Source organism: Gallinula chloropus, assembly GCF_964237585.1.
Source record: "Gallinula chloropus genome assembly, chromosome: 4".
Taxonomy (NCBI): Eukaryota; Metazoa; Chordata; class Aves; order Gruiformes; family Rallidae; genus Gallinula; species Gallinula chloropus.
In genome coordinates, this window is record NC_140088.1 from 36,323,770 (window position 1) to 36,395,858 (window position 72,089).

The 72,089-nt window shown below is 48.3% G+C and overlaps 1 protein-coding gene across 1 annotated transcript; it reads right to left on the reverse strand.

The window, feature by feature from the left end:
* Positions 1-5,779: 5,779 nt before the first annotated feature.
* Positions 5,780-32,813, reverse strand: PRDM11 (PR/SET domain 11; the record flags this gene model as incomplete). Its single annotated transcript, XM_084263112.1, has 7 exons — positions 5,780-7,944; positions 8,796-9,446; positions 12,485-12,672; positions 28,443-28,510; positions 30,864-31,126; positions 32,040-32,143; positions 32,698-32,813. The coding sequence occupies 7 exons, from the start codon at positions 32,811-32,813 to the stop codon at positions 5,780-5,782; spliced, it is 3,555 nt and encodes a 1,184-aa protein (XP_084119238.1).
* Between the last annotated feature and the right edge of the window lie 39,276 nt (positions 32,814-72,089).

The following is a 72,089-nucleotide window of genomic DNA, read 5'->3' on the forward strand; positions in this document are numbered from 1 at the left end:
CCTGAGCGAGTGCCCACCAGCACAAGGTCTCCCTCGCAGCGTGCCGGTGACTGCCGAGGAAGGCCGGGCAGAACAGCAGAAAGCCATCTTTTCATGGCACCAATACCCACAGTTGCCAACTGCATCCGTGCAGAGACAGAAAAGTGCATTATGAGAGTGGGATATGCATCTGTCCAAGTGTGAACACACAGGACCTCAGCCAGAGGTTTACTTGGGAGAAGACAAGGACACTCGAGCGTTTTCCCCCACCAAGACATTTCCCTATGACACCAAACCGTATTTAGCACTCGGTTAACATGCCAGCAAGGAAACCCCTTGCCCTAACCACAGCAAAGCCTCTCTCCGTAGAGTGCTTATACAAGTAAATGTAGGCCTCAGTGTATGGCTAAAACTATCCCAAAGTCCATAGTCTTCAGTGTTACATGCCTTGTGCCAGAACACAGGGCCAGCCTTACACAAGGGTGGTTGAATCTATCTCTATATTATATCTTTATATCTATTGAAAACATAGAAATATATAAATATATAGGATTTTATTTATAGATATATAAGCATGTGAATTTAATCTTTTGTACTGTGTGTAAATGTACTGGGATGTGCGTATATACAATATATAGACCATATGCATATGTACTGTATACATACACTAGCTTACATGCACACACATCATACGTGTCTCCAAGGGAGACAGGAATTGCATAGGCATTACTGCATTGAATACAATGGCTGGGGGAGCAACGTACCATTTCTCTGCTTTTAAGACCTCTTTCGACAGGGCTGAGAGGGGAATCTGCAAAAGCACAGGCCGCTGCCGTGTATTTGCAAGCCGGCTGTCTACGTTGTCTTACCCACTTCTCAAACAAACAGCAATCCTCATGAGATAAGAAAGAAAGACCCTGTGGGCCACCTGGTTGAGTTTGTGCTGTGAGAAAGAGATGGACCGAGCCTGAATCACATCTGAGGAGTCATATCAGCAAAAGCGTGACCAGCACGGGGGACATTACCGCAGTCAGCTCGAGACTCAAGGTGGACAACACACTGGGACCCTGCCTACCGTGTCCCCTCGCAAGCCCCCCATGGTTCCCATGTGCTTTTGCTGGTATGGGAAGAGCTTTGGTCTCTTGTGAGGATTATCCCTGCTGAGTTTGGTCTTGCGGCCGGAGGGCCCAGACCCCTGCGGCCACTGGCAAGCCCTGCAGAAGGACACATATGCATGTGCTTCTTGGATTTCTGCTTCACAGCAGGGTAAAAGAGGCAAGGAGCCTGAGCAAAAAGTGGGGAGGGGAAATCGGCAACAAAAGACCCACAGGCTAGAAATGCAAACCCAAGGGTCCGGAGAACTGTGTATTACTGACAGCCAGATGTCATAGCTAAGACGTGAGGGGGAGGAGAGAATCAACAGCTCGTCTGAGAAAAACTAAACTCCTCTCTCTTCACAGCCAAAGCAGTTCAAAATGCTGTGAGCAACACATTCAAAACCACCTCCTTTCACTTGCACAGCGCAGCAGGAAAGACATTGATTAAACCTGACGCATGGCGATCTCCAAGCCAAGGAAGCGTCCCCCTGTGTTACGCCAAGCCCTCCCCGTGCCTGCTGAGCCCCGTCCATGCCTTCCTCTGTCCACCCCCTGGCCACACTGCTTTCAGACTGGGCCTCAGGGCTTGTGAACATGGCACAGGAACACACCTGCTGCCCGAAAAGGCTTGGCAGGCACTGGGAACCCAGGGGCGCTTTGCATTGCTATTCCTCCCTCCTCCCTATCTTGCTCATGCCAGCAGTCACGTTTCCATCCACAGACTATCCATGGGAGTAACAGCTACAGATCTGAGATAGGCAGGTAAACCTAGAGGGAAAACTTGCAAAGCACCCGCGCTTGTCTAGGACAAAGGCCGGGTTTATTCTGATGTGGGGGCGATGGGAAATTGTCTGCGTCAGGGGAGCTGGGGGCCGGGCCGGGCCGGCTGCTCCAAGTGCTGGTTTCCCCCCCATCACCAATACAAGGGGTCTCTCACCTTTCCTATCACCAGTATCCGCAACATCCCTCATCAGGTAATTATGCTTCCTACCGGCACGGCTCACAGGTGCACGCAAAGTTATCTGCAGAAGAAACAAGAACTTTCCCTTTGCCAGTTGACAGCCCAGAAAGAAAAAACCCCACTTGCTGCACATTTCTCTCTGCCATTAGGAGTAAGAGCAGCCAGTGAAAAGTGTCACTGATGAAGGCGGGATTTGCAAACAAACCAAAGGAGAGGAGTGAAAAATGAGAGGAATAATTACTGAACAGGCCTCTGGCAGCCCTTACCTCAAGGCACCATTTTCTCCCCAGTGGCAAAAGTGAAGAGGCTCAGAGCAGAGCTGTAAACAGGCCTCCGAGGCTGCTCAGCGCAAGCCCGGGGGGAGCACTCCCATCTGCAAAGGTGTCTGGAGACTGTCCCAAGTATCCCTTCCCTCCATATGTGCCAGGCACTTTGATGGGCCTCTGTGACAGAGTCTCATGTTGAGGAGCTTCCACCGCTGCAAACAGAATGGTGGGTGATTTCCCTCCCCGCCCCACCAAGGAGCTATGAAGCTGAACAAAGGAAGAGAAAATGAGAGGAAAGGAGGGAAACTGTCTTTACAGCCTGTCTGACAGCCACCACAGTTTGCATTGGGTATCTTCGATACTTTTGCTTCTGTGGCCACCTTCACGCTGGACTAGAAAGCCTCCCCCACCAGCCCATTCCCCTTCCATGCGTTCATTCATTTCTTGTCTCCAACTACTACATTCACCTTGCCCATCTCCAGGCCAGAGACAAATAGAGCAGCAATTCTTATATCTTTTTTTATCTACTTTTTTTTGTTTTTCTTTTTACATCTTCTCAAATTTTCACTAAGGGAGCCTTCCACCTCCCTGGCAAGGAAGCAGCTCTGAGAGCTCTGTGGCAGCACCCCAATTGGAGCCGACTGGCCAGGCCTGGAGGGCTTCAAGCACCCAAGAGATCCCTATTTTATAGTCAGGCAAACAACCCCCAAATCTGCACAGCTGGCGGAGGGCTTCCAGTTCAACTTATACTCCTCTAGACCCAACGGGTCAGTTCGATCACATAATTTATCTGGAGAGACAGGAAAAATATGCAAAGAATGCCATTCTTCTGCTTGCTAGGTGTTGCATATCGATACCCCTGCGCTACGACAGCACGATGGCCCGACCTAGCTCGAGACATTTGCATGAGAACTGCAGAGAAAAGTGCCTGGTGCCTGCCTTCCAGCTGCTGGTTCTGCAGCAGGAGGGTGGCCCTGGCACAGGTGTCTCCTCCCACCTAAGCCAGCCTGAAAGCTGCACACACCATCTGAGGTAAGGCAGAGGGGGCAAAGAGTAAGTGCTACGGAGGGTATGCTGCCTGCCCAGCCCTCGCTGCTACGTTCACGGGGTCTGCTCTACTCCACTCGGACCTTCTGCCCGAAGAGCCCCATTTTACAGCAAAGGGGGTAGAGTCAGGACACAAGGACTGGCCACCGCTAGTGCTTCGCACAGGTTCAGCCCCTCCTCAGTCCCACAGGGACAGAGGGGAAACACTCCCGATACTCTGACCAACACTGGTCTGGCTGTTCCCAGGGCATCTGAAGGCCAAGCCAGTACGTTGCGCCCACAGGGACAGAGGGGAAACACTCCCGATACTCTGACCAACACTGGTCTGGCTGTTCCCAGGGCATCTGAAGGCCAAGCCAGTACGTTGCGCCTTGGCTGCATGCCTCTGCCCAGTGCTGGCTGCGTAGCTCTGCTGAAGGCAAAGGGGTTAGTGGGAGGTGAGTGAGACCTAGGTAGAAGTGCGTGTTTTCCCGGGGAAGACAGTGCGTGAACCCTGGCAGTGAAAGTGACTCCAAGAGAGATCGGTTCCAAACATGCTACATCTCCATTGAAAACAAACAAAAAAGTTTAAAAAATAAAATAATATAATATAATATATATATTTATATAAATGAAAAGCTATCAACTAGCAGCAACGGTTCTAGAGATATCTTAGCACCAAGACCAAGGGCAGGGGTATAACAGGAGAAAGGAAAGGTTCAGTGTTGCTGATACCACCATCATGTTTCAAAACAACACAGCTTGGCACAAAGCTCGTCCCTCTAGGAAATGAGAACATGTTGTCTCAGATACCTTCTGGTCAACAGATTCTCACTCCCTCGATGGTCTGGTCAGGTTGGTGCTGTCCATGCCACATCAGCGGGACAAGGCACTAGCATCTATGGAGTTTTTGCACCTTTTTTCTTTGTGATTTTTTTTTCTTTGCTGTTTTGGTGTTTTTAATGTTTTTTTTTCCTTTTTCTTTTTTCTTTTTTTTTTTTTTTTTTGCTTTTCTAACCTGAAGTGATATAGTGTGAATGCCTGGAGTTCATTCACTTTAAAGAATAAAACAAAGAGGAACCCCAAGCCCACAGAACAATCTTTGTGATGGAAGGTGCAAGTCCCCCATTCACATTTCAGGTGGACTCTGCATCCCTTCAAGAAAGGAAGAAATATGTTGCAGGAAGAAGCAGAGCATTCCTTCTTCCTGCTGTCATCAGTCTGCTGTGCTGTGGAACATGTTACCTTGGTCACAAGAGAATACATGAACCTTTGTAGGACATCATCACATGAATATAATCCAAGATAATCTTGCATTGATAGCTCCTGCCACCAAACTGCAGCAGGTTTTTCTTTCAGTCATTCCAAACAAAACAGAACAAAACAAAAAACCCCACAACAATCTAGGATTATAAAGACATAGTATAAATAATGTAAATTAGAATATAATTTTTAAGCCTTTGAATCTCCACCCAGAGATGGCTCTTGACTCATTGGCTGTCTAGCTTCCACAGCAGCCCTGGTTTTGAATGAATAGTTGTATATATATATATTTTTATCTCCTACAATATAAAAATATAAATGCAAAAATTTCCCCCGCCTTCTCTATTTTGCTATTTAATAGTCTGCACATGATCTCATGTCATAATATACGTATGATAGACTGGTACTACGGTTACCATAAAAGGAGCTGAAAGCCAAGTGTTACTCTACAGCCCAAAAGTAGGGAGATCTGAGAAAGGGACATCACAGTTTAGTGGAGAGATTTGTTTCTAACTCAGAATTAAAACCCCAAAATCACGTCCCCAGCCTTTCCCTCCTGCCCGTAATCACTGTGAGTGAAGGGAGGTCCCACTCAAGCAGAGAGAACCGGGTGGAGAGCTGGGGGGGTCGACATAAACGCACGGGATGCTCTGTCAGAAATCAGAAATCTGACGGTTGTCAACAGAAGGCTCAAATGGCTCAATAACTGGACTGAACAACGGAAAGAGAGGCAGAGATTAAAACTGAGGGGGGAAAACCACAAATGACCAACCCCAAAACAGAACAACACAAAAGAAATCCAACCCAACGAATCGACAACACACATACGAAGGAAACCGCCGGGAGGATGAGGTTGACAAAGACCCGTCGTCTAGCTTATAGATCCTTAGGTTTGAACATGTAGAGTATGGCCCCAGCACATGCTTCTAAAGAATGAAATGTTGCCACCTACACTGCAGCTGCCATGGTTGGAGACACCAGTAAATGTCTGAACATTGTCTCAAATCTTTAAAATTCTGCTTAGCTTCTATCAGACGCACATCGTCTTAACTTTTAAATTTTCAGTGTGGGTTTTTCCTTAATATATATAATATATATATATTTTTATATAATATATCAAAGTTTTAGAGTATAGATTTAAAAAAAAAAAAATTATTCAACAGCTTTCTGATCTGAGGCATTCCTTCCTAAATATCAGGGTAAAACTCAGAGCCATGGTCCATGCTCTGCAACATCGGCTTCTGATCAAGAGACGACATCCTGCTCAGCATTTCGGCTGACAGCGCGTAACTATTTCCCGACTTCTCCTCGAACCAGCTATCTAGCGCCCTTTTGCAATCGAAGTTGGCAATGGGCGGCCCGTTAACGGCAATCGTCAAAAGATCACTGAGCTGCTCCAGCGTGAGCCGAGAGCGGTTGTTTTTGCGCACTCTCTGCAGGGCGGTGCGCCCCTTCTCACAGCAGGCCGATGAGGTGGGAAGGACTTTGAGGATCTGAACTATTTTATTTAGGAGGGGGAATCTCTGTTTGTATTTACAGATGTGACTGAGCAAGTCTTTAAAACCATTTTTGGTATAATAATCCACCTTGAGTTCGCGCCACTCCATGAGCAGACTCCCTCGGGTGTCCATCCCCTCTCTGCAAACCTCTCTGGAAAATGATGGGACCGTCTCCAGGTGTTCAAATATTTGTACCATATCTTCCTTCCCATAGCTCATGAGCTCATCAGTACTTCTGGGCCAAGCTGCAAGGTCAAATACCTGACACGCCTTCACAAATGTCCGGCTACGGGAATCAAACCTTTGGGCTAGGATCACCTGGGTCTTCTGGCAGATCTTTTCTCTGATCGACTGGAATTTGGCTTCAGCCACCCGTAGGTTTTTCACAGCAATACCATTAAAGCTTTCACGGAAGTTTTCCTCGAATTCCTGCAAGTACTCCCCTGGCGAGTCTGCCAGTCGGCTGATCTCCTGGATGGCCTCCTCTATTTTATCATCCACCTGTGACACAAGAAGGTACTCCCCTTGGAAGACGTAGGCAAGGCGTGAAAGTACAGCAATCACATCCAGCAGGAAGTAGATGAGTTTAATCGACTGGTAGTCCATCAGGAATTGCAGAAGAGCCAAAGCAATCGCAGAAGCATCCGCCCTTTGGGTCTGGCCACTTACATCTTTGAGATGAGCCACAACCTCAAGGTAATCCTTGATTAGAGCATTGAGCACATTCTGCTCCCCAATGATCCACTTCACTGCTCGAATGTCCCCCAAGAATTCGGTCTCCTCACACAGGGTGGCAGCAGTGACTCTCAACTCACACATGAGTCGGGGAGAGTAACGATAGAAACTGAGCAGTTGCTTCAAATTGTTTTCTAGCTCCTCCAGGCACGGGAGTTCTTTCCCGCTGATTGCATCCAAAATTTCCAGATGAGGCCTGTGCACCATAAAGGGCAGGCAGAGTAGCCAGGGCAAGGTCTTTCTGATTGTCATGAACAAGTTGGCTCTCAGGCTGGCAGTAATGTTAGCACCATCAACTCCCAAGCCAATAGTTGGCTTCTCATCCTGCAGCCGTATTCCCAGGCTGGAAAAAGCCCTGTCTAGTGCTTGGAGGTAACTGTCTGTTGTGGAAAAGCCCAGCTCCTGAAGAGACAGGAATTCGGTTGCCGGAGGCCCATCGCTGCTTGTGTACTGCACATAAACTGCAACCGTGTCTGCGAGTAAGTCGTCACTCTGCCCGTCCAGAATGATGCTGAGGAAAGGAGACTGTCGGATGCGTTCAACCAGGTCCTCTCGAAGAGCCCGGGCGATATGGTGGATTAAGATTTGGCAGTCTCCCTCATTCATGTATTGATCCACCACCTTAAGTTCACACTTTCTCAGTAGTTCTGCTAGAGGCCGAAAGTCATAGTAGGGCCTGCCCTCCAAGGCCAAGTGATAGGCTGTGTTGAAGAGCAGGGTCATATTTCGGCACATCTCTTCCGTCTTCTCTGGGTGCATCCTGAGCTTGTAAAGCTGCAGGCACTTCTTGTGGAGGTTGCTCTGGCTGTGGAGCTTTATTGTGTGTATCTTGAACTGCTTTGAGCCAATGATGAAGGCCGAAGTCCGAGAGGATTGCACTGTGTACTGCCTACAGACGTGGCACCACATTTCATTCAAGGTCGGGGAGTACCGCAGAAACCAAAACTTTTTAAGCCACTCTTGCTTGAACCGTCGTATCCTCCGGCCCGTCGCTGAAGACATCTTAGAAGGCTCGTCTGTAGCAGCAATCATATCATTTGAAACAGATTCATCAGCAGAATCCACTTCTTGGTCATCATCCTCCATGATGGTGGGAACAGAGATGATGCTTTCTGAAGCTGTAAGAAAAAAAAGAAAAAAGAGAAAAAAGGAAAAAAATAAGGTATTTACAAAGTTGCTAAGCTAGAGAAGCATCCTACTGGTGACAGTACAGCATTGCCTGACAAGCTGGCCACAACCGGCTCTCTCCTGCCCACAAAGACCTATGGGTAGAATTTGAATCATCGCTTTGAAGGGAAAATAAATCAATGTTTCTGCATATAAACTTTGTTTCCAACATGCCACAATGGACAGCAAGAAATGACACTACAGCCTGGCCACTTGCACAATACATGGTGCGACTGAAACATTCCTTTGGTGAAGGCTCCTGGCTGCTGCTTGAAAGCAAGTTCCTGGAGGAAATGAAACATATCTTCAGCAAGGGACATATGGTTGTGTTAAGGCAGTGGAGGAAACAGACAGGGCTTTCCAAAAAGGGACACAGTGGGACATGGTTTCATACACAAAGAGCGCGCATTCCAGTGTTACCACAGAGCCATTCGGACTTTCTCAGTAGCGTGTGAGGCACTGCGGAGGGGTTTCCGCTGCAAGAGAATGCATCAAAAATACAGCAAACAAACTGTCTGCAATGGAATGTCTCTTTTATTGGCAGTGCATTATCAATTACAATGGCAACAAATAGAGCAAGTTGTCATACAGAGTCTTTCCCAGACAGTGTCTTCCACTGTGCCCACAGCTGTGTCAGCTCCTGGCCCACCCAGTCACAAAACCTGACAACGAACCTTCCACAGAACCACGTGTTCACCTGAATACTCAGAGCAAAATGCTTTAGGTGGGTAGAGAGCACACAGGAATCTCACTACTCTCCTTAGGCAGGGTTTGGAGAATGCTGTTACTTGGCAAAGCTTACCTGTGGGGTCTGAGAACTCTTGAAGCTCAGGTACCTGGGGCGGTAGCACGGGTGGCTCAGGTAACTTCCCAGATCGCAGCATGTCTAACTCGGCCTGCAGCTCCCGGATCTTCTTCTTCAGCCGGATGCAGTTGGGGCAGAACGAGGTGGTGGGGATTTCATGGGAGTTGCCTTGTGCAGAGGCCAGCGACAGCTCGGTCGGACTGTCTGCTTTGAGTGACAGAGGCTCTTCTTCCTCATCTTCAAGGATGCCCACCTCTTTGGCTGAGCTGAAAGAGGAACCATGGGGGACCTTCCATTCCCCCTCGCTCTGGTTTCTGACGAGGTTCAGGGAGCCATGCTGCATGGCACTGCCACACCTCTCAAAGATGTCTTCAGCCTGGTATCTGGATGCTTTTCTGATGGAAAGCTGTTTACCCGTTGCTAACTGATTCTCGTCAAATTTGGCGGACTCCAAGGAAGCTTCCAGGACATCTTTGAAGATGAGGTCAATCTTTTTTTTCTTTGTTTGGGGATGGGATTCCCCCTCATCACAGCTGCGTTTGTAGGGGCTCTTCCCTTGCTTTAAGGTGGTGAGCTGGAGTGACCCCCTCGAGTCCTCCTGATTTTCCACGTTCTTCTCTGACTTTTCCTTCTGCAACTTTCCATCCCCTGGAAAGGAAAACGAGGGGTGGGGATTATCACCAGGAACCGAGCAACATCCCTCAATCTAAAACTCAAATAAACAAAAAAGAACAAAAAGGCAGGCTGTATCCCTGCAGGTCTGCACATGGCGTTACAAACCAGGGAACTGACAAACTCAGCGGAAACCGAGGCCCGCAAGAGGAGGAGCCCTGCTAATGGGCTCATCTGCCAAAACAGAGACAGTCCTGGGTAGCCACAGCGGAGTAGGACCCACACGCTTTAAAGAGAAAAGAAACTACAGCTTGTTTAACCTAAAGGTAGAACCAACCTGTGCTAGAAGGAGACTACAAGGTGAATGACTGAATTGTGGTGGAACCTAACGCTCAGAGCTCAAGCGCCATTTCGGGCTGGCTGGAAGACCTGTGCCTATTTTGACTTGGTAAAAGGTATCAAGTACAGCAGTGCAGCATGAGAGTCAGACCGTTTCATGACAACCCCAGTGTCTGTGCACGTGGCACAGTATTTGCAAACCCCTTCACTCCTGTTCAGTTTGGAGGCTGCTCCAGAAACGCAAAGGTAAAGGCGTAAAAATAACTCGCGCTCTTAAACCCCAAGGTACCCATTGTCAACTGAGCTACAATGGGTGAGTGCCCTCCAAGGATGGAACATCTTAGCTTTTCCCTGTGGAGTCTAGAGGGTGGCCATTCAGTGGTTTACAAAAAAGAAAATAATAAAATCAACCTCATACAAATTATTATATTGCTTAAAATAAAGGGAATAGCCAGATTTCCTTACCTGGAAATTCAAAAGACGATAGGTTTGGCTCAATTTCCATCATTCTTCTATCTTGTAAATAACTTCAAGCATTGATGGCTTCCCAAACAAGACGCTGCTTTATGCTGATTTTTGGTTTTGTTTGCTTTTAAAGTGTATTCATGCTTTCATAAGAGTTACGGAGCAAAAGCTACCATTCCCTCTCTAAGGAGAGCAATGCTAAGAATGCAGAAAAGATTTGAGACTCGAAACAGTTAGAGTAAGGCACCGTGAAAAGGGCTGGCCTGAATGGCAGGGATTCTGCACTGGGTTTGGGTGCTGGCTGGCAAACCCAGCCACATCTTCAGTGAATCCGTAACAACAGATCTCATTTTCCGCACACTGATGAGGAATGTCTATGGCAGAGCTTTGAGTCTCTGCCCTAGCATTTACCCTGTTACAGATTATAGCAACTACTGGCCGAGGTAGGGGTTTAGCAAACGCATTTGTCTTCTTTCTCAGTGACTTTTTTTCCCCCAACCAACCAAGTGGTTCAGCCTTATGGAAAAGCTAGAGATAGCTAGACGATCCCTTGGATCATTGGTCTCAACTCCACTGATGAGGCGGGTCAGAAGCTACCGACAGAAACAACCCCCAGGAACCATGTTATTTTTCTGCGAGTTAATAAGGCGTGCCACTTCACTCCACCGGCTGTCTGCAGGGGATTTGAAATCTCTTCAATAGAAAGTGACTCAACAGGTTTTGGTGCTGCTCCCTGACTGCGTCCCAGTGCCCTCCCAGCTGAGGCTGTGCTGTCTCTTGCAGTGGCCCAAGTGCACTTCTTTGCACAGGCAGGCTAAGCCCAGCACGCTGCACAGTAAGTTCACCAAGACGTAAGGGGGTTTCTAGGGTGGTGTCCGCAGCCATGTGGGTTTCTACCTGAGCGTGAGTTAGGCTACGGCAGGTCCTGAGAAGCCCAGAGGCAGATCTTCACCGCACTCATAGCATGGAGCAAGATGTGAGTTACCATTTCAGCTCCCACAAGCCACGTCAAACCATGATTAAAAGGCATGTCTGTGTGGTAGGGCCGTCACTCGTGGCCTTGGTGCCCCTCCAAGGGCATGGTCTTTCTCTTGCCATACTTTCAGAAAGTACTAAGCCATCTGCTCACCTGACGTGTGTGGGGTGCAGCGAAATCACTGCAGCCTGTACCAAATGACTCAGTGATCATCATTAACATAGAAAAGCACATTCATACCAATGTTAATTCTGAAGTGGGAATTGCCCGAGTACAGCCAGTAAGATGCAACACTGCAAGTGCATAGTAACTCCAAGGTGACAGAGGATAACCAGCTTTTTCAGGACATCTCGTCCACTCCATGATTAGAGAGGAGACACCTTTTACCAAGTCAAGGCAGCAACAGCAGCTGTGTAATAATATACATGGGAATCTTAATTAGGAAGTTAGATTTAGCAATGCTGCCCCTCTGAAGCCCTGCCATTCTGTGGCTAGGCCTGGAAAGAAATGCCATTAATTAACTTCAGGTCTCAGCACTGTATAAATGAACAGATGCATTAAGGAGTTTCACCCTCCTCTAAAGCTTCCTATAGTGCTTACATTGCATTGACCTAAGGGACTGCTGGGTTTGTTCCAGCACAGCTATTCTTAAGATAAGATAACAATTTTTGTCCAGGGAAGAATCAGTTTGACAAGTAAAAAGCCTCCTGTACGTTGTACATGCACTCTAAGGTTGTGAGACTAAGGAGTCTCTAGCTGATGTCGCGCTGATCCCAAATTATCTTTCTGAAGAAAGAGGAGATAAATTAAGCGAGGAAAACGGACATACAAACACACCAAGGAAATCTGTCTTTCATATGCACTCAAAACCAGACAGTGCTCCCTCAAACCAGCTGCTCTGCTCGCAGGAGCCAGAGAAAGCAGCAGGTTCAGAAGGGGAAAATAATGCCTGTCTATGGGACCACCAGCTTTGCAATCTTCAGGCCAGGAAGTCTTGTGACAGAGGAGCTCTGTGATCCCAGGGCTTTGCAGCACAAACATGACATGACACACGGCACGACATGACACAGCACAAATCTTTCTTTCGTGATCTCTGTAGCAGCGGTTACATTATTCTTCCTGCACACCCATCCATCCAGGCCATGCAGAGCTCTCATGCAGAGGTGCTCTGCTTCTAGAAGCGCAGCTCTGCTCACACAGCCTGCGCATCACCTTCCTCACCCACCGCACTCGGTCCAACAAGGGGAGCAGCCCAAGGGGATGGGGGCAGAGAGCGGAAAGGGAAGGGACTCACCACTTGTGAGATTTCTGTTGATGGTCTCCTGGGACATACTGTGCAACCGCTTCATGTAATCCTCGCTGTACCAGACCCTCAGCTTCTCCCCAGGGTGGATGTCACGGCAGGCACGGAAGTAAATCCTCTCGCTGTGCTGAAAGGCCATCAGGTTCTGCTCCCTCTCCTCCCGGGAGATGATCACATACCTGAGGGTGAGGTGACAAGGCAGGCATGAAGCACAAACTTCGCTCCTGTGCCCCCCTCCCATGTTGTGCCAGGATGACAACCACAATGAAGTCAGAATGACCTTCAGAGAGAGCCATCAACACAGCCAGACTGGAAAGCATGGAATTTTAAGTAATGGTGTGCAAACTGCCAGAGATACAGGACAACAAGCATGGACACCCAGGAAAGACCAAGCCAGTGGGTCCATTTCTGTTGGGGAAGGGATGGCAACAATGTAGATCCAATCTGAAGAAGTATCTCTGCCAGTAATGGTGATACAGACTCTCATGTGTATATATTTCTTTGCCTAGCAATGGAAACAAGGAACTTCTGCATGCCCCACCATCAGTGCACATCCCAGGACTACCTCCTGTGTTCTCAAGAGCATCTGGAATATGGCAGGGGCCTTCTGCCTGTCTCTTACCCAAACCCACCATCTTCCTTTTTAGCAGAAATCCAATTTCCTTCTCTCCTCTTGGGCAAGCAGAATTGAGATACTCGAGGCAGGAACAGGGACACCTAATGTACATATGGGTATTACCTGGTTGTCCAAAAGGAAACCAAGGACCTGCAAGTAGTGGAAGGATGTTCAGTGGGGTGTGACATAACAATGCAAGCAGCTTTGCAAGTCTCAGGAAATGCCAGTACCACATCGTGGGGATCTCCCAGCAATGCTGGCAGAAAGATCACTTTCTGGGCATGGGGTTTGTTTTCCTGATTTAAACCAGCTAAATTTCAGCTCAACATAAATGTATTAATTCGCACTCCAAACAAACAGTCCTCTGTGCAACTTGGTAAGGCAGAGATCTAAATCTAGGATCATATTTGCTCTTACATTCCCTGTGTTATTGCTAGAGGTCACAGAAAAAGCTTGGTAAAACTGGTTCCAGGTGCCACCAACATGAGCTCATAACATCCACCCAGGACCAGAAGGAGGCCCTGTTATGGTATGTACAGACTCAAGAGAAGATCTGAACAGTTCGCAGCTAAAAGTCTTTTCTTCTCTTAAATGGTTTCCCTTGGCTATTCAGCACTCCCTGCCACAGTAACACTAACGAAGGCAAGCGGCGCATGACTCCTACGACATCTGCTACCAGTCCTTGCCCAAATGTTCCCTTAGAGCTCACAGGTATTTCTCTGGCTTAAGACAGCCATCATTTTTTCCTTCACCACTCTCCCCTTCTCCAGCTGCCTGCACACACAGAGAGAGACACAACCCCACCTGCATGTGATCCAACACACAAAGGTCATAAACTTGGTGAGACTTCCCACAAAACACAGAAAACAAGCCTGTGGTGTCTCAGACTGCCTGAGGCTCCAGCAGTTCTGGTTTTAATGTTAAGCAACTGTGCATGTGCCGGCAACCTGCTGTATTTTTCCTAATGTGTGCTACCCAGGATGCTCCGCAATCTCCAGCAATTATTAAAACAGCAGGTTCTGGCACTGCCAAGACCAGCCCAACACTGGCTTTTGTTAACCCTTAATTTTACTTTTGATGGCAAAACAAAGGAACTTTTGAACCACTAGTTTGTGTACTTGAGAAGGAACGGAGGCCTGGAGCAAGGCGGTGGGAAGGAGTTCTGGCAATGGAGCACAGTGAGCACTGGCAGGCTGTCATGTCTAGGTGTTAGTGACTCAGCCAGCCACAAGATACACAACCCTTGAGATAAAGCAATGTGCTGTTGTCAGTCTGATGCCATGCAGTACAGGATATCCTAGCTGCTCTTCCCACTCCAAGCAAAACGCCAGGATGCTGCCTAGTACAGCCCCCATGGCTGCTCCGCATCCCATCGCCCAAACACCATGGAACAATGACGAGATCAGGCTGCCCCAGCAAAGGAGCCCAATTAACTGCAGAGATTTATCACCCCCATGGCACTCGCATCCCCACAGCCAGTGGCACTGAGGAATTCACGGGGCAGCAGAAGGACATCCCAGTACGTTCCCAGCAGGCTGCATTTGACAGATTTAGAAAATTCTCTACCACACAGCTCTGTGTGGGGAAAGCCTGGGTAACTGTTCCCACCGGGGCTCACTTTTCTTATGAAGTAGTTTATTAAGCATGAGCATGCTTTTGCTGTTTGCTCTCCTCCTGCCCATAAACCCCTCCAAGTTTCTGCCCGAGAGTGTCCTTCAGCTCTGTTGCCCAGAGCTGTCCCAGCACAGTGGGGAATTGGAAAGAGAGGGCAGGCAGTAGGGTGCTGCATCCCTGCACTGCCTGGCCACCCGCTCCCAAGCAGTGTCTTGCAGCAACCAATTCACCAGGAGGTATTAGGAAAGCTCTTGACAGTTGTGGAGTAATCCAGTCACTGACACGTTCCTTCACAGCTGCTGGTAGGAAATGCCTGGTTTATGCTCTGCAAGGAAGCTTTACCTCTGTAGTACTTCCCTGAGGAAACACACGCGGGGATGGGATCATCCACAAAAATGAACCACTCCCAAACCAGAGCTGCCCAGTCCCAGCTCCAGTGAAAGCGACCCCAGGGGCACAAATGTCACAGGTTAGGAAGGACCACAGAAAACCCTAATTCCACCTGTTGCTCAAAGACAGCCCTTGCTACTGCACACCACGGGTTAGAGGCAGGTGATTTCCTGAGGGCAGAGGAAGTCACTCCACAAAACCAGCAGCCTGCCTGGGAAGGTGGGGGCACAAGCTGCCTGTTAAGGAAAGGAGACGTGGTGCAGGTCTGCCTTCAGTGACCTATCTACCTTCCCCAGGCTGAAGGGCTCATGTCCCGAGCAACCCTTCCTGTGAAGGCTGGAACACAGCCAGTCCCACTGACAATGCCAAACACTCAAGCTGAGCTGAAGCAAGGCTACCCCAGTTTAGATGCTCAGGACAGGCCGACACAAGCACTGTGCAGACATGGGCATGGCCCCCCCTTTGCACAGAGGGTTTCCCAAGGGACCGTGACCCCACAGGAAGAGCAGGGTTGGGACTGCCATCGAGGCAGAGCCAGCCACCCAGAGCTGCTCCTGATCCTGCAGACAGGCATTCCCACCAGCTGCAAATAGGTTGTTTCATGTCCTGGGGTGAACCAGGCTCAAGAACACGGCAGACTTTGCCCAGGCTACTCAGAGGACCGGCCTCTGCACCTATGGAGACCATTTATGACCCATCTGCAGCTATTGGAACTTGGATCAACCCCATGGCTGCCGGAGACACAGCTTCTTGCTTCACAGGGGCTCCTTTCTAGCCTTTCTAGCCAGCAGCAAAAAAAAATCCTTGTCTCCCATTTTCCTAAGCTACAGCTCACTCAGGTGATCCAAATTGCCAGGTTTTGGGATGGCCCAGTGAGCACGTCCAGAAAAATGTCAAGGTGTTTTTTGGCTGCTGGGACCATTCCTTCCCAGGAGGGGGACAGAGCTACCAGGGGAGACAACGAGGAAGAAGGAAAGCCCTGCAGCTGGAGGGAGGCTCAGGCTTCTGCCTCCCCCACTCTGGATTTGCCCCATGCCTACTCCCTGTCCCCTACACTGCTCACCCTCTGGCGGGGCCCAGGGGTGCTCTGACAAGGCCCTGCTAGGGCAGAAAGCTGCAGGGAAAAGGCCACTGACCTTTCCCAAATCAAGCACAGGTGCAGAGCCAGGGCAGGACATCCCACGCAAGCGAGCTGCAACCACCCCAGGCAGAGACTCCATGAGGTGCCGTGCCTGCAAACCCTGCCACGGCCCTCCAACACCGAGTGCCCCTCCCAGGAGACCCAGCACCCATCCTCAGCTTGTTACCAGTTCAGCCAAACATTATACGAGAGAAACAAAAGACTCAAGAGCAGCTGTGTTAAAAGTGTTATATATTTATTGCATTCTTAACAAAAATATTTTTAAAGGGAGAAATTATTTGCAGCATGTACAAGACATGGACATACTGGGGTTGAGCACAGCAGTTTGCTTTCACATGAGTAACTTACTTCAACAGCCAGTTAATATGATGGGTGCAGGAGGAAGTATCCTTTGTGTGCCAGTACAGAAAAGCCACTCCACCGCAGCGTCTACACAGGGCAGGAGATAGATCCCCAGATCTGGGCCAATCTGTAACAGTCCACAGAGGAAACTGGGGGAGACATCAGGCAGTTTATAGTACAAGGTCCTTTCTCCTGAGCAAAGCCCAACCTTTGGGGGTTTGCATTGAAGGCTGCGCATCCTGTGCCAGGAAAATGGGGTTCTTTCTCTGAATACACCTGTGTGGGCAAACTGATGGCAGCGACGATGCCGACTCCCTTCAGTGCCCAGCACCTGCAGGAGTCTCCTCCTCTGCAGACCTGAAGGTTCCTGGAAGGGCCCCCTCAGACAACACCAGAGGAGCTAATCCTATCAGTATATCCATGGGACAACATCAGCAGGGACCAAATATTATAAAAATATAAAAACCTCCTTCTAATATATAGCAGCAGCACTGTATTGACTCAAAAAAGCCTTTAAAACATATCACCATTTTTTCAGTTCTCTGTGATTCATAAATTAGATCTCATAGAACTCTTCTATGAGATTTCCCAGTCTTCCCTTCAACTGAAGAGAGACTGTGACTTTTGCAGAATACAAATGTTTCAACAGAAGTAAAACAACATTCTCAGAGGAAGGTGAGTGAGTACGGCCCTGGTCTGGCACTACAAGGAGCACCTTGTGCATGAAACCAGTATGGGTCATTCCTCGGGCATTTTTTTTCTCCTTGCCAGACCTCAACTTCCTCAAGCAAGGGCCTTTTAATCACACCACTAAAAATAAATTACTTGAATTAGAATTATAGAACAATTAAAAAGAAAAAAAGGAAAAGCATGTCAGGAATGCCCAACACAGCAGACATACAGTGAGCTTTCCAGAAGAGAAACCAGCGCACTACACTTTCAAAGGACAGGTCAGACAGATTAAGGAAGATCCTTCAAGATCACGCAAACCAAGCCATCCTTCTGCTACCCTGTGCTGCCTGTGTTCAGCTCCCACTGAAGTTTACCTAAGTTTTTGGCTAAGTCCGTAGACATGGCATGACAACAGGCATTCATATTAACTTGATTAGTTTCCTGCAGCCCAACTCCACGTACAATAAGACAGCCCAGAGAGCAGTGGTGTGCTATCTGTGCGTGGCAACACCTCAGCCCTTTTCCCTGCTGCAGCATGACATGATAATGGTCCAGGTTTTTCCAGAGATGGGGGCAGCACACTAGGTGCAGATGTGTAAATCAAGCAGAAGACAGACGTAAAAAAGCTGCCACACATATGTTATCAGCACATGAGGTGACATTATTAAAGCCTAGGTTCAGAATCGGGGTTGTACATGGACACCTCATGCAGCACCAAAGCAATTCCAACGTCGTGACACAGTTTTCTTGTGCCCCCTCGGGGAAAGCAAGCAGTACAAAACCAGTGTGTCTAGGATTTTAGCCTCTGTAGCTTTGAATTTAGATTGTAAACTCTTCATAGGAGATACACAGTACAGATCCCATACTAAATAACACTAAGTGCAAAGTAACTGTACTGAAATGGACAGAATTACAGGGATACAAAACCAAACTGCTCCCGAGGTCAGAAGCAGGCCCTACATCTTCCCTTGTTTCTGTGCAGACTCTCACGTTCTGAAGAGGGTGAGGCTGTTCAAAACCGAAGATTACTACATGCAAGAAAACAATGGGATACATTTAAATGTTGCTGCATTTTGAAATCATCATATTCTAGCTGCGATTGTGAAGGGTAAGTAGGGGGCTCAGTCTGGAGCAGACAAAGATTAAACTCTTTTGATATAAGTGCATGTGGTACTGCAGGATTCAGGCACGTGCCACAGCAGCCTAGACCTACCCTCCTGTCTCCAGCATCGTGCCTTCTCCCCTTCCCTGCACAAGCTCTGCATTTACACCTATCTCCACAAACTTGTGCATAAGTCACAGTAAGCCCTGGGTTGCCCGTTATTGCTGGGCGCAAGACAGAAGTAATGAGCACTAGGAGTCTTTAGAGCTGTAAGAATACATCTCTGAGCAGTGCATATATATACTAATTGGCAGGAAGGTGACAGGAAGGCAATCAGAGGGTAAATTTGTGGGTTAATTGCAGAGGGAGCTGTGCAGTACAACGTCTCAGTAAATAAGTTTCACAGGCACAAGAAGAGATCAAGACAATGATTCCTATTGCATCTCTCAGCGTATAGAACGTGCAAAGCACAGGGAAGCCAGTGGAAACTCCTAACCTCTAAGAACAGGAAGATGTCCTACAGCCCAAGCTCTGTAAGATTTACTATTTCTCTTTGTCATTGCAGAGGACCAGCCCTACTATTCAACTGCCATAATTCATACTGCTCTGCTAGCTAGCAGGGGGAAGGAAAGGTTGGGGTGGCTGTTGGCCTTCCCCACAGAGTACTGATACACATAGAGAGGCCAAGTGGGCATGCAGCAGCTCAGGAAGGAGCACCCTTCTTTACTTTCTATGAAGCAGACTAAAAATGGTGCTTTCTTTTTCGTGACCTGGTAGTCCGAGCAGGAGGAGTCTGTTTTGGGGGGTTTTGGTTAGACTCTGCACTGGGCTTGGGGGGCTGTTTTGAGCAAGCAGCTGGCAGAATAGACCCCTGCATGACACTAGGATCCTCTACTCTATGGAAAGCCCGGACCCCATCACGGATTTCTGACAGGGCCTGGCACATCTGGCCAACCTGGCTGGTGAGGTCAGTCATCCTCTGACTGATGACATGCATGCTGCCTGCCATGTCTCTGTGAATAGCCACCAGCTCCTGGCAGAACTGCCTGAACAGATCTGTTTGCTGCATGTGGGAATGGAGAAGCTGGCGATCGAAGCTGGAGAGGGGCGGGCTTCTTGTGCGGGGGTGCGGGGGTCTGCAGGACGAGGTGGTGTGCGGGGCTGGACGGTGCAGTTCCTGCCTTTGGCTGGTAGCTTCCGAGTGCTCTGATGAGGAAGAGCTATGGAGGAAGGAGGGCCTGGAAAGATGATTGATTCCTGTACCAGCCCTCTGCAGCGATGAGAAACGGTGTTCCTGAGAAGTGCCTGGCATCTCTTCATCTTCATCAGCTTAAACAGAAGAGGAAGTATGAATTATTAATGTGAAATCCCTCACAACTCTGAATTCTGTTTCATGGTATCTCAAAGCACACAGAAAACGGGTTTTCCCCTCCCCCAGTCTGCCAGTTGAGACAAGCCTGTAACATTAGCTTCTGCGTGACAAGCTTAGCCATAACAGGCCTGAATAGCAGGTGAACCCATCAACTGAGGAGGAATCCAAACTGCCATTATATCCTAGATGCAACATTGTTCGTTACTAGAAGATAAATCCATTTTAAAAAGGAGCAATGACTCCCCTCCCCCAAAACCATAACTAGCTGGAGCACTCCAACATTTTGGAGGGACAAAGGCTCCTGGCCTTTGGTCCAGTCCAGGCACACCCTGACACATTCAGTTCCTCGTGCCAAAACCCTGTGCCCGTGCCATTTCTTGCATCCTCTGCACTGACAAGAGAATAGATGTAGTATTTGCTGCCCACAGAGGCTGTACTGGGAGGCCACTACGTGGCTTGGCATCACTAAGAGAACTGGCAGCAACAGGACCCTGTATTAATTGGGCAAATACACTTGATGCAAAACCAAAACCAAAGCAGAACACCATGCAAAAGTTCCCCTCAGTCTGATAAATATCCAGTGATATGCCAGTTCACCGGGACAGGCACATCAAGCATGACAAGAGACAGTATTTCACTTGTTGCCACTGCCCGCTCTCTCTTTGCACAAGCTGGATTCATTCTGTCGCTGAAACAGAGGTACTGGCTTCCTAGGTAGAGGCAAAAATGATACCAAGTCCCACTTTGCCAGTTCTTGAAGATTTCTGTCCTTGCTTTCCCACTAAGAACATTACTTCAGATACAAGGTAAGACCTAATGTGTTAGGACAGTGCCACCTGTGAAGTGTTAGTTGGCTCGCTTCCCAAAAGGTTAGCCCTTCTTTCTCTCCTTTGTATGCCTAAAAGCTCACAGACCAAGAAGTTGCACCTTCACACAAGAAAACTTCATGTACGCAGCTGGGAAAAGAACCTGCATAAAGCAGCTTGTGGTTCTGCACTGGAAGGTGCCTGAAAGATGTGGTGCAAAAAATACTAACTTAGAAAGCAGGGACAGTAGTTTCCTAAAAAAAAAAAAAAAACACTGAAGAAGGGGATCATTATCATCTACCTTTTTCACAGCACTTGTGCTGAGCCTTCAGACCGGTAGTGAGAAACCATCACTGGCCTGGCCTCAGAGCATAACCACAGTGATCCCTGAGCCCCCTCAGCAGCCCTCCCAGAAGATGGTTACCATGCAGTGATCTGTTAGAGAGCAGCACATGGTTCTCAGCCTGTCAGCACTGCTGCTTTCTTGGTGTGCATGAAAGATGAACAACTTCTAATCCTTCTCAAACACTTTTTTTTTGCAGGCTGGAGGTAGCTGTGCTTCAATTACAGATGTTCCCTCACTTGTAGGATTAGTTCAGGCTTAGGACCCATTAAGAAAGTGGAATCTGAACAATGTCTATCTTTAGAAGACAGTATGGAAAAAGACTAGACAAACAGATAAAGAAGATGATCTTAACTTGGAAACAGCTTTCCCTCAATCCATCTCAACACTCCATGATCACCAGAGCAGGCTGTCTTGAAACCGAACACGACAGTAGGACCTGGCTTGACAGGCAACCCAGCATCTCAAAACGCGCAATGCTCTTCTGGTGTCAAACTGAGATAGGCAAACATAAGACAAAGAGGTGTTAAGGCAATGATACTTACAGCTTGTTGACAGGCTGTCAACCACGTCCAGATCCGCTCTCCGGAAGCCGTGCATCTGGCGTGACGAATGCAGTGTCGACTCGATGGCTCTCTCGTGGGCGGTCAGGACGACGGCCGAGGGCCGCCCCGTGCTGCCGGGGCTGGAGAGGGACCTCTGCATGAATGCCAGTTTGTCCTTGGTCCTTCTCTTCATGTCGTCCCATCTGTGTTTAATGTCCTTTACAGACCTGGGGACCTGGCTGACTGATGTGATCTGCCTGGCTATGCCTTCCCAGATCTTGTCCCTGTCAGCATGGGATAGACGCATTGTCTCCCTCCCAAACAGCATGGCTTCATTTCGGGTCACTTCAGTGACCAGAATGTCCAGTTCTTCCTTGGAAAACTTGGGCTTCCTCTTTCGTTCAGCCATGTTCCTTGGGTTGAACATCCCACAAAGCACAATTGGGTAAAAGGAAATCAGTGCAATGCACCCCCCTGCATCCAACCACTTGGCCAGTGTGGCACTGGAGCAGAGGAGTTCGGTGAGATCCGGCTGCCCCCACCCACAACAACCTCTCAGTTTTCCTCAATTGCACCAGGAAAAGGCAGCTGTTTTGTTTTTAAGAGGCAATTTTCAAGCTTAAGAAAAAGAAAACACAACACCAAGCGACACTAGTGCGAAGGAGCCTTCTCAGCTTTACACTCAGAATGGAATTTTACACTTTGTCTGATGCCTTGACTTACGTACGAGCATTTCAGCACTGCCTCGCACTACTTGCTGTGGTTTGTGCACAGAAAAAAGTGTGAGGACTCACAATCCCATAGATGAATCAGCTCCTAAGGTGACACTGCTCAAAAAATGGATTCTTCAAGAAATTTAGAGGCCTGAAACGTATCTTATTGCTCTGCCTGGCACGACACGCAACAGACAGTTTCACACCACCCTTTCTGTTAAAATTTGCAGGACGTCAAGCAGAGGCTACATCAAACTGTACTTTTCTCAGGGGAAGGAGACTTCAACTAGACTCAAGGGCCATTTCTACAACTCACATTTCCAAAGGAAAAGTCTTTTTCTTCAGCGCCAGGGGTATGGTACATCCAGCGTTTGTCTGCTTCACAGCAAGCTCTTGTTTCACTCAGAAATGGTTGCTGTTTCCTATTGTTCTCAAAATGAATGAGGCCACCCACTTGCTTTTCCTGGCTAGGCTCTGCTGTCACTGCTGCTGACAGGAGCCTGCTCCCCATTCCCGGAGCTTCAAACAAAAACCTCAGCCTCAGCCATTAGGGAGAAGAGGCAGTCCTCCTGAGAACAAGCAGTTTTGGCCAAAGAGGTGTCTCTGTGTGTGTGTGTGTGTTAATTTTTCCAGTCATAGTTGAAGGAAACTTTGAAGCTAAACAAAACACTAGTCTTAAATAGGGCTTCGTTTGGTGGGGGGAGGGAAGGCAGCAGATCTATTCAATAGGGAAGGAGACAACAAACTGTGTGAACATGTAGTTTTGCACATAAACAAGGTAGGATTGCAGGGAGGGGAATAATTGGCAGCCTGGGCAATGGACCCATGTGTATAAGCACACGGAACAGCACGGAAGAGATCAGAGGCCACGGAGGAGCAGAACTGCCGGGAAAACTTAGCTTACGCCTTGATCTGAATTACACCAGAATGAACTAAAATGCCAAAATTGTTATTCTAGCACTACCTGTTACAAAAGACCACTTTTACACATCCTCAAACAATTAATTAATAACAGGGATGTCGGGAATGTTTTTGCAAAAGGTCAACCTTTCTGGTGCTCGTATCATATAGTTCTTAATAGTTTAAAAGGAAGTTCTCAGAAACCTACAAGAGCACAGAGTTACAGAGCACAACGCTCATCTGACTGCAGCATTAATACAAACCACCCTAATAAATCTGTCACTACAAGCCTAGAAAATTAATGTTTAAAAAGGATATTAAGATGCAGCATACAAGAAGTACGACATCTTAATGCTTAGGCCATCTAACAACTGTAACTCTGAAGTGACACCATAGGATGGAAAAATGTACTGGCTTCCCCATGTGTTAGTTTTCTTTCTGCTTTTGGTCACAAATTAAACGTGAAAACAAAGATGCTATATGCTAGTAATAGACAGTAGATAGTATTACCAGGAGACAGCATCTTTGATTTTATTTAATTTGGGACCTACTGCTAGGATCTTTGCAACGTTTGGGTAATAAACTCTAGCTGGAACAGGTGAGACCCTCCTCTCTCAAAATACTGCATTTAATCCTAAAATCTTGGCTGAATGCTCTCTCTCTCTCTCACAGGCAGACTTTAGCCAACCCAAAATACTTTCTGAAAAGTTGGTATAAGCCCAGTCCTCAGCATTCTTCCTACTTGCCTCACATGTGTGATGGCCCTCCTTAGCACCTCCTCAGAGCTGGGTGCCTTTCAGTGCTGCCACAGCGCAGCAGAAGAGAGGTGGTTTGGGGTGCTCTCATGTGAAAGGCGCTTGTGGGCTGTGGACTAAGAAAAACCCACAGAAAGGCAGAAGATATTCTTGTTTTTCCTTAGTGCTGTTACACTGCTGTTCAATGAAGCTCACCGACACGGTGTCCTCCATCAGTGTCAGCAGCTGGTAACCTTGGATAAAGCTGGAAATCCAGTAGGAAATGCTGCACAAATCCAGGGAGATTGGGGAGCAAAGTGCACAGAGATGCATTTCACTGGGACAAACATAAATGCATCCTTGAGATACTGGAGCTTCACTTACGGAGAGATAGAAGGAGTGTTTAGGGGTGATGAGAATGAAATGATGCAGAGCCGGCAAAGCACTCGCTACACTGACCTTAAGGGAAAAACCAAAAGAAAACCCACACTTAAAAGGAGAAAGGAGTTGTCCCAGCTGAACCCTGGAAGGAAGGAAGGAAGGAAAGGCTACGCGAATCACTGGGCAAGGAAACATTCGCGGTTGGATTTCTACCACATTCAGCAAAATTGGGCTTCAGGTCTGTTCTCCAGAGGTGCCCACAGCTGCACAGTGCTGTCGGTGCCTCCATGTGCTGCAAACAAATCTCCACTGGCACGCTGTTCTGGTCAAAAGGAGGAACAGGATTTTGCAAAGTGTTTTGCGCTGATGGGGACTGAGACATCTTTTTGCTCTTCCCAGACTGGTTATCCTACCAAGTGCACTTAGGGCAACCTGTGGCAGGCCTGGATATTCAGATTTCAGGGTTTCCCCTCATTTGCTCCAGCATGACTTGGGTCAAAACTATTTAAGACAACTTAAGTATTCCAACAGAAACCTCACCGTGCAAAGAGTAATGAGTTCTGGCCGGTTTTAATTGCAAATTCAATTACATGTTATGTTCCCAGCAGGCACATTAACCTCCTCCTCATAAAAATGCAGACAGTATTACTGTCAGATCTTTTTTCCCCTCGTGCATTTCCTCTAGGATGCAGGGTGCCTCTAGGAGCAGTCTCTGATGTTTGTAACTACATCTCTGGGGACGCTGCGGGAGTTTTAGCAAGCTCTGAGGAGTCCCAGCTGCAGGTCTATAAATTCACACCTCAGCCCAGGTCAATCTGTGAGTGCGAGGCTGTACAGCTATTTCTTCAAAAACACACGATGTTGTAACCTATGTGATCAGCAGGCCCTTAATGATCATCCCACAAAGGTATCAGCTGGCTCCACTCTTCCTGGCCTCTAAGAAGCAAGCATATAAAACCACTTTGGAGCCTGGGGATATTGTTTTTGTTTTACAGGGATCACAGTCCTACAGTACTTCAGGATCCCTCTCCACTCTGCATAAATTTCAGCCTGCACAGCGGAAGGTCGTTTGCTGCACTTCCTTCGAGGCAGCAGAGACCAGTTCATGAAGTTCAGCAAAATGACTTATGTGAAGGCTGTCGGCTTCTACCCGCCCCCAACACATGGGCAGCCACACTAAACCCCATTTAAAAAAAAAAAAGCTATTAAAAGGTCCTGTGAAGTTGAAACAGCACCTCAGCACTTAAAAGATCTACTGATCTAAGTTGGTTCTGCTTTGAGTAGGCCATTGTAGCTTCCTTCTAAGCCCTGTTACTGCGCAGATCAAATCGCAGCCATCTCCATTCTAAGGAGACAGGAAGACATACAGAACAGCCTTGCACACTGCAGCCTCTTTGTTGCTATGTTTGGAGGGGAAAGGAGGCAGAGAGGAAAGTAAAGAAGAAAGAAGTGAGACAGCCTTGCTCCAGCTGTTTCACATAGCTGAGGGAAAGGATGAATTTGAACTGTGCCAAAATCCCAGTAACTCAGATACTCACATATAAGAATGGATACAGACTATAAATGCCAGAACTAGCCTGGAAATCCCACACACAAGACACTTCAACAATTTGGTTTAGCACCTCCAGCTTGCTGGTGCTTCCTATCCTGCACCTCAGTCTCAGCCAAGTGTTATATACACGTAAGAGGGATGTTTCCCAGACTTCCTGAATTACTTTCATTACTTTTCATTTTTTGGTCAAACCCTGTGTTTTTTTAAAGGTCCCCAACAACTAAATAACAGAATTTCCTCAGAAGTAACTGGGAACAATGGCTGGTTCTTCAGTAGCCCCGAGAACTTCCAGCAGCAGCAGCAGTTTATAGTTGATGGAGAAAGCACCTATTTTGCTTGAGGTATGCTTCCATCCATGGTAATCAGTCACCCTGACCCCCCCCAAAAAGTAAAAATGGGGAAGAGGTTTGCACACATCCCTGCAGTTTCATAAAGTACTGGGAACAACAATGCTTTACTCTGGACAGAGATGAAGGGTGCATTATTCTTGTGCAAAAAGGAGAACATGCTCCCAGAATCAGGGGCTTGTTTTGACCAAGTGACTGAAGAGGGAAAGGGCGAGAGGATGTTACCATCGCCATGCCATCTGCTATGCTTCGTACTCCTTCCTCCCTGTCATCCGCCGCCCTGGGTAAACAGCCACTTGAAATTAAACCAGCAAGTGCTGCAGTGTACACGCTGTCCTCAGTGGGAACATGAAAATGGACTCGGATGTGGTAGTCAAACAACAAAAACAATAGCCAGATCTACAAGAAGAGAGAGGAGTCAGCCCAAGCTGCCCTCCCCATGCCATACCCACCTACCCAGAGGGTGAGTAGATCTGCTTTGCAAAGCACTCCATCTGTGAGTGATGGCAAAGAGCACCATCTGAAAAACAAAAAGAGCGCTGTCTACAGCGTCCTGGAAGTATGGTTTCTGTGGGTAATCTCCATGACAGGTAACGTCCTACCATAGGATATCAAGTGCACCTCTGCTTGAAAGCTGCGGACAAACAAACCCAAGGCTTTTTGAGGACTACCATCTCCACTTGAACTGTCAGTCAGACTCTTCATAATGCTGCTATTAGAAGCAATTTTCAAGAGTGAAAACAGGAAGATCAGTAAGACTGGTATAGCCTGCACATGTCCTTTGATATATCCTTCCCCAGAAGAGCTGCAGACATCGCCTCTACACAAAACCACAACCTCCTCACCTTTTATGGCTGTACAGAACGGCCCAGTCCACACTCGCCTCGGGACTTAACCACGGCAAATACAAGTTTAGGCAAGAACATTCTGTTCTTTGGTCCTGGGGCCATGGGTTAAACCTAGACATTCAAGCTTGTGTTCATGGCACTAGGAGGAAGAGTTCATCACGTGATTTTTGCTTTACACAACTGTGCTTTCTACCAGATCACGTAAAGATCCAGATCTAAGCAGAAAAATCTCACTCTGGTTTCGGAACCCTTCAGTCTTTACTTCAAGATACATGTCCCTCTACCAGTCTGTCCACTTATCACTGCTTCTTTTAGGAGTGACAACTCCAGGCTCAGCCCAGGTCTACAACCTTCTCTCATCCAGTAGTGAACAAGTGTGACAGCTGATATTCCTTTAGAAAAACAAGATTCCTCTGCTGAACTTTATGAACAGTCTCAGAACAGCTGCTATCCACACAGAGACTCAAGTGCTGCATAAGTGGTTGCAACCAGCTCTGACCAGCCAGGTCAGTCTGGCATCTACCTGTGTTTCACACTCTCTTTTCCCTCAGACAGTGACAACTAAAAACCCCAGGCATCCAGGTCAACGAACCAGCTCATTCCCACACTGCATGAAACACCCTCTTGAAACAATCGCTTCCAAAATTCACCCCTGAAAGCAGGATTGGTCCCAACGTGAGGCAGGCCACAGCAGTCTCCCATTCTGGTGACTCACCATACACACAAGGCGCTTCAGCGCTTTCCCTCCGCCTCAGGAGGCTGCAAGAGTGACCTACATTTGGCAGGCACATGCCATTAAACATTTTCCCTTACTGCTGCAGTCAAGAAACCAGAGGCAGCCCCACTCTTGCTTGAGCACTGGCTGGTGTTTGGGTTCTGCTCCGTTGGGCCTGGGGCCGGCAGAGGGAGCGCAAGCACACGCAGGATTTCTACCTTCTGAGCTGCAGGAACTCTCTCCCATGTTTCTACTAACACGGTATAAAGCTGATGCTACCGATGACAGCCACCACAGACAACTGTTTCAAGTAAAGCCCAGAAGGGAGGGGAAAAAAAGAAGGGGGGAAAAAAAAAGTGAGGGAAAAAAAAATAAAGTGCAGGACCTCTTACAACATCCATCAAATGGGAAAGGATAAAAAATGCCCCAAACAGAATAAAATGCTACCTTGGGGATAATGCAAAGCATTCTGCAAATATCTGAGCATAAAGTAAAAAAAACCCCAAAAATAAAAAATGGAGCAAGACCTGTTAATTTTAAAGAGAGGATAAATAGGATCATCTTTACCATCTGTCCTCATTCCAGAAACTAGCCATCTTCCATACACACATCCTTGTTTTAGTCCCTTTCATTGAATTTTCACTCCAAAGGATACTCATCACAATAAACACTGAAAAAGCACCAGCACACCCTCTACAGAAGGAGTTGTGGCGTTTTGGTTTGGTCTTGTGTCACACAAAATAACAAGGAATGTTTGATGGCTTCTCTCTGGAAGACAGAGCCCCAAAAGGGAAGGCAGAAGAGAACTGGACTCACCTCATCCAGTTTGCTTTGGTTTCATCCGTCCCATCAATAGATTTGTAGCGGTTGTTCTTATCAACGACCTGCAGAACAAGAGAACAGAGGCAGCATGTCAACTAGCTGCTCCAGACAGGAGGCCTACAGCTCTCTCATCACAGATTCAGCTCCAGCCTTAAGTCAGGACATGAAACTCTACGCCATGAATGTCAGCGCCCCACGTACTACAGGTTGCTGCCTTGGAGACGCGTGTGGAGGCTACTCTCAAATAAGAGGCAGTGTACAAATTGCCTATGTACAAATATCCCTATCACAGAACTATGGACGCAGCTGACAGTATTTTCTAACAGTCCTGAGATAGAAAAGATTCACAACCCTTTCAGAGTAGGGCTGAGACACACATTTATTTTACAGACAGAAAAGCCTGAGTAGCATTTCATACCAGCAGCTCTCAATTGTTTCCCACCTATAATTCAAGTTCCACCTCTCATTTGTCATAATAATTAGTCTCTCTCAATCCAGTGACATGTCTGTCTCGCAGGTTAACTGAAGCCCATGGTATTAAGGTAAAAAAACGATGGGCTCGGGTGATGGGACTCTGCATGTAGATTACTTCCTGATGGACTGGATCTCCTCTTCTTTCCTGGCCCCCTGGGCCATCTCCTCTGCTCAAACAGGCTGGGAGGGTGTGCTGCAGGCCCATGAAAGGGCTCTGCAATCCCTATATACAATCCTTCACCTGTTCTCAAAATGATGACCAGAGCAGGTACTGGAGCCCTTGACACTGGGGATGGAAGGATGGCAAAGGGGAGAGAAGAAGCAAACTCTGATTCTTACAGCTGTGAAGTGAACTCAGGTGCCATGGCACCTGGTCTCCTTTCACATATCTATACTGCGGTGGTTTAGCTCTGGCTGGAGGCCAGACGCCCACCAAAGTCAGTCTATTACTCCCCTTCTTAGTTGGACAGGGGAAAAATAGATATTAAGTGGCTCAGGAGTCAAAATAAGGACAGGGAGAGATCACTCTGTCATCAACAACGTGGGCAAAACAGACTCAATACAGCGAAGAAGAAAGAAACTACCTAATTTATTACACTACACTACAAAGAACAGTGAAAACCAGAGTTGGGAGTGTGACCAGATCTTAAAACAAACGCAACCAGATCTTAAAACACTTTCCCCCCCCCACTCCCTTCTTAGCAGACTTTAGTCAGGATTTTGCTTCCTTCTTCCCCCTTGTTCGCAGCACAGGGGGGGCAGGGACTGGGGAAAATGGGGTTCTCAGCAACACCTTCCCCTCACCCCTCCATTCTAAGCAGACTTCCCTTTAGCCATAATCTTGCTCCCTTATTCCCCCTGGCTGCAGTACAGAGCGGCAGGTACTAGGAAAAAATGGGGTTCTTGGTTACTTTTTCATGAGTTGTTTTCCTCTCTCAGATCTTAAAATATCACTAACCTCCCCCCTCTGGCTCCCTACTTAGCAGCCGTCACTCTCGTCATGATTTCACTCCCTTTTTCCCCCCAATCGCAGCACAGGGGGGCAGGGACTGGGAGATAGGGGCGTCAGTCAGTCGCTTGCAAGTTGGTTTCCTTCTCAGCCGGGGGTGGAAGTGGGGGGAAGGCATTCATTCCACAGCTACACTGTGGGGTCTCACCCACAGGAGATAGTCCTCCACAAACTTATCCAACATGAATCCCTTCCCACAGGGCTTTATCTCTTTATTACAATGTCTCTCAGTCCCAGTCCTCCACGGGATTCCAAGCCTCCCCCCAGCAAACCTGTTCCAACGCAAATATTTCTCTCTCATCTCTGTGTCTCTGATTCTCTTCATGGCTGCAAGTGCTGGCCAGGGCTTGTTCCAACATAGGGCCACCATGTCTTCTCTACGTCCCCACCTGCTCCATCCAGCGCGGAGCCCCTCCACGGGCTGCAGGTGGGGTCTCGGCCTTTTCCATGGGTTTCTCCATGGGCTGCAGGGGCATCTTTCTCTCCGGTTACCTGGGCCGCCTCCTCCCCCGCCTTTCTCCGGCCTTGGTGTCTGCACAGCTCGTTACATCTCACTCCCTTCTCCGATGGCAAAATGCAGCTGCTTCTGGGTTGTTTTCTCCTATATGTGAATCTCAGAGGCGCTATGACTATCTCTCGGGCCGCGACTTTGGCCTTGAATTGCTCGTTGTTTATAGTTTAGGCTGGCAGAAAACTCTAACTGCTGCTTACAAAAACCCTCTCAGCAGCACAGCCTTGCAAAACTGCAACATATACCCTTAAGCTGCCCATAATTATGGCAGGTCAGTGTTTGCCTATTACCCCCATGGGTCAGCAGAGGATCTTCAGAGAAGGAAGAAGACGGTTAAGGTCTGGCTCCCCAGGCCTGCGAGTCCCCCAGCTCTGAACTGTATGGCTGGGGCATCACTTTAGAGGGGAGCCACATCACTCACCAGCCACGAGAAGAATCCTGCGGACTTGTCCTGGCTAGAGATCTGCCCCTCGTATGGCCCGAAGATATGACCTTTGGGGATCACCTCGTTCATACAGCGCACGTCGTTCTCCCCGTTGGGTTCTTTCACCACCTCCATTCCAGGCGGGATGGTCAGTGCTGCCCGGTCAGGGATGCCAATGGGCACTGGGGTGTCAGACACAAACACTGGGGGGCCATGGTTTGGGCACTCATCCACAAAGTACTCCTGGCAGGACTCGCAGACTGTGGGTGCAAGGGGAGCAGGGGTTAGGTCAGGCAGACATGATGCCTGCACAAGCTCACACACCTCCTAGGGGACACAGTGCTCAGGACAGCATCCCCTCTCCCAGCCCAGCTGAGTACCTTCCCCAAAGCCTCCACGCACATAGACACTTCACCAGCTGCTCACGTGTACTGCCATACATCTCTCAAAAAGGGCTCTGCCCCAACCCACACCTGCCCAACCAACACCAGTGCTTGTGGGAGTCTTGGTGCCCTACACACATTTGCCACTAACAGCAACATGGACAGGGAAAGGCCCTGTCACTACCTGCAGAGACAGAGGTTAGGGGGTCCTTGCAAATCCCTTGTTAGCAGAGATGTCCTCTAGCCAAAAGGTTTGATTCCCCACACACCAGAGGGGAGCTAAAATAAACATCCCTGACAACAAATATCCTCACCGCACAGCTGTCATTCTGTGCTTGGGAGAGAGAAAGCACCAGCAGGCACTTGAGGCACCTTCCCTGTGGCCAGACAGGACGATGATTTGGTATTTTATAGGTGTGCCAATGCAACTGGCACCAGTTTTCTTTCCCACAATACAGGGGAAGGGAAAGAGCTGTCATCCATGTAATGCTCCCTTTGCAGTTTCTGAATTCAAGTCTTTGACTCTTGGGCTTTTCCCACATGTATTTTCATGTTTACGGTACGCTTTCCACCCATCTCCTCACTCTTGCATAACCCCACAATGGACAAGCTGCTTTTGGCTAAGAGTTTCCCCACCAAATGTGCCAGTGTTTTCAGGAAAGCATGCAATTTGCTCCTGGGTTTCTTTTCTTCCCAGCCTCCCAACCCAAACTGGCAGGGAGCTAACGAGGAAAGAATGAAGTCTATGCAACCGGTGAAGCTGCTTTTCCCTCATTCACAAGACACTTACACCAGAAATCCACTTGCTGAAAGCTCTTGGTCATGATCAAATCCCGTTTCCCTTTCAGTTTCTTGGGCTCCACCTCCATGGACTGTGGGTCAGGCCTTCCAGAGCTGGGAAAGGAACAACAGAAAGATGACGTTAACCCACAAAGGTCTTGGAACTGCACAAAGCAAGGAGCAGGGGCAACAGGTTTTGAACAATGCTCCTACTCCCCATGCCTGCAGCAGAGAAATGATTCAACCTGCCATCCAATCTACCAAAAACTGAGATGACTTAAGGCCTGCAGCAGGCAGCTGCTTCAGAGAGAGCACCTCCACGCATGGCACAGACCCAGCACGTCCCACAGCAGGCAGGATGGGCACAAAGGGGACTCCCACCAGCAGAGAGGCAGCACCGCTACAGCCTGGTAAACATTTTGCTCAAAGGCAAGGCACAGTCCTCAAAGCATGCCAGCACTGCAAGGCACAATGTGAACTAGCACACGTAGCAGACGTGCCTAGCACAAGTAGGTGACCACCCTGTCACACACCTCAACGCAGATGTCACAAGGGAGGGTTTTAATAACTGAAAGGTACAACCATATCTCTCAAAAACAACTTTAAGCTGGGGCAGTAAGTGAAGAGAAGGGGGTTAGAGTACATCAGACTGAAGCTCAGCGGCGTACCAAGGCTGTCCATACTCCTGGTCCCGGTGCGGAGAGCAGGCCTCCTTTTTTATCGTCACCATCTCCCCTAAGGAAGGCTGGGTCTGGATCAAGCAGTCCTTCAAGTTTTCACTCATGTTCTGAAAAAGAATGAAAGAAGGGAGGAGAAAAATGAGCGTCCAGGAAATCATAACCCTCTTCCACCAGAAACCACTGCCTTCCTCCTCCAAACCAGGATACAGCCAGCAGAACAGGTTCCCTTCTGGCACCAAGAGCCTCCATCACGCTGTAGCATGCAGGTGAAACCCCGTTCCTGCACCAGCAAGCAGTTCAGTTGCAGGTCAAGTGAAGAGCGTGAGACACCACTGAGCAACCCAAGGCATGGAGAATCTCAAGTATGCTCCACAGCACCCATTAAAAATGTTGTGTTTGGAATTTAAGACTGATGGGTGGGATATGCTATACAAACACGGAGTACCACTACCTCAGAGCACGTCTCTGGGGACAGAAAGACAAGAAAGACGAACGCAGGTCATGGCATGAATCAGGATCTACCTACAAATATAACACCTGCCACTCTCCATCTGGCAATAGAGCATGGTGTACTACTACACCCTTGCAAATGGAGCTTTCCACATGCTCCAGACACCTCTGACAAACGGTAAAGTGCCTACAGGGCCCTGCAGGACTCCACCAAAATTACACAAGTCATGCTACTGGTCTTTCTGTCCCTTCAATGAGTGGAGTTGAGCCACCATCACCCTTCCAGCACGCAAGCCAACACAGTGAAAATGTTTCTGCCTCAGCTCAACACAAGAGCCAGGAGCCACTTAATAATGTATAAGGAGAACAAGCTCCAAAACAATTAATGCTTCCCTCCTCCCCCCAACATGGGATGGTGCAGAAGAGAAAATATTGGTAAGTGATCATAATTTAGAATTGGTGTAATTAATACTAAGATTTTTGGAAGGGCCTCTACGGTCCAGAGCATCCCAGGTTAAGACAAGGAATTAAGTGAAGCACTGTTCATCTCTCTTGCATTCTTCTTAAGACTTCCTCCAAGGTACACAAACTGGCTGCTCTCAAACACCACACCAGGCCAGAAAGGCTTCACAGTTGCTCTCTCTGAAGTCCCCTATGATCCGCTTTTCCATGTCCGCTGCCCAATGGCACACACTCTGTTATGCTGCATATTCACAGCACACAACGGAGGGGCCTCAGTAGCTGATCAGACCTCTTCTGTCAGGGGAGCTGGTGGAAGAGCCTGTCCCCATCGCAACTTGGCTGTGGGCATTTCAAAATTGGTGTTCTGAGGTCAGAAACCCCCGAAGACAGGAATTTTCTTATTGCACATGTGTCTGTATGGGACTGAGCACCATAGAAGTCTGGCCTGCATTTGTGCCCTGTTTACAGCAAGAAGGAATGCTGTTCCCTGCCTCTCTGGCTCCTGTTTTGCCAGGGGATAAATGATTAATTTTTCCAGCCCAACTTCTCATGTGTCAATGTGTAGCCTGAAAGACCTTTATCAAGTCTGTATCAAGGAAGCAATAGTTAATATTCATACAGTTCTCTGAAAGCAAAGCCTCAGCATAAGTACAACTACATACATGCAAACACATGCACTTTCAAGCCTTTACAAGGTGCCCAAAAGAAGACATCTTTCAGAATTACCACTGCCAGTCAGAAGAAAAGCAGTATTAAGGGCAAGGAGGGGCTCATTATTTTGGCAGGCTGAGCCCCTGGTCTACGCTCTCCAGAGTGACAGGGAAGCTCTCCAGTCTTGTTCTCATGCACCAGCTGGTGCTGCAGGCAGGGTCTACCTGCCCTTCCCAAGCGAGAAGGAAGTCTTTCCTGAAAAGTTTGAGGTAAAGCAGCTCAGGAGGGAATAAGCAGCAGCTGGGGAGGGGGAAAATAAGAAAAAACAGGAAGAGATGGGTGCTTGCCCAGAGCCGGTTAGCTGTGGGCTGCAGGAGAGGTGGATGCCGGCTGTGGGGCGAATTCTGGAAGCCTGGTGGACAGGACACCTGGAGTTAAAACACCCACAACCCCCAAGGCTTCAGTAGGAAGAGTTGCAGACTTCTGTCTCTGGAGAGACAATGGCTTTTCCTTTCCCGCTTTTTCTTGGTGGAGATTCCTCCGTTAGTGAGAGAGACCCCATGATGGCGTGCTCAGAGTGCCTGTGGAAGGCAGGCCACGGCCCTCCCTTCAGTGCACTCCTGGTTAAACTACCTCCAAGAAAAAAAAAAAAAAGCAATCCAGTGTTTGTTTTACACACAGAGCACCTCGTTTTACTGCGAGGCACATTTTTTATGTAGCCCTCCCCTCTCATGGTCCTCCCTGAACTCCCTCCAACATTCATTGTTATCAGCAACATTCCTGCGCAGCACCGGCTGCGGCACTCCTGTGCTGACAGGAGCAGCACCTTGCACCAAGATAACATGCTCCCTGCTCCTGCTCAGGATTTCCATGTTTGCGTCCAAGTACTGCATTTACTTTCTGGACACTGCTCAGTTGGGGTTTTGTGTTCGGTGAGCCTTCGTGCCGCCATAGCTCCTGCAACAGCTCCCAGGCCGCCACACTCCCCTTACCAGCCCTCCTAGCTGCTCAGTGACTAGGTGCCCGCTTTTAGGACATTCACACAGCTTGTTGCCTTGCCCAGCATACATGCTCCATCCCTAACTTGCCTCTTTTCACTACTTGTGGCTTGCTCAGACTTTGTTGCCCACAAACATAATTCAAATTAACACTGTGTTAATGTGGTGTTCCAGGACGCCAACGACTCAGAATCACAGAATCATTTAGGCTGGAAAAGGCCTTTAAGATCATTGAGTCCAACCATAAATCGAACTCTGCCAAGTCCTCCAGGAATGTTGACACAACTACTTCTCTCTCTGGGCAGCCTGTTCCAATGCTTGATAACCCTTTCAGTGAAGGCATTTTTACTATTACCCAATTGAAACCTCCCCTGGCACAACTTGAGGATGTTTCCTCCCATCCTATCACTTGGGAGAAGAGAAGGAGCCAAAAGAAACCCAATTCCCAGCTGACACTACTAGAAATACAGTATCAGCAGTGGCTCTCCTCTCCTTGCTCGAGACCTTTACTTTAGTCAGGTTTTATTTGTTCATAGAATAGTTAAAGGTCATCTAGTCCAGCCCCTGTGCAATGAGCAGGGACATCTTCAACTAGACTGGGTTGCTTAGAGCCCCATCCAACCTGACCTGGAATGTTTCCAGGGACGGGGCATCTACCATGTCTCTGGGAAACCTGTGTCAGTGTTTCGCTACCCTGATCATAAAACATCTCTTCATCATATCTAGGCTGAATCTACCTTCTTTTAGTTTAAAACCATTACTCCTTGTTCTTTGCTATAGGCTCTACTAAAAAGCCTTGTCTCATCTTTCTTCCAAGTCCCCTTTAGGCAGCAGAAGACCACAGAGCCTCATTTTCTCCAGGTTGAACAAGCCCAATTCTCCCAGCCTGCCTTCACAGGAGAGGTGCTCCAGCCCTCTGATCATCTTCAAGGCCCTCCTCTGGACACACTCAACAGTGTGTGATACTGCATCATTCTAGCTGCTTATTCCAATGAGCTGTGCCACAACTTCAGTGCATTAGACATGCAGGATGTTCCACCACTTGATAAAGGTAAATCAGGCAAAATTATAACAACATAAAAAAAAATCACGTTAGGAAAAAAACCATTAAAAATACTCTATGTACAGAGTGATTATTACAATTAACACCCCCTGAATCATGATCAATTCAATCCCTATCAGCTATTGCATTATTTTATTGGAAGCCAACAGCAGACTGCAGGAAGCCTAGTATTCTAGTTTGCCCAGATCAGACTTCACATTAGCTTACTTGTTTATGACTGACACACATTTTTTTCAGCCTAACTCATTACGTACCGTTTTTTTTTAAATATAAAATTAGCATTTATGGCCCTGAGATCACTGCTCAGCCAGCCCTTTTAAAATCCCTGGATGCAAGTTAGCCAGAACAGCAAACTTTAAAATGTACTGCTTTAGTAGCTGCTGTTTGGTAATTTCCCAAGCTACTGCTAAAACAAGAGAGCATTACACTGCTGCTGTAACTGGTACCATCACTTAGCTTTTCTGCCAGCCACAAGAAATACTCGACATTTCTCCAGTTCCAGCATGGGTAAATGAATGTGCTTTTAGGACTTTTAGCTTCTGATGCATTTAAAGCTGCTTTTAATTCTTCCTGATTTCACTGGCCATTACTTTATCTTTCATTCCCTTTAGCATTACACAACTACACACGAGTGTAGTTCAGATTCTGCATTTTTTACTCCCTCCACATGCTTTGGGGTAGTTTTATTTGCAATTTTTATAGTTGTGTTATAGTACAAGGGATAAGGACAAGGCTGAGGTCTTTAATTCCTTTTTTACCTCAGTCTATAACAGTAAAGATAGTTATTCCCTGAGTACTCATCCTCAGGATCTGGCTGACAGAGAGGGGAAGAACAGCATAATTCCCATGGTTAAGGAGGAAATGATTAGCGACCTACTTGGCCAGTTAGACACTAACAAGTCAATGGGACCTGATGGGATTCACCCAAGGGTGCTGAGAGAGCTGGCATATGTACTAGCCAAACCCCTTTCCATCATCTGCCAGAAATCCTGGCAGACTGGGGAAGTTCCACTCGACTGGAGAATGGCAGATGTGACACCCATATATAAGAACGGAGGATCCGGGGAACTACAGGCCTGTCAGTCTGACCTCAGTCCTGGGGAAGATCATGGAGAGAGTCATCTTGGGAGCTATCATGCAGCACATGTGTGATGGCCAGGGGATCAGGCCTAGTCAACATGTGGTTACAAAAGGTAGATCCTGTCAAACTAACCTGATCACCTTCTATGACAAAGTGACCCGCTTAATGGACAATGCAAAGGCTGTGGATGTGGTCTACCTGGACTTCAGGAAAGCCTTTGACACTGTCTCTCACAGAATTCTGACTGAAAAGCTGGCTGCCACTGGCCTTGACAGGTGGACTCTCAGCTGGGTTAAAAACTGGCTGGATGGACAGGCCCAAAGGGTGGTGGTGAATGGAATCATATCCAGCTGGAGGCTGGTCATGAGTGGCATCCCCCAGGGCTCAGTCCTGGGTCCGGTCTTGTTCAACATCTTTGTCAATGACCTAGATGCAGGGATTGAATGTTCCCTCAGTAAGTTTGCAGATCACACTAAACTAGGAGGAAGTGTTGATCTGCCTGAGGGTGGGGAGGCTCTTCAGAGGGATCTGAACAGACTGGACCGATGGGCTGAGACCAACGGGATGAAGTTTAACAAGGCCAAGTGTAGAGTGCTGCACATGGGACATAACAACCCCATGAAGAGCTACAGGCTTGGGGGAGGTTGGCTGGAGAGCTGTCAGGATGAGAAGGACCTGGGGGTGTTGGTTGACTGCAGGCTGAATATGAGCCAGCAGTGTGCTTGGGCAGACAAGAAGGCCAATGGCATCTTGTCTTGTATCAAAAACAGTGTGGCCAGTAGGTCTAGGGAGGTAATTTTGCCCCTGTACTCGGCATTGGTGAGGCCACATCTTGAGTACTGTGTGCAGTTATGGGCTCCCCACCATAAAAAGGACATTGAGGCCCTTGAGTAAGTGCAGAGAAAGGCAACCAGGCTGGTGAAGGGGCTGGAGGGCAAATCATATGAGGAACGGCTGAGGGAGCTGGGGATGCTTAGCCTGGAGAAGAGGAGGCTGAGGGGAGACCTTATCACTACCTACAACTACCTGAAGGGAGGTTGTAGAGAGGTGGGCGATGGTCTCTTCAGCCAGGTGACAGGAGATAGAACAAGGGGAAATGGTATGAAGCTGTGCCAGGGCAGGTTTAGATTGGATATTAGAAAAAAAATTTTTACTGAAAGAATTGTCAGGGCCTGGAACAGGTTGCCCAGGGAGGTGGTTGAGTCATCATCCCTGGATGTGTTCAAAAAAAGTGTTGATGAGGTACTTAGGGATATGGTTTAGCATAGGATGGGAATGGTTGGACTCGATCTTCAAAGGTCTCTTCCAACCCTGTGATTCTGTGATTCTTTGTTTGTTCTAACACCTAAATATGAAGGTCCTCTGAAGATTTCAGGTGATGTGGAGAAGCACCATATACATAAAAGCAGAGCAGGCTCCTTGGTTGCTGCTGAAGGTATTCCCAGGGGTTACTCAGCCTGCCATGTGCGTGTCCCTGTGCCCATCAGGACAGTCAGTCCTCCCCATGTCAGTGTGCATACAGCCTTCCTAGAAGCATGTCAGAGCAGACAATTCCTAGGTGGGAGGGATGCTGTGCTGTCTGCACACAACATCAAGTCCTTTAGACAGCAAAAGCAGTCGTGGTACAAAGCACAAAGGTCCTCAGCAGGCACGATGCACAATACACCAGCATCACGGCTACAAGAGACATCCCTGAGTTCAAAGGCAATGCCACAAAATCTCTCCCATTTTCTTTACAAAGTAGGCAAGGACCTGTCATGTTTCTGCATGTATCATGTGATAGATGTTAACATCTCCAACGAATTTACCATGTTGGTCACAATCAGGGAAGTAGAAAACAGAAGAACATCCGAGCTGTTAATCTCTAATGCAGGGAGAAAAACCAAACCCAACTTTAAATGGGGTTAAGCATGAACGAACCTGTGAATTCCTGTCCTCAAGCATGCTGCTTTTATCACTGTCTCTCTTGTAGTTATTAGTTAACAGCCACAGACTCTTATCTGCCTGGATCAGCCTCCAAAACAGAGCTTTAATTTTACATTTTACTGGCACGTTTCCCAGATTGGGACATTCTTGCATGTGAAACAGCCATATAGGAATCCATCCTCTCTCCTCAGCACACAGCTCCTTCACTCAGTTTCTCACTGCCGACCTTCTGGAGGTCATCCCCTCTTCTTTTAAGAAGGATCTTGCGTAGCTTGTGCCACATTTTAAAGTGCAGGCCCATGGTGAAAGATGGACTTGAATTCATATGCTTTTTCTACAGTTGCATATTATTACCAGAAATAGTAATCCAGAACAGTCAGCTACTGATGAGCCAAGAAGGGGGAATAAAGCACAGCATTCAAGGCCCCGAGCTTCCCCCCATCCCAACAGCCATGAAGACCCAGGCTGACTGTTTTCCCTGAGGTGAATTCACTCGCCAAGGTCCTCAGCCATGCCAACCATTCCAGGTCACTTCATGAAGTACCAGCTGGCTACGCAGCTCATGAGCGCAGCCAACGCAAACACCGAGAGATCCCACAAAATAAGAGGAAGAATCAGTTTGCTCAGAAGAGGACCACTGTCCACTAACCCCATTGCTTTTGGTTTGACAGCTGCCACAGCATCGGCTTAGTTTCACCCCCCACCCCCATGTACGATATTCCTGAGAGCAAAGTTGTCCTGCACCCATCAGTGCAGCAGAGCAGCATCCTGGCAAAGTGAAGACTGGTGGCAAGGCAAGATGTGCCTCCCAGGTTGATATGATGCCAGAGTTCCTCTCTGACAGCTGCAGAGCAGGGCTGAATGCAGCCTGCACAGCTGGAGACAAGCTGGGACAGTCACAAATTCAAACTTAATTAGTGAAAATTATAGGGCATGGATGATGTAGGATTTGTCCAGCATAGGCTGTGTCTTAGATGTGCTTAAATCATTGCCAATTACTCTACCACAGTTGGTAGCCATAAATTCACCAGGAGATAAGTGAAAAACAGTCTAAGTTTTGAATGCTGAAGACACTGAAGGTGGTCAGTGACAAGAAAGATACCTGGAAGCACCATCAGTTTTGCTGCAGCTTTCTGAACAAGTTTGTAAAGCAAGCTTCAAAACCAAAAGACTTAAAACCCATTTTACAGCAGTCAGGGTTGAGAGTTCCAGTGGTTTCAGTGGCTTGGTCAAGACCAGCAACCAGCAAAACAAATGGTACTAGGGTACCACAACACCAGGTTCCTGGTGTCATCCCAACTGAAGAAAGGCTGGGGACAGGGAAATTCCCATGTGCCAACCTGCAACTCCTCCTGTCATTTCAAGTGGATGCAAGATGTATTTGCATCACCACTCCTGCATGGTTCACTGGCAAAACACATCATCAAAACCTGCCATGATCTACTTCATGACAGACATGTTTCAGAAGGGGAAGAAGGAAAAGACCATCTGAAATAATCCCCGAACCAGTCTTGTTATAGTGGCTTCCAGTGAAGGTGGAGAATACTGCAGACCTTACAGGATTTGACACAAAATTCTGCATTGTGGTCAGCTGAGAGTATTTACCCTTTTTGATCTCGGAGTAGGAAGCTAGAATCATGGACCAGCACAAGCCTCTGCAAACCAGGTATTACTTGGTGCCACCTCTCTATGGTAAGTGTTGTGTAAGGACACAACACAGTGGGATGCTGACAGTGTAAAGCTCTGACAAAGCCTAAAAGCCTCTGGAAGAGCATGGTGTGCCATGGAGCCAAGGCAGCTACTTACTGCAGATGAAAGAATACCTGGCTTGTGTTTTTAAAACAAAATAATTCCTTTAAACTGGAAACTTCTTATTTTGCCCAGTTTAAGGGTAGAAAAGAGATTTGGGTCAGCCTGACTGATGCCCTGTACACCACACCCCCTTACCTTTAGCCTACGAACAGGGCAAAATTTCCATCCCAGTCTAGCACGGGGAAGCAAAGGCAGAAGTTCATTCGAACTGTTAATACCCATCATGGACAAGCTGTATGTGAATCTCTCCAGTTGTAGGCACCAGTCAGCTGTTCCTCCAGCGGGCCCTGAATGCCACACAACGGGAAAGGCTGAATTCCATTGGGATGCTGCTTTTGAGCAAATGGAAAGAATTGCTTCCCAGGTTAACGGCTGTAACAAACCGCACCATCTTTGGTCAGGACCTCCAGTTGAACTTCTATGCCTTTGGCTTCTTTAACATAAATATATATCTACATTTATAAAGTTAAAACAGACAGACACAAAACCCCAGTACTAAAACAAGATGCTCTTTCACCAGTGCTCTTCTCCCCAAGGACTGAGTAAGAGTACAAGCAAGTAGCACATTTAAGCCATGTTCCTTGAGGCACTACTGAAAGGTGTTTGGAGAGCAACAGTGATAAGCAGTGAATAAAAACACATACATAGCAGAGCCCTGGATGTGTACCCATGTGTACCTTTCTCAGCTTTCCAACAATTTTCATCATTCTTCTGTGTAACTCTTCCAATTTTCTCTACACTACTTCAAGATGCTGGCACCAGAAAGCCAGCCAGACTGAGCCTAGAGTAAATCTGAGGGATACAGACATAAAGCTACCTCCTCATGCTGTGCGAGGGTGTGTCCAAAATCATGGTTGTCTTTTCCAAGCTGCACGGAGCTGCCTGCCCATTCCAACAGGGCACACAGAGTTCTCACACGGGACTGCTCAGGACACAGCCCCCCCCTCTCCACACACCACGTTCAGGACATGCCTTTCCAGGTTCATAACTCCCCTCTTGTCTGCATGAAAATTATTGTGTTTCAACAGATCCATTTCCCAAACTGCACTGCTCCATCCTGCCCCTATCAATAGCTACAATTCACCAAGCTTGTTTCATCTACACACTTTGCCACCGGTGAGTCGTGCTATCTTCTGCATCACTGAGTAAGTGTCAGGCAGAATTGGCTTCTCCCTTCCCCTCATCTGAAGGGAGGGGTCATCGAGGCAACTTCTTTCAAAACAGTCTCCACATACCATTTTGCAGAAACTCTTTAATATGATCAAGGTCTAGCTTAAAATAGCTGGATTGTTTGCTCTGCTCGTCTAACACAGCAGTGCCAGAGCCTTGATCTTTTGATGTTGAAAACACATTTTCTAAATTCATCTTAAAGCTAATCCACAAACAGTTGATTTACTAGTGTGTAATACTGTCCTTTAGTTTAAGAGTATTCTTCATCCTCCTTACTGCTTATGCTGCCGCTTCAGTTTATTTATTGGATGCCGACTCTCTATCAGTCACTCCCTTCACTTCCTATGCCAGTCATGTTTTATTGACATTCTTTGGCATTAGATATTAACTGGGTTCTCATGCAATGAGCTAACTGCCTTATGTACCCTAGTATATCACATCTGCAGGTCTTTATTTAAACCAGCAGTAAACTTTTTGAAGAACATCAGACCTGCTTGTGAACTACGTGACACTTTCCATAACATCAAGTTTCACATGAGAATCATTTTATACTTACCCAGGACACCACCCAAGCCATCATTTCTTGGGCCATGCACTTAATTTTCAGAACCGTACCAAGACAATTACTCTTCCAGTCTCCTGGACTGGCTGTGATTCACCAAAACCAATTCAAAATGAACCCCAGTAAGGTAGAGACCTCCTTTTGTTTACCTAGTGCTCACTTTGTTTCAAGGGAACATGCTTTATCCTAAGTGCAACTGCCAGCAAAACTTTTTACCCATGTAATTCCTATGCGGGTTCTTAGATCCCCACTTACAGGGCTCAACTTTTGGATAATCAACTTACCCTTTCCTTGCAGCTTGCCCAGAAGGCAGCCTTGATGGCAATCAAGCACACACAGCTCAACTGAGGGAAGTTACGTTTGGGTCTGGAGAAGTTAAGTTTTTCAACAAGCAAATGGTTTCATAGAAAGCAGAAAGGTGTGTTTCCTGCCCAAACAACCTCCTCTCATCCACGGACAGATAGAAAGGCCGGAGCAAGGAAGCACTAGGTAGGCACACAGCAGGCTGGGCCAATCCAGCACTCCTGCTCTGCTGCTGTGCTGGGAGAGGGAAAAGATGCTGACGCGCCTTTGATGTTTCTCGAGACACGTGCTGGAAATTCAGGACACCCTGGCTGGGTCCTGCCAGCCTCGCCACACGCCTGGGACCCTGCCACACCGCACTCGGCACTCGGCCAGCTGCCCACTGCAAGCTTGCACGCACCCAGAGGACTCCTGCACTCGTGCGGGCTGCCCAGCCTAAAAATTCCCATGGGTGAGCGACACACTTGAACATCAGCAGAGGTAAAAAGGGAAAAGGAAGACGTGGGGGTGGGCAGGAAGCAAACCCCAGACACCACTTTCTAAATAGCAGATGTGGCTATTCTGGCTAGCAAACTTCCACTTCAATTTCTAACCCACAGAGATGGGAAATGATTCATGAAAAATCAACAGGATAAAATTAGCTGGAAGGCAGAGAGATAATTCATGCGACCCAACCGTCATGGGCTGAAGTGCCAGCACTACCAGCGCTGCCTGGCATTTCAGCCTCCAGTGCCCTTCAGTGACTGGCACCCAGCCAGCGATCAGCTCCACATAGATTTCCTTAGTGTCTAAATTAGACCCTGTGGAGAGCACATCCATCTTTTAACAAGACAGCCTTTCACTCAACACTTTTCCAGAAGTTGCAACTTCTTTCTTTTTTTCTTTTTTCAATTTTATTTTTAAGAAGAGATTGCCTGCAGTACTCTGTCTTTTTCTGCCACTAGTGAATTACTTAGAGGTGTTAGTGGATGGGACGGACTGATGGACAGGCTTGGATACACATCTGTAAGTTGTGACCAAGCTATGCACAAAATTCAAATTGCCCCACTGGGTCAGAAAGCTCCGTGTGTTTCACCAGAGCCCCCTTCTCCTGCACAAAGTCGACAACACGCTCAACAGTGACAAGCAAGTGCTGCTCTGCCTTTATACACACTTGGTGGCTTTCTTGTAAGACTGCCCTTAAATTCCATCACATAAAGGGCACGAACCACAAAACACAATTTCACCCTCAATGCAGCCACACAACAGAAAGTTTCTCAAGCAGACAGTGTTACTTATGAATCACAATCCAAAGCTCTTTATCCCAAAAGCAGATGAGAAACCCCTGCCCCTCCAAGAGGCCTCTGGAACTGCAGTAGGCACCTGGCTATTGAGCAATGCCCCTTCCCAAGACCCAAACTTTAAAAGCCTCTGCAGCACGGCTACCTCTAGGCAGGCAGTCTCAGTTGCTGGGGGGTTGCCCATTCCATTGGGACCTGTGGGTACAGATGCAAAATAAAGATAAAACCCTGCTTTGTTACCATGTGACCAGTTGGTGCCTGTTATTTCTGTTAAAGGATGCTATATGATGGTTCCCATATGGTTGTTACCTCTGTTGGCTTTGCTCTACCTGGGCTTCAGGACATGGCAAGTAACTCCTTTCTTTTTACTTATTCAGCAAAAATGGAAAGACTATTTGGGGGGGAATGAGAAGAAAGGAGCAAATCATATTTTCATTTGTTCCCACAGTTCTAACAAATGATCTCAGTGCCTTAAAAGCACTAAGGAACGCACCAGGCAGAATGAGAACAAATCAACTGTTCCACAAAATGCCGAGGAAGCAAAAGCAAGAGCCATATTTATTTCTCCTCACTTGTACCCTCTTGCAGGCCATTAGGGAGATAAGATCGCACAGTACAACAGACATTATTCAGGGCTGGTAAATCTGTCTACAGGTTAGGGGCTCGTGTTACATGGCCTGGATGAGTACTGTCTGAGCTTGGGTCACACCGACCCCCTTTTCCTTGGGGCAGGCAGCAATCCAGATACTTACTCCCAGTGTCAGATCTGCCAAGAAATCAGATATCCGTGTGCTGAATTCACCACCACCACCTGATCTGCACATTCCCTTCCATACAGAGAGAGGGGTGTTCAGACCCTGCATATCCTAATGCTGCTAACTATAAAAAAAAAACCCAGGATGGGCCAAGCACTTCGGGTCCGTTCCTTTGAACCCTGCTCCTCAAGTGCGTCTTCTACATAAAGGGATTGGGTTGCACAGAAAGACTTGCTCCTCTGTACTATGGTCATTTTTAAAACGCTGATTAGCAGAAACATGGAAAGAGCCCAAGAACTCATTCAATTCCAGTCCAAAAAAGAAGAGGGCGCATGTCACGGTGACTTCGGGTATACAAGTCATTGAGGGACTACAGAAGTTCACCGACTACCCCGAGAGAATTCAAAAGCAGCAAACATTTCAACACCTGACTGCAGAATGAGGCCTAGTTTAAAAAAAACCCAACCAACCACCGGTTAAATCCATCAGAGCTAAAGAGGGTTTGTTAGCATCTGATTTAGTTGGTGCAAGCTCTCAACACGTCCAGGAAACACAGTAAGTGGATCCACCTTTCTGGTGGTACTGCCTTGGCAGCAGCAATCCAGTAGTAGCTGGTGGGATTCTCCACTGCGGGTGAGATACCGCTGCCACCATCCAGCTGTCCTTTGCTACACAATGTAGGAAAAACCTCCTAAGGAACAAAGCAACTTCCACACATACCATACACAAGAAAGCTCTCTTCTCTCTTCCCCATCACAGAGGGAAGAGACTAACTAAAAAGCTTATATTCTTCAAAAGCTGAATGATTTCATTTGAGCTCAAAAAAAGACAATCATTGTATGCCTAGGTGTGTACACATGATGATTCCAGAATGTATTTCATTGTTCACAAAAGCATGTTCTTGTGTCATCAGTATCGATTTTTCCCTCAGTCAGTTTCTAAGCATTCTCATTAATTTCCTCTGAAGGAATAAAAGGACCGGATTCTGCACTGTGGCGTATTTAACATGCGCACTAGCCTCCCGAAGCAAAAAATCTCCAATTTAAAGAAAGCAGCAGATCACACAAATTACTCCAGCAGCCTCAGAACAAAAGACATTCATCGCCCACCCCGCCAAAGCATCCCACTCCCCTGATACACACAGCCGTGAGAAAGTCAAGGTTTATGCAAATGGAAGGTGTGAAGAGGAGCATGTGAAGATTCAAAAGGTAAATCACAATCAAAGCTAATGATGACTTTCGAGGAGGATGCAAGGTACACTTGGTGTGTGTAGCTGTTTGAGTCTGCAGTTGAAGGACCACATTTAACTCCATGTATTACGACATGTTTTCAAAATAAAGCTTCATTGTACTGAAAAGGAATGTATTGGATAATATTTCCCATTGGTTATCAGCCTGGTAAAAGCTTATGTCCCTGACCAACATCAGCTCCCATCATCAGCCTTCACAGCACTCGGAAAGGGTGTTTGGGGGGGGGGGAGGGGGGGCGGGCACGGGAGCTGCGTGCCAACAGCCAGCACGCTGAGCTGCACTTGGGATCTTGGAGCCAGAGTTCCCCAGGGATGACCCGGCTCAAGGACAGGCAAACGGTGCTCACCACATCAGCTCGCTGCTGTGCAGGGCAGGAGCACCACTGGCTCTCGGGGGTAGCTAATTAAAGCAGTTCTAGAGCTGCAGCATGAGATAATCCCCCACATCACCTGCCATGCGCTTTCAGCACCCTGTCCTCATACATTACCCCCAGTACCCACGGTCAAGCTTGCACCAGCAAAAGCCAGTCCCCATCTGCAAGCAGCGCAGTCCAGCTGAGCTGCAGGCAGCGCTGGCCCCAGCAGGGCTCAAGGCCAATGCTTATTTCGGAACAGCAGTCTCTCCTCCAGGACAAGTCACTACAGTCGAAGGAAAGCTAGTCTTGCTGAAAAGCCAAAGCCTAAGGAGGAAAGAAGAAAAGGGGCAGACGCACTAAGTCATCTGTCAGAGCGTGCTCAAATGGGATGACTTCGCTTACAATACCCTTCTGATGGGCCCCTTATTGATGGCTGCCTGCAACTGAGGGACGGCACTGAAACAGTCTTCTGCAGTATGCATTACTGAGCTCTCTCTGGAGGCTGCCAGTTTCTGCAGCTTAAACCTTAAATTATACGTATAATGTTTTTACCTTCTGACTGCAGAGAAACTGTTGAGAGCCTGTAATGCCAGAATGCTGCTTTCCTGCCTCGGAGAGAGAGGAGCCCTTGGAACAACAGCTCTCAAGGATATGAGGTATCCTGCTCATAGGAACATACCAGTGACCGGGAAGGACAACAGCAAAGCTTCAAGCATTAGAATTTTTAATTGTTTGACTGCGTCTCAGCAGAAACATAGGTTTGTGCAAGTACGTGCCAAGTTTGGGGACGGAAGGAGGAAAGATGCCAGTGCTAGTACCACCTTCACTGATTCTAGCTGAAGTCTGAAGCCTACGTGGTGAGGAGAGAGGCTAGACCTCTAAAAACCCAAACTGTAACCATGATTCTAGATGTCAAGTCAAAATTTCCCTCCTTCACCTCTTTTTCCCCTCCTTGCTCTCAATCCTCCCCAAGCTATTAGTAACAGAGTTCCTGTCACACAGTGGGCATTTTAAAGAAAAGCTTCTCTAACATGGGCTGCTTGTGTTGTCTTCCTCATGTCCTCAGGTTTCTTCTCCATCCACAGGACTGCTTTCTGGTTTCCATCACTCTCTGCTTTGATGTCTTTTACCTGATCCTTCCAGTCTGAAGTATTTTTCCCTCACCTCCTTTCTGAAGACGCCATGAAGGGCAACATGACCCTATCTCTCACCTTGCCCTCTCTGCTTTTAGTTTGAGAGGGTGGACTGCTACTGAAATCCAGTTGCTCGGTTGTTTAAGTACCAGGGATTCCTGAAAAGCAGTGTTTTACTACATAGCTTTAGAAGGACCATTGCTCTAAAGACTTTGTTTAAAAACACCTTCAGTAGCAGGGAGAACAGAAGAGCCTGGGAAATGAAAGCTTGCTTTGCTCCACTACTGCAGAGAGGTCGGTGCAAGAGAAGGCTGTAAAGCTGGCTGCAGCTGCACCGGAGCTCTGGTCCAAGAAACTTCCCCCTCTACAGCAGAGCTCCAGGCAGGAGCGCTGCAAGAAGCACTTGCAATGAACTATACCACAAGCTTGACAACACAGGATGCGACACAGAGCAGCAAAGCCAGCATCCTGCAGCAGGCTGGGAGGAATTCTGCCCCTTGCTCAATGCCAGTGGGCACCGCACACACTGAACCCCCTTCACCGGCTACACCTGCGCCTCAAGGAGGTCTCAGCCTGGGGTGAGAGCCCAGTCTCTCAGGTGAGAGCCCAGATCACAGAACCCAGTGCTGATGTAAGCATACCCAGATGGGCATCCAAATGTCTACAGACTTCTTAAAGTTCCAGGAACCTGCAATCCAAGCTGAGGGATTAAAGTGATGTTTGCTCGTTTTGGATTTCTGAGGAAAGCTGTTTGTTCATAGGTCTTGGATACACACTCCCAACACAAAGCAGGCATTAAAAGTTCCCACCTGCACCCAGGCCACTACGAACAAGAGGCATTTACTTCCTACAGCTACCCAGCCTTTTATCTTCAGATCAAGCTTAGCGGCTTGCCTCTTCCTTCTGCAGGTCCTCTAGTTAATCTACACTATCATTATTTGATTAACAAACAAAGCATTTTGTATTTGGGACATTTCTCTACACAAGTTTTCAAGGACATGTCAACACCACTGGAATGGCAATAACAATTTTAAATATGCTACTCCAATATGTCATGAACATTAGGCAGCATTTTAAAAGCTCTGGAAATGGTTAGTAGCACTTACTGCCAAACCAGCAAGAGAGAGGCCCTGCTAACAGCAACGTTAAGAATAAAGAGGTAGATGAAAGCACATGCTTCTCTTGCATAGATGGACATGGGAGAAAAAAGCCCAACAAAAACAACACCCACAGCTTCACTTGGGAATTAACCAGCATGAGACAAAAGTTATGGAGAGAAAAAACCAAAACAGAAGGATAAAGCATACATGGTGCTCTTTTATAAAAAGACTGAAGACCTCTCTTGCCTGGACTTGTCGTTTTTCCCCTCAATATACACACTTCACTCTGATTCCTGACTCAGGGTGGCAGCTTCCACTCACCGCAGTGCCTGTGGCTCCCCCGATCCCAAAGCAGCAGCAGAGAAGCCTCCACACTTGCAGCACTCATGGTCACAACCTTACCCGTTTCGAGCAGGTCCATCGCTCTCCAGCACGGAATACAAGCAAACAACCTGCCTCTGCCACATCCCACTAGGACCAACCTTGCCCAAACACCTCAAAAATAAGGCTTCAGACAAGTCTTCACTGTTGGACTTATTATTTAGAATCAGGCGTTACCATGGCAGTAATGCTCCCCCTTAAACTGTCCAACAATTGCTACTCACAAACAGCAAGTTTATGGAGAGTCCCCCATAAACTGGCCCACAGTCTGTGCTTCATGGACGGTCCACGAAGGTGCTGGAGGAACAACAGGCCACTCTCCTTAAACCAGCAGGCTCCGCAGCAACACCAGCACTGAGCTGGGAGCTGCAGGACCTCCCTCACACCTCACAGCCAGCCAGAAGGAGCAGCAGCTTTGGAGGTGACTCCCAGGGAGGAGGCAACGATGGCTTCCCCTGGTCCTGCTGCTCCACAACGCAGTAGGAACAGTCAACGCAGGAGCCAGGGCAGCCATCAGTATGTCCTGCGGCTACCTCACATCTTCCCCGCTAAGTGGTCCCAGCTAACCCGACGTTCCTTCGCTAACACTGTCCTTCCGCCAGCCACACCAACAGCCCCAACACTCCAACTCTTTGCAGGCTGCACGGGCCTGGAGAGCCCTACGCCGCTCGGCCCTGCGTTGAGCTATTATTTTTAGAGCAGGAGCACCTTGGGTGAAAGCACCCCTCTGCAAGAAGCAAGCCACACCGCCTGAATACTTTCGTTTCCGATTGCAGCTTGCGCTTCAAAACAAAACGTGCGCCGTCCTGATCGGGGATGCGCGCCTATTGTGGGGTTTATACACAGCACAGTAGAAAGTTGATACAGTCATTTCCCTTTCCACTTTTGTTGCTTATAAACTCAGCGATTGCACAAACGGAAATTTAGGGGACACGAAAAGCCCAACCCAGGCAGCATGCTCATGCTCCACAGGTCTCACGGGCTGCCAAACCTCGCTGGCAGGAGCGGATCCAGGGGGCTGCTGGATATATGGGGCTGGAGCTCCATGGCCTTGCACACCTGCTGTGCTGGGAAACAATCCTCTCTTATGGTCAGGTCGGTTTTGTCAGTGCTTTTTTTAAGCTGGTTCTGCCAGTTCTCCTCCCGCTAATGAGAACCATTAATCATTGGGAAAAAAGAGGAAGAAACATTGAGCCAACAGTTTTGTCCACAGCACAGCTTTTTAAAAATTATTTATTTAAGGGGTCTGAAACGGAACACCGGAAGCATCTTCCTTTTCCCTCTGGAATACAGAATCCCAGAATGGTATGGGTTGGAAGGGACCCCAAGGATCATAGAGTTCCAACCCCCCTACCACAGGCAGGGCCACCAACCTCCAAGTATAATCTAGACAAGGTTGCCCAGGGCCCCATCCAACCTGGCCTTGAACAGCCCGAGGGACAGGGCATCCACCACCTCTCTGGAGAGCCCGTTTCAGCACCTCACCACTCTCTCTGCAAATATGTCAAGGGAGACAGGAACTGGGTTTAGAAAATACTAAAAAAATACATAAACATCCCTGCCTTTCCGGTGCATTTGCAAATAAGGCGGAACCAAGAACTTAAAAAAAATAGAGGGAAAAAGCAAAAACCAGAAGAAAACCAGTATGTATTTGGTGAAGTTTATTCCACGTAAGTCAACCAAGCGTCCTGGCCAAGTGCTGCAAGGGCAACCCCTCCACTGCGCTCCGTGGCGGGCCCGAGAGATGCCGCAGGCACGCTGCCTGCCAGCGGCAGCCGCGCGGCGGAACCCCCGCGGTAATGCCGCCCGGCCCCGCCGAACGAGCGCCCGGCCGCAACGCCGCGACCGACCCGCCCGCATCCCGCCGGCCACCGCCACCGCCGCCCCCGAGGAGCGCCCCGCTCCGCCCCGCCCCCGCGTTCCAATGTGGCGCGCGCCCGCCCGCCCCCGCCGCCGATTGGCCGTCGGCCGCGTCACTCGGCGGCCCCGCTAACGGCCGCGCGGGCGGGAGGGTAGGCGAGGGGGGGATGCACGACACGACGAGAAGGGCGGGCGCAGCCGCGGCGGGGAGCGGCGGGGCCGGGCCGGGCCCAGTGCTGCCCGCCCCGCAGGGGAAAGGGGGGAGGGATTGGGGGGGGGCTGCCGCTACCTGTGCCCGCGGGTCGCCGCCGCCGCCCCGGCCGCTGCTGACACCCTTCAGCCGGGCAGCGCTCGGCTGGACGCCGGTCACCCCCCCACCCCCAGACCCGGGCTGGGCCCGGTTCGCCCCCACCCCCGCGTTCCGCAGCCATTTTCGTGGCCACCTTGGCTACCAGCGGGGCTGACTCACCTCGGCGCTGCGGGCGCGGGGGGCCCGCCTCGGCGTCGGGGGACCCGCTCCGCCCGGGGAGGGGAGGCGGGGGGGAGCCCGGCTGGCTGCGCCCTCCCTCCCCGCCGGCCCCGCTGGCTAGTCCCAGGCGAGGACGGGTCCCGGGGCCGGGCCGGGCTCGGCGGAGGCGGCGACGGCGGCTCCCTCCCTCCCGGCCGTGACCACCATCTTATTAGCACAGGAAATGACATGGAGAACGGAAGAGAGGGGCGTTCGGGGGCCGAGCCCGGGGACCCCCCGAACCGGGGGGAGGCGCCGCCGGCCCGCCCGGCCCGGCTCGGCCCGGCCCGCCAGGGCTCTCCCGGGGCCGCGGCGCTCCCGCCTTCCCTCCAAATACCCGGGGCGGGAAGAGAGGAGGGGAAAGAAAAATAATAAAAAAACAATCGCACAAAGCCGGGAAAAGCCAGAAAACGCCGAGCAAACCCAAACCGTCCCCGGTTCCCACCTCCTGCTCCGGAGCCTGCGAGATCCGCCGCCGGCCAGGGGCTCGGGGCGGGGGGGGGCTCTTAAGGACAGAAACCGCCCGGGCGGCCCTCGGGCGCAGCGCGGGGGGAGCCGCCGGCCGAGGGGGCCCGGCACGGCCCGACGGAGCCGCTGGGCTACCCACCCCCCCCCCTCCTCTGGGCTCCGCCGCGGACACCACCTGCCGCCGCCCGGCAACGACCGCCGCGCCCCCGCCGAGCGGGACCGAGCCGCCCGCCTGCGCCCCTCGGGGCCGGCCGCCTCAGCGAGACGGCGGCGATGAGATGTGCCCCGGGGCTCCTCCACCGGCCAGAGGAAGAGCCGGAGTTGCCCCGGGGGGGAGCCCCTCTCCCGGCGGCAGGGCCCCGCCGGTGCACGTCTCTCAGAGCCCCGTGCCCTTCTGCCAGCGAAAAGTGGGTGTGAGGACGCCGCGTTTCACCAGCGCTCCAAGCTCCGTGGTATTTTAGATCACACACCTCTCCCCAAAAGAAAAGCGACCCACCCAACAGCAACCCCGACAAACCACCCCTGAGCCCCACAGAGACATGAAGGGCAACGCGACGGATGACAAAAAAATAGGCATAATTCAATAAACAGAGGAAGCGTGCCTCACCAGTAAAAGAAATTCTAAATAAAACCATCTGGGCGCGTTAATTTGAAACAATGCAAAGTGTTCAGCTGCCTTGCCAAAAGAGGCGCAGCGGGGGGTCAAGGGGAGGATGGGTACATCGCCATCGTTTTCCAGTTCCTTTGGTTGACAACGGGCTTGTATGCAAACAGGGCCGTGGTGACAGCGTGGGCGCTCGGATGCGCTTGGATGTGTGGAGCCGCTTCCCTTTTTTTTCTGCAGCCCTGAGGAATGCCTTTTTTCAGCAGCCCCGAGAAACAAGTGTTATTGCCCAGTACCCTCCACCCAGAGGTGCCCGCTGTAACAGGACAGGATGAGAAAAAGCAGGGAGGGCACACGGAGAAGGGGACGTAGCCCAAGCAAGTTAGAGGCCCACTTCTGCCAGCTGCTTATCCAGCTGCTTCTGCCGCTGTCGCTGAGAGTTTGGGAGACGGCAGGATTTCAGGTTTGGGTCTTGATCCATCACTTGACCCGGCAAAAGATGAAACAGCGAGGAAAGTATTCAGTTTAGGTTCCAAACAAGCTTACTTTGCGAAGGCAGCTGGTGTGGCACAGATGATTTTTTGGAAGTTCGAATTAAATGTCATTCACCAGATCTCCAGCTGTGGTGCGTCCTGTGTTCCCCATTTCTAAGCTCTCCGGAGAGGATTCCTGCTTGGAGGGTAGGCACGCTGTGTAATTTTACCCCTTCCAGTAATCACAGATAGATGGGCTTTGAGGCACTTGCACTTGCCTGTGAAAGACATACCATAAGCTGTCAGCACCTTCGGGCTCCTCAGAAATATTAGAGATCCTAACAGGGCTGCCCTAGCCTGCAGTTTCTGTGTGCTGAAACGTGTGAGAACGCTAAACTGGCAGCAAGCACGACAATGGGCATGTAAATATGATTGATGAATGAACTGAGAGAAAAAAAAATAATTAAAACCCCAATAAAAATCATGGAAGTAATACGAACGCATGCTGAATGCCATGTTAATTTGGAGTAATAGTTTTGTTGTAGCTGTTGTAGTCTAAGGCTGTAAGAGCAGGCTCAGAGGGAGGCATAAAGCTTTTATTTATAAAGAAAATTAAATATGTAAGTAGAATATAAATAACGGCTATTATGTCTCCTTGCAAACACGGGCATGCAAATTTATTGGGAGAGAGCTGCCTTGCCTTAATGTGTGCCTGTTGTCTCTGTATGTGTAATAGGCGATAAAATCCCTGTGGGCATTTTGTGTCTCTTCTGTCTAGAAACTAGTTGCAGAAGGAACACAGTGCAAACTTGTAGTCTGCAAAAATCCTACCTTTGGGGCTTGGAAAGTGTCCCCCCTTCCTCAGCAACCTGCCCCCTCACTTATTTAGAAGACACGGGATTAAGAAGATACAGGATTAAATTTTTAGGTTTTTTTCCTTGCAGGGTTTTCTAGGGTTCAGCCCACCACACCATCACCCATAGCAACTCCCCTGTGTCTGCTGGGCTTTCAGAAAAAAAACTTTGCAGGCAGCAGCATCAGTTAGGAATGAGGTAATTAGGTGTCGGCTTTCCAGTATTAGACTGTCAAATCTGTTTCTCCACAAAATGCTGGATAGTCTCCCGGAGAGGCAAAACCCTTCTTCCACAGACGCTGAGCCGATGGTGTAAAAAACAAATTTGCAGAAGTGGATAAAACATCACCCAGCTTGTCGACAACCATGCTTAAATAGCCTTCAGAGCTCAAGATGCTGGGACTCCGCAGGTAGATCAGTCAGGGGCAAAGTCTGTCTCCCACAGCACTGGATGTATTTTACACAATGCGCACGTCATTCCCTAAAAGCACTGTGTGGCTGAAGCACAACGCTGCAAAGAGGGGGGGAAGGTGGGGCCTGTACTGGAAGTGGGCTGGTGGGGGGCTGTCTCGCCTGGGGATGCCTGGCTGTCTCTAAGAGGGTGCCCAAGGAAAGGTAGAAAAGCATCTGAGTTCTTCCACAAGCTGAAGTGCATGGTGGCTGTCTTGTGTATCCTCTCATTTAAGGTTGTCGACATCCTACATAACCACATCAGTACCAGGAGGCTGGTGGCTCCTTCCCAGGCTTCAAGGAACAAGTTGCTTGTGGCCGGACTGGCTTTTCCTCCAGGAAAAATTGCTCAGCTGCAAGCAGAAACAAAAATCCCCCTGCAATTACCCAGACAACACCTTTCCTGCTCGCAGAAAAATCACCATTGCACTGATGCTCTCAGTCAGTGTGTAGTTAGCTGGCTGCAAAGCCTGTGAATTGGCTTTCAGCATTAAAAATACTGATAAGAAGCCTCACCAAAATTAGGACATTTCTCTTTCATACTGATGGTTGTTGGATGGTGAATCGGAATACTGATTTTTTTTTCCCTTTGAAAACATTCTGCAAAAGAAAAGAAAAAGGAAATTACATGACTGAGAAGGAAACTCGGCCAGAAACCCGTAGTTACAAATGACTGTAACAGGGTGGGACAGGCCCTGAAAGAGGCTGAGGGAAGAGCTCTTTGAAGAGCATGTTAACTGCGCAGATCTGCAGCTTGTGTTTATATCTGTTGTACAATGGAAGCAGTGATGACCTTTACTAGAACAGCAGTGTTGTGTCTTTTCCCCCATCACTTTATGAGTCTTCCTCCGTTATCAGTGGAACCATATGAATCCTTTAGCAGTACAGTGCTCTCCCCGAATTTTATGGATGTCACTGGATTAAGCCTGATGACCATCCCCCAAGGAGACAGATAAACATTCCTGAGTTCAACTGAAAGCAAGAAACTTCTGGGTGCAACCTCCTCTCCTGTCTTCTCCAGGCTCTGGCAGTTGTGCCACCAGCAGCCGAGCCCATCTGGAGAGCGCACTTGAGCCTGTGCAGCCCTTGGCCACAGCATCTCTGATGCTAACAAGATGGGAGGGGTGATGGGGAGGGTGGGATGATCCCACCTGAGATTTGGATTGGTGTATGGAGGCAGCGAGCCCTCCCTGGCAATGCTGTAGAGCTTTATGCAAATTTGAGGGTATGGCTTGATGCTGAAGATGCTGCGATGCAACAGATGGGTAGGGGCACTCCAGCAGGCACAATCCCTTAGGCTGGTACTGCTGTCCTCTCTGGGCTGGCTGGCTAATGCAGCAGAGAGCTAGCCACAGAAGTGCCAACACCAGCAAAGAGGAGGTGGTGGGGCAGTGCTGTGCTGAAGGGGAGGAAAGCAGGACCTCTCTCCTGGCAAGAACAAGCCGCTGCATCAGCCTCCATCCGTGCCTCCAAGGCGGTGCTGGCTTTAGGATTTCCTGCTCTGTGGTGGGTCGGTCAGTGCTGTCGTGTCTGCCCAGTCCCAACCGTGCTGATGAGGCTGTTTGCAGGCCGTGAACTGGAGCGAAGAGCTGATCTGGGTTAAAAACAACCCACCAAAAAAACCCACAAAGCAGCAAGCCACTTAGTTATCGCAGTGTTGGGGGATGCACGAGGACTGCCCCCAGATGAGTGCCCATGTCTCTAGTTGCAAGGGCGGCAGCAGGAATGAGCAGTAAAACCAGAGTCAGGAGCCCAGAGTTTAGGTGACCTGCCCAAAACCAGCTCTGAAATCTTTTTGGACTAGCTGAGGCACATACAAGTAATGCCTTTTTCAAACACCGGAGTTTGAGAATTTGCACTGGTGTGTTTTTAATGAATAATCAGAACTGCTTTTCCATATGAAATGGTCTCTCTGAGGCTGGCCCAAAGACTGGGAAGTGAGGAATGTCTCTGCTCACAAGCGCTTCAAAACTCGGTGGTTTGTTTCTAGGCATCCATCACATGTTTTGGCAGTCCATAGGAATGCGCACTTCTGTATATCACAAGCGGCTACCCTAACCAGAGCCAAATAACTTGTGTTTAACTTTAAAGCTCTCTTTAAGAAAGACACTGAGTTCTGATCTGAAGAAAGCAAGAGATAAAGAATTCCTCTTTCCTTTGTCCTCACCCTACTCATTCTAAATGTGGGCTTGAATTCTCTGTGTGAATTTGGCTGCGTTTAACTTGTAGCCACTGGTTCTTTTTACGCTTTTCTTTATTCTTCAATACATCCTTGGTATTTTCTTGGGAAGATGTATTTATGCAGTGGTCTGGGCAGGTCAAAATATTTCTTTTTGGATAAGTTAACAGATCAATTGCTTTAAACCTCTCAGCAAAAGACATTACAAAGTCCTTATATTGTTTTCCCAGTTTTCCTGTGAACCCTGCTCAGTTTCTCAACATCCCTTTTAAAATGCGGCTGCCTGAACTCCCCCTGGCCATCCAGGGTCTACCTAACCAAAAATACACGAACTTCTGTTTCACAGCTGTGCTTGCAGGATCGCCCTAGTAAGTTGTCATGTCGTGACACTGCAAGTTCCCGACAAACTCTTCATCCTTTTGCCCCTTCCGGACCTGCTGATACCCAGGGGATGTTCTATCCCTGCATGGCATCGGCCTTTGCCAACACCACTGTGCATGGCACTGCCCGCCAAACCTCCCTCAGGACGGCCTGTGCTTCTCACAGCAAGCGCTCCCTGGTCACACAGTGTAACACCTACGCTTCCCTAGTTTGTTAACCTTGATATCACCTGTGAATTTTACTAGCAGTAATTTTATATTTAAATTTCTGGTCACTGATCAAAATACTGAAGAGGTTAGATATAAATACTCCTCCTTTGAAAGTCCTGCCACATACCGAGGATTCTCCACTGCCAATTTAGATTTGAGATCTGAAAGGAACCAGCTCTTAATCTAGTTAATGGGTGTGTTATTAATACAAACCGTGCTATTCTGGATTGATTAATATGTCATCAGTGCTAAGTTACCAGGTTCCAAGGATAATACACATTTTATTCCTGCCCCAGGAGCACAAACTCCTCATGTTGGCTTCTAAACTGGAGACCAAGTAACTCTTCTTTGAGACACAGGATTTCTTCTGCTCAGGACACACTGAATTTCAGCACGTATCCCAGATGCTCTGAAGGCAGCTCCTTCCATGCAGCTGGCATAGCGGTGCCCAGCCGGACCCACTTGGCTGCCAAGTGCCCAGGCTCAGCTCCTGTGGGTGACCACAGGTCTGGCTCAGTGCTGGGTGCCATTGGATAGCCTGCTGAGCCCATGTTTGCTTCCCTCCAGCCACATCCCAAATGGTGGGACCCCAGAGCCCTCTGCTTCTCTGTCCCATGAGACCAGCACATCACTGAGAAGGGAGCTGAGATCACTTTCAGCTCCCCCCCGAGACCCACGCATCAGCTGTGGCATGGGGAGAGTTCCAGATGTTGCTGCATCACTTGCTGGGCTGCATATCCTCTCCTGAGGATATTTATCAGTTCGTTATTAGTTGGTTATCTATTGCAGTTACCTCTGAGGCTGAGCTCCTGAGCAGAGGACACAGTTTGCGAGAGGCTGTCGCTGCTCCAGCCCACGTCTTACTGTGCATGTGGTACTGTTGTTCTGCATCATCATTTGCCAAACCCTCTACCCACTTTTCCTACCAGGGAGTTGCTTTTGGGAAGGCTGGGGGGACCCCCTTTGCTGCCCGCTTCATCGTGAGAGGATGGCCCTTGTCAAGCAGCCCTTACAGTTTGACTTTAAGACAGCCAGACTGAATGCCTCAGGCGCACATCATTTATTAACGTCTCATTTTCCCGGGGGGGGTGAGAGGGGTGGGAGGGGGTGTGGGGGCTGTTGCACATCCCAAAATGCTAACACAGTCTGTTATAGCCCATGCCACGGTTATCTATTGGCTGTATATTATCCCGAACAGGCTGGTTTATTCAAGTAAGTTAATTCATCTGCATGACCAAAGTGAAGATCTGCAAAGCAAATAGTTCCAGCAGACTTTCACAGGCAGAGCCCTCTGCCATTCACTGCTGCACCAGAATATTATGTTACAGGCGCTACATCATGAGAACATGATCTATAAATCTCAGGGTTCTCTCTTCCAAACTAGAGACGTGTGGATCAAATTTAGCTCTGAATTTAAGTTTTATTTAAAGTCACCCAATTAATCTACATCAAATAAATACTTGTGTGTGGCTTTGAAGACCTAGAGGCAAAAAAACCCAAATCCACAACAAAAAGCAAAGAAGATTTTTGGAGCAAGTAATTTGTCGCCTGTTTTTTTGCAGCCCAAACTATTTTATGTTGTTCTAATGCATCGGAGTCTGAAAACGATCAAGACTGGAAGCTAATAATAAACAAAGAGCAAAATGACTGTCCAGACTTTATTGTCTGTCACGAGAAGAAAATTGGACATAATTACAAACCTTTGATATTTCCCTAATCTCGTCTGTTGATTATAGCATAATTGAAGGTAATCAAATTGCTCTGTTAAAAGAGCCCGCGCTTAAAGGGCAACACATTGCGCTTAGCTATAGTGCTGAGGAATGTTAAGGGGAAAACAGCCTTTACTTTTCCATTAAAACCAGAATCTGAAGAAAAACAGCGGTAGGGAACTACAGCGTTGCCAGCTCTCGTGACACTTGGTATTTTCCTTAAAGCTTCTGATTACATGGGTTTCTCAGCTTTCGTTTTAAAAATAGTGCTTTCTTGTCCTCTGGCTGAGGGGTTGCGGAAGGGCTGAGCTTACGTACAAAAGAGTTAGAGACTCCTGAGCTAGAAATAAAGAAAAGGCAGCTGCCTTTTTATCAGGGCTTTAAATGTCATGATTTTAAAGCTAACTGGGGCTGCTGGGTGGCTGGCTTCCTACCACCCACCTCCCCGAACTCTGCAGGCTGCCAGCACTCCTGCCTAATGGCAGCCTGTTTAGGGCAAGAACCACCTTTTTTGCGCTCTCTTTGAGTAGTGTCTGGGTCATCTTGCAGTCTTCTATTAGATATTCCATTAATACAAGTAATAATAGCGATTTACACAAGTAATAACAACTGTGATGCAGGGTATTTCAAAAGCAAAATAAATTACTTTAGTCAAAATGACAAACACTGAAAGTATGGAACTTGCTCAAGGTGAAGAACTCCATCAAAAAAAGCCCCACTGAGCTGAGAACAGTGTTTCCAGGGCTAAAACATGGATAAAATACTACAGTAAGCATTTTTTTTGACAAATGAGAAGAGATTAGTTTCTCATTTTCTTTACCTTTCAATTTTTTTAGCAAACAAGCTTCATTTTTAGATGCATTTCACATTGTATCCAGAGGATGAAAATGACAACTTGATTTTCTTAAAAAAAAATTGGGGGGGTGGGGAGCATTTAAAATAACATGCTTTTGCCAAGTGAAAGCTTTAGATTTCCCCAAAGGCTGAATGCTATTTTCTTTTAGCTAGTTACATTGTTAGCATCTTGCTTATCAAAGAAAAGGCTGTTTGGCTAATGGAAAGTGTCAAAAGTGTTTTTAATAACTATTCCAGTAAAAGTAGGAACTGAAGATGAAACCATTAAAAGCTTTGGATTTATTTTTTATTTTTTTACTGTTTTGAAATTAAAACAGCTTCAATGCTTAAAAAATTCCACCACAATGGATTTTTATGTTTTGATTGGTTGTAACAACATGTGGGCAAAGAAATGTCTTTAAAAATGTGGGGTAGATTCAGTGGTTTTTCCTACTAGAATGATTTTATTTTACTTTAATTTTCCCCTATCTGTTTCACCCAGGCTTGTCTGAAAATCGTTTGCCTTGTGTTTTTATAACCAGTCTTTCCAGGAGGAGGAAAAAATAAGTTGAAGGGTTATTTTTTTCCCTCTGGTTTATTTTGTGAATACGGCAGCACATCGCGCATATTGCCTTTCATTGTTCCCCCAATGTGGGCATCCAGGCAGCTCCCCCTGTTTGGGCAGGTCTTTCATAAATGGCCAGGCCAACACAAACCCATCACAGAGTCACAGAACCATACAACGTTAGGAGTTGGAAGGGACCTTGAAAAGTCATCTAGTCCAACCTCCCTGCCAGAGCAAGATCACGTAGACTAAATCCCACAGGAACACATCCAGGTGGGATTTAAATGTGTCTAGAGAAGGAGACTCCACAACCTCTCTAGGCAGCCTGTCCCAGCGCTCCAGCACCCTCACAGTGGAGAAGTTGCAGGTATAAACCTGCAAGAAAACCCTTGCAGGTATAAGCCTCTTTTGGTGTCAAATATTATTTCCTTTTCCTCAAAACTGGCCAGTGCCAAAAATTTTGAATGCCCCTCTGGAGAGGTTTTCAACACCCCTCTCACGGACCTTGCTGTGTTAGCTCCCCGGTGTCACCAAACCAAAGCCTGCCCACTTGGGCCAGCCTTCCAGCTCCATCCCTGCCACAGAGCCAGCGTCCAGGGGGAGATCCTGATACACCCATGGATTTCATTAACCATGACTTTTTCACAAGGAGGCATCGCCAGCAGCCCCTCGCTCCTCCCTGCTGCGCATGTGACTGTCTCCTTCCGAGCAGAACCTGACACTGCCCATTGCTTGTCCTCTCTCCAGGCAGAACGGATGGGATATTTCCCATATTTTCCATATTCTCCTAACTGACCTACCAGCAGGCTTTTCCTGTATTCAGCTGCCACGCTGCTGCCTCTGGGTGCCCACCGCATCTCCTCTGTGTCCCATCCCACCCCCCGCCCCCGGGAGGTCACACAGAGTGGGACCGGGTGCAGGCTGTGAGGAGGTACATGTGCCCTCTGGGAAGCAAAGGACTGATCGACCTCGCAGGTACATGGTGCCCAAAACCCGTCTGTATTATGAGGTGCCCCTGGAGCCTGGCACAGTTTGGCACCCTCAGCATGCTCCACTGGGCCAGGGAAGGACAGCATTGGGAGGCTCAGCAATGCTGAAGCCAGCCTGGTTTTGGGTTTATTTTACAAAAAGCAGGTGTAATCGTCTTGTAGCTTCTGTTGCTCCACATCCTTTGCTCCAGAGACTTTATTGCAGCCTTTCAATACATAAAGAGGGCTTGGGAAGGTGGAGAGGGACTGCTCAGCATGGCCTGTAGCGATAGGGAAAGGGGTAACAGTTTTAAATTAAAAGATTTAGATTAGATAAAGGGAAAAAATTCTTCACTATGAGGGTGATGGAACAGGCTGCCCAGAGTGATTGTGGATGCCCCGTCCCTGGAAGCCTCACGACTGACATGTACTGATCTAAATCTAATTATGCAGGAGACATCTCTGGCAGTTTCTAAGCATTTCCTTTTTTGTTATTTCCTTTGTATCTAGCTGGTTTTCAGTGCCATTTCGAAACATGTTTTCTCCTTTACAATGACGTACTTACTCCAGAGACTAATTTTTATTATTTATTTCATTATTTAAGGGTTTTCTTACTTGATTAAACTAGAAAATGTGTTAATTTCTCACAGAATGCTGAATTTAGAGTGTAATAATTTTTTCCTCTTGCAGCTGTCAGAAATACACAGCAGCTGCTGCTTTAAACTTTGGAAAATTAAGCATTAAAGAGAAGGATGTCAGAAAATTAGCCATTAGTTTATGCAGGACCTAGATTAAAACCAATTTTGTTTTGGGCTGCTACAGAAATTTCATTAACAATTCCCAGTGGGCCCCTCAGTTGCCGTCACTACCAATGGACAAAGCACAAAGGAGGAAATGAAATGTTAAAAGATGAGTCCATTCACTTTATACTCCATTAGGAACACATTAAATGTCACACAGCGACTATAGTGTCTGCCAAATAATTGGGGGGAGGGGGTAGGGAGAGAGAGGAGGGAGAGGAAACTAAGAGATTTGACATAAAATTGGACTTTCTTCAGGCTTTCTGAAGATTATGCAGGCAGAATGGCAGCTGTAGAGTGGGATCTTGCAAGGCTTTCCTTGGAGCTCCTCCTTCACCTGAAACACAGCGAGGGATGTGCAGTATTCCTCCTGCCATGGACAGCATTGCTTCTCCTACCTTTGGTGAATCAGCAGGCACAAATTCATTTGTGAAAAAAAGCTGTGTCTCTAGATAAGTGTTTTTCCCTGGTTTTCCTACCCAGGCTCATTTTCAAGGAAGATCTCTCCATGAAGATGGAAACCAAGCCAGAGCTAGAGGGAATTGTCAGGAAGGTATTTTGGGACTGGGACAGCATGTCCCAGAGAGGGAACAATGTGGAGCCAATGAGAGGGGAATGAAAAGTGCTGACAGGAGGGGGTCAGATCAAGATCACTTCTCTTTTTGATGTTCACTACTACTCTTCTGCCATTAATCGTCTCTGTGCAGGAGCTGCTTGGCAGGTTTGGGTGTCTCCAAACACTGATACCAAGTGATGTCTCCTGGGCTGGCCTTGAGCAATGGAAACAGCCTGTAGCAGGGCAGAGCCCAGTGTGGGCTACCAAGATACATGACCACTAAATGGCTAGCAAGGCACTGGCTGGTTATTTAGAAGTTAGTGTCAGTACCTTTATACACAACGCAGTCGTTTCTATGCCACCCCCCTCTATGCCATAGTTGATTTGCCACGTGCCACAGTCAATGAAGGGTTCATTCTGGTTTGAAAAAGGAGAATATGCCCTGCATTTCATCACACAGACAGTGCCAAAATATGTCAGGCCCGTCCTGTTTGACCTTTAAAGTTGCATATGGGTTTACTTGATAATTTTTGGCTACTGGAAATGAGTTTTGGGCAACCTCTTTATCCACGGGCATTCATGATGCACCAGGCTTTTCTCCTCCGCGTCACCGTTTCCACAGTCTGTGCTGCCCAGAGCTCTGTTATTGCACGGTTTCTCCAGCAAGGGGCATGGGAGATCTTCAGCTGAAGCCTTGAAGCCATCACCGTGGCTTTGCTGGGCTCTTGGGCAAAGCTATCGACGTCCAGAGCGTGGATGTTTCATTCTGAGCATCTCTCAGCCACCTAGAAGGACTGATCAAATGAATCAAGACACGTTGTCAGACCGCTCTCTGATGCTATCCCCCTGCTATTTTCATACCAATTTTGGGTCAAAGAAAGACTGGCAGATTTGGAGTAAATGTGAAAATGAAGTTGCACCTCTTTCATTACTATTACTGTGCTCCTGGGTACTTGCAGTGGCACAACACACCCCATTCCATGTGCATCTCAAAGCGCAGCTTCATGGGCACTGCTACTGAAGGGTGACATTTCCTCTCCGAGCAGCAAGCTGACTTCTGCAGCCTCAGCTACAACTCCTCCCAGCAGCCACAGCTGTAGACACTGCAAAAGCCCTGGATGTTCTGAGCAACATTTCAGGGGAGATTTGTTCCACTTTTTCTTTTAGTCATGTCCTTCCAGCTCCCTGGTGATGTGCTTGCCTTGGAAAACACCATCGCCAAGGACACAGGCAGCACGTGTTACCTGCTTGCTGGTTGCCTTCATGTGGACCATCAGAAGAGTACTGCATGTGTAGTTCAAGCCTGAAGGCAGTTGTAGGGGTGACAAGGGAGCTGTAAGGCAACCAAGCATCTCTCCACCGTGCAGTTAGAAGTACAAGACTGTGTAGCAGAGGAAGGTACAGCCTCAACCGTTGTAGTAAGTTTGCTGGTGTAGGGTAGATGTTGCTGAGTGAAGGTTCACCCAGGACCTGCAGAGCCAAGGCTGTGTTTGGTGGTACCCAAGACACGGTATGGTCATGCCAGTTCTGATCCACAGTGGTGGTCTGTGCAGTGGAAAGCAGAAGCTCTTGGCCAACAGTACAGCTGGCAGGCCTGTAGTTGTGACTGTTCCCAGGGTAAATCCCACCAGCCCTTTCCAGGATGGAGGGAGATTTCCTGTGAAGATGCTTTTTCACTCATCCTATTTGAACTTGGTTTCACCTGTCACTGGGTGGAGAATCTGTACCCACTCTTCGCAATGCCTCAATCCTCTCTGGATTTATACTACTCTCTCCCATTCACATACACATGGTGAGATAGGTTGGACCAACTGGCTGCTCCTCTGTAGCCCCAGAGAGGAGGCAACTTTGAGCAGCTGCTGAGAGGGGAGAGACTGTGCAAACAATCCTTATGGCAAAAGAATAAGGTGCATCGTGGTTGACCGATCTTCTCCACAGGGGTCAGGCAAATTGCCACAGTTATGTTTAACGATACATTTCTCAGTCTACTGGAGCATCTGAAACTGATTTGTGGTGTTTATTGAGATTCACATGTTGGGCAGTGGTGTGCCTTAGGTGCAATAACCGCTTGCGTTTAATCTTTCCATCAAAAGCTGACAAAGCTTTTTCCCTGGACCTGTGTTTATCTCTGAAGCTGATGTACCAGGTAGATAAGTCAGGCCTCACATACACAGACACACACACGATTTCCTTCCATCCCTCCCAGTGCTCAGGAAGGTTGAGGTTTTCTGTGCATGTTCGTCAGCACATCTACATGCAGCCTTCTCAAGTGTCCAGGTTAGCAAAAGCTATTCCCAGCATCATGGAAAACTGGGGCAAGGGCCATCTTCTTTCTCATGTTTGAGTGCACAATGTCTGCCTCTTCTATGGCTGTATGCTAGCTAAGAAGCTTTGAGCAAGGAGAGGGAGTTGTCACAATGTATTCAACCCAAACACTGAGGCAGAGGCAGGCAAGGGTTAATTCCATCTGTGTGGAGTTTCAGGCAAGGCGGGGAAACTGAGGGTAATCCATTTACCTGTATTTATCATGGTGGAACCAGTGGGCCCAGGGCCAGGCATTCCGAGTCTGTGAGGGAACATGCAAGGTCAGATACCTGGGAGAAGGGAGAAGGGAGCCTGGGAGGAGAAAAGGGTCATGTAGAGAAGGAAAGACTGCCAAGTGGCTTGAGAAGCGGTCAGTCTCCGTAACCAGAGGATTACTGAAAGAAGATGTGACACCCCATTTGTGTCAGTCCCCAGAGCTGCTTGTGTAAGGGCTTCTCCTTAGCCAGCAGAGACTCTGCCCATTGATGTGGCTGTCCAGGCTTTGCCTGGTAACAGGGAACCAAAATCCCAACTTGTCACTGTGTCCACGTCCTTCCCAGGACACAGACTGCTTCTTCCTCTGGCTCAGAATGCTTAGAAAGATCTGCCATCTTCAAATTCAGCTGAAGAACATCTCTAAACAAGGAGAACTTTTCTGAAGAGCTACTCTGGCAGAAAAATTGCTGGCTTTTCAGCTGCCCATGTTTCCCAATAATTGTGGATCTGGCCAGTGTCTTGCCCAAAGACATACAGGGTCATCCAGTGAGGGCACCTGCTTGGCAGGATCATGTGGGTACATCAAAGACCTCTCTTTCACTCTGGTCAGAGCAGCACTCTGTCAGCCCATTGTTGTTGCACCATGTGTGTTTATCATTGTCCCTGTGCTGATCAAAACAACCTGTACTCAGTAGCGCAGGCTTTTCTCTGTCAGTGTAACCAAAATACATCTGTGTGTCAGTGTGCCAAATTCCTTATGGTGTGCCAGCCTACCAGGAAGCCGAACCTGAGAAGTCTGTGGGCACCAAATTTAGGTGACCTTACAGATCAGGAGCACACCTCTGTGAAACCTCTTGAGATAGCAGACATCATGTTGACCATCCCTGTTTGGTGAAAGGGGCTTGAGGTCTATCAGTCAGTGAGTTTAGAATGCAAGAAATACCAGCCCCAGTGATGGGGTGTGATTTAGCCAGTTTGGTGATGGGCACCATTTCAGGCAAAAGTGCATTTGCAATTCTCCCTCCTCCAAATGGCTTCGGACACAAAGACAACACCGTGGTATCTGTCGTCTCTCTTCAGTACCCTGCTGTGGGCCATAATAACCCAGCCTGTGTGCCTCTGCCTCCACCAGGCAGCCCCCTCCCCAGTGCTCAGCTGGTGGCCATGGGGACAGGCTGGAGACAACCCTCTCGCTCACCCCTTGCTGTACTATTTATACTTTAAAAGTGCTGATGGAACAATGTCTCCTCTTAAAGTTTGCAGGCAATTATGAATTTTCCCATTTCCCCCAAATTTTATTAAAAACTGACATTCATTATCTAGAGAGGTCTTCAAAGGGCTTTTAGAAACCTTTTGGGCATTATGTAGGTGTCCTGATTTAGAAATACTTATCTCTAGGAAAGAATATTCAATAACTTCTGTCGTTAAGGTAGAATAAAATAGAATAACTCATTAATCTCATAGGATGCTAATTTGCCACCTATTTTCTTTCAGACTATAGAAGATAAATATTTTTTGGATACTGATGGGTGGAGGTTTTTGTGCAGGAATATTAGACACATCGTTACCTTCAGCTGATAAAAGATCTATAACAATTTTAGGATTTCTTTTGTTCTCATAACATTTTTATCCACGTTATTTGTCTCGATAGTGTTGAGTCATAGATTTTTCACTGCCTCTTCCAGCTCCCTTTAGAGCCTTGTCTTCCCTTCTTTATGCACTTGCACGGGTACTTGCAGGCTCCCTGTAAACACGTTACTGAAATTGTCTGTCTGTAGAGCTCCCCTCAGTCATGGTGTTTTACAGGAGCGAATATTGTTTAGTAGCTTTTGTAATGTCAAGAGAAGGTGTGCCCTTTTATTTCATGGCCACTTTTTCCTTGTTCGTTATTTGTTCCTCATAATTACTTCCTTTCGGAGGCATCACCTGGCTTGAAATTATTTGGGAAAGGACTGAAGTCTGTATGCCCACTACAAATTTAAACTGCTTCTGGGCACGTGTAATTTTCCAGCCCCTAAACAACAAAAGTTTAGGGGCTGAATTAGCCCATGCTTTTGAGAACAAGGCTTCCCATTTCAGAGGTAGAGAGAGTGCAGGGTGCAGAGCTGGAGCCTGCTGTGCTCCCCTCCAGCCGTGCAGGTTTAAAGCCAGATGCAGGAGCGTGGGCAGCCACGGCAGAGCCTGCCTAGCCCAGTCTATGCCATTCAGGCTGCAGGCAGGGCTGGGTGAGGCCCTCGTCACCAGTGGTGTGTCCCAGAGGCTGGCAGCGATGCTGCTTGGAGGTCCTGGGACAAGTTAAGCAGGGTGAGGAATTAACACTCCCCGTTGCTGTGGTCATTGAGTCCTTGACACTCAGGGCCATGCTGCTCCTCGCAGTGCCTGGCTGTGGGCAGGCAGTGCTTCTGCTGCTTTCCTTGCAGGCAGGGGAACAAGTCACAGAGTGATGGGGCCAAAATCCCAGAGGAAATCCACAGCAAGATTATTTTTTTCCCATTTGAGCTGAGTCCCCAGACTTGGGCTGCACAAACATCCTCCTGAGCAGATATCTGTACATGTGGGTACCCGCCACTGCCCATCCTCTGAGCCAACCAGAAATGCACAACGACATCACAAGCCTCGTGTTCCAGCAATTAAATAAAATTCTCTTTTCACTCCAAACAACAAGAGGATCTGTGCTGTCTTGTCCTGTCAGTATGAAGCCTAGAGAATGCGATGAACTCCTGGGTGGCTGGTTTTGTTGCAGCACTAAAATGTGGGATGATTATTATCTTGGGAAGAGAAGAGGTGGCCTAAAGAAGGTATCTGAATTATTCAGCTTTCTGTAATGGAAAGACAGCCATTCTTTTCTGCTTCACAGTCACCTGCTGGAATTACAGTGGGATTAAAATGGAAATAAATTTTGACCTTTTTTGTTCCACATTCTGTGAGAAACAGAGGCTTGGGTATGCTGTATGAAGGAGCTTGCTAATATATTCCTGTCCTAGGGAACCTGCTTTGGCAGGGGGGTTGGACTCTACAATCTCTGGAGGTCCCTTCCAACCCCTACAATTCTGTGATTCTATGAATTTGTGTGAATCTGTGAATATGACCCAAAATAGCATTTGTTATGCTCAAGGATGGTTTAGCTTTCTGCCCGTGGTCTGCAGGCACAGGGAACTCCGTGGTCTGCTCCTATGGGACCCTTGAGAAGAAGAATTAAAACTAAGCCAAGGTAGCGCCTACATTCTCTGTGCAGAATTATATTTAGAAGATATTTAGGGGGCACTGACCAGGACTGGTAGAAAAGCACAAAATACTGCATGGAGAGCACAAAAAATGGTCTGTCCTTTGAGGACTTAAAGAACTGTGAGGAGGAGCTGGTTTGCAGGGTGATACCATTTCCTTCTCAGGAAGGGAGGGGAGGGTTGTCTTTGATGTGATCAGCTTTTGAGAGCAGTAAAGGGGTCTACAAGCAGCTTCACCCCACTTGTGCTGAGCAAATCTCTCGCAGAAGGTGCCAGAAATGGGAGGCATTCATTGCTGCTGGTGGCCTGGAGACTGTAATAGAGGCGGATGGGGCTCTAGCAGGAAGCAAGCCATGACAGCACCTGCAGCCATAGCAGGAATGCATTTTACCCCCTCCAGAGCAGTTTTCAGCCTCAGAGTCCTTTGCAGAGCTGGGCTGAGCTGCACGAGCACGATGCAGTGGTCGGGATGCCGCGGTCGAGATGCTGCGGTCAGGTGGTTGGGCTGACTTCAGTGGGATTGCTCAGCATCCAGGCAGAGGCTGCCAGAACAAAACCTGGGCATCCCAGGGGGACAAGTACAGAGATATATCAGCACTATTTCATCCTCTGCAGCTGGAGCACATCACAGAGGCGGGCTAACAGTATCCAACGGAGGTTCAGAGCAGAGCATGGGTTAGATCTCGCATGAGAAGTGGGAGCAAAGCCTGGTTTCTTGATCTGTAATTCTCGGCGGACAATTAATACTTGTGGGAAATATAACAAGCCCTTTGATGACTCACTGTTCCAAGATCTTTCTTGTAATATTCAAAGCAGTCCAGGGGATTTATCCGCACAGCTACCATTAAAACTGCTGCATGAGAAATGACTGCATTCCCAGTTTGCTTTGAAACTTTCCAGCCTTGATTCACCCAAAAAAATCAAACTCCTCAGTTCAGCAGCCCACTGTGAGGGGGTGTTGTGGGGGAGCAATGCCGACAGCGGTCCTCGCCCCCACCCCACCTCACTGCACGTGGGGGCAGCTCCCCAAGCTGACGATGCTACCTCCCTCTGCCGTGTCAGTGGGACACAGTGCCTGGTAGCATCTGGCAGCAAAGTGCAGTGCTGGTGCTGGCATTGGAGAGGTGTGACTGGCTGTCAGTGCCCCCCCCCCCGTCTGTGAGGGGGGTGTGTGTGTGCCACCACAGCCTCTGCTCTGCATTGCTGCTGCCTCTGGGAGCTCCATTTCTTTGCTTTCTTCTCTCCCTTCCAGGCAGGAATGTGTCATCTCTCCTTGCTGCTATCTTAATATTTCCCTGACCACGCCTTCATCACAGCATCCTACTGGCTCTACAAGCCTCAGGGTTCATTTAAGTCATTTAGCAGAGGTAATTAAGAGGCGATGGCCCACGGGGAGCAACACACACCTTCCTCGGGCTGCAGGGAGGCCCTGGGCTCCTTCTGCCCAAAGCAGCTACCCTCTGTGTGTGTTGCAAGCATTAGACGGTGGGAAAGGTGTTGTGTATCTACAGGATCTCACGGCATTGAACGCATCACACTCAAGCAAACAGGCAGCCTCTGGCCCACAAGGGATTTGTTTCCCATCTAACCCCCTTTGCTCATAATCTCTTCAGTGTCTGACTTTATTGGTTATGTGTCACATCAATCCGGCAGCTGACAGTAGTCCCACCGCCTCGCCCCCAATGTGAGAAGGGCTGACAGCTGCCTCTTCCCAGCCTCCTCCTCAGGCTTGCCCAGGTTAAATCCTCTAGGCAGAGGCCACACTGATGTGAGGGAAGGGAGAATGATGGCTGCTGCCTTCGATACTGAGGCACATGGTGCCAGAAGCATCCTGGCTGCCCGGGTTGAGCCTAAAGAGCAGCTGCAAAAGTATTTCAAAGATGGATGTGGTGAGGTGAGATGAAGAGAGGCCAAGTTACAAGGTTTGTGTAAGCTACAGCTGAGCACCAATACAGCATCCGTCAGTCAGAAGACAGCTGGGGAGGAGGGAGAGCGGCTAGCTGAATTGGAGGGGAACCTCCGTCTGGAAAAAACAGCACTAAAGCAGGGAAGCACAGGGAAAATTTAGGAAGGAACATATGGATGCGGGATGTGTGGTTGTGAGACGGTATCACAGGGATAAGGTGGGAAGCCAAATTTCAAGTAAGATTGAGAAAGCATCAGAAAAAATATGAGCTGAAAGAGGCAGTATTCCTCCTCTCAGCTTTTCTCAGGGAAATGGCCCAGATGGGACCTTACAGGGGCTGTTTCACTCCCCCTCCCTAGCAAAGGAGACTGTATACTGGTGCGGTGGGTTTCCTCTGGGGAAGCCAGATGGAGTTTTTTCCATTCCCAGCCAATATGTAAAAAATAATGAATGTTATTAGCCTCTTAAACCGCTGGGGTCCTGGGCAGTCGTGCAGCCCCTCATGGCCTTGCTGTCAGCAGCTGGATGCAGAGGAGGCCCCAGGACGGCTAGGACTTTGGAAAGAACATCTACTCCAACCCACGCACACAATCTCATTGGCTACGTGTATACTTAGGGACCTCTCACCAGTGCTGTTGGGTCCTTTGCCTCCCACTGCAGCTCAGAGAGGGGGGAGCTTGCAAGATGCCGTCTCCATCCTGCCTTGAGTTTCCTTCTTGAAGCTGATCAGTTTGTCCATATGATCAGGGGAAGGGCAGGGGTATTTTACCATGTGGTCATTTCAGGAACTGATGTATATGTTTTTTGGCACCAGCCAGATAACCAAAATAAATCAAGCCCTGGCAAGCTTGTGGCTATAGATTAAACCAGCAACTCTTAATAGCCACCACAAGAGGCTTGTCTGTATCCAACAACTCTCTGCTCGATGCTGCCTTTCCTCCATGAACTCTTGCATCCACTCCAGCACCTTCAGTGCCTGGGCAATGTCTTCTCAGGGAAAAAGGAAGAAAGCATGTGTGTGGAGGGGACAGACAGGCTCCTGGGAAAGCATCCTTCTTCAGGGATGCCAGTTCTCCTCCCTCTGGGCAGACACGGTAAAGCTTGCCTCTGGAACTGCTGTGTGAGGTAACAGCTTTTGCGGGGACAGCACTGTGCCAAAGCTGCATCTCAGCAGAGGGTGGTGGGGCTATAAATACAGCTGGCAGAGCTTGGTAAGCTTGTCTGGATGACATGTTTTGGGTTTTTTTCTGTACATTTTTTGGCTTAGTAAACAAATAGAAGACAAAAAGTACATCAGTCTTTACTAAAAATGTAAAGTACATATGTGAGGAGAAAGGTAGAACAAAAAGAATTTATATTTTGCTCTATTTTGCCCCAAGCAGTTGCAATTACTCTGTTAATTTTCCCCATGGTACTATCCAGATCTAACATGCTTTTCTGGCCCTCACCCCAGCATCCATCCTGCTCCCGTTGCCTGCTGGAACAGCTGTAGGAAACAGGCTAGAGACAGGCCATTTGCCCCATGAACCCTAGTCCCTGAGGGTCACCCAGTAGGAACTCAGCAAAGGCAGCCAGTGGTGG